Source organism: Lactuca serriola, chromosome 8 (genome assembly GCF_051521515.1).
Source record: "Lactuca serriola cultivar US96UC23 chromosome 8, Lser_US96UC23_V15, whole genome shotgun sequence".
Lineage (NCBI taxonomy): Eukaryota > Viridiplantae > Streptophyta > Magnoliopsida > Asterales > Asteraceae > Lactuca > Lactuca serriola.
In genome coordinates this window covers 2773961-2846049 of record NC_136415.1, presented here as the reverse complement: position 1 = coordinate 2846049, position 72089 = coordinate 2773961, and the positions used below count along the sequence as shown (strand labels likewise).

At 37.6% G+C, this 72089-nt stretch overlaps 4 protein-coding genes across 4 annotated transcripts; 2 read left to right on the top strand and 2 right to left on the bottom strand.

The window, feature by feature from the left end:
• The first annotated feature begins 29655 nt into the window (after positions 1-29655).
• LOC145065778 (uncharacterized) lies at positions 29656-32983 on the top strand. Its single transcript, XM_079012854.1, has 7 exons — positions 29656-29926; positions 30047-30524; positions 30582-31476; positions 31522-31588; positions 31940-31957; positions 32027-32224; positions 32358-32983. Exons 1-7 carry the CDS (start codon positions 29656-29658, stop codon positions 32981-32983), a joined length of 2553 nt encoding a protein of 850 aa, XP_078868980.1.
• A 656-nt stretch (positions 32984-33639) lies between these two features.
• LOC145070890 (transmembrane protein, putative (Protein of unknown function, DUF599)) lies at positions 33640-35064 on the bottom strand. Its single transcript, XM_079017847.1, has 2 exons — positions 34568-35064; positions 33640-34270 (listed from the first exon to the last, which is right to left on the bottom strand). Exons 1-2 carry the CDS (start codon positions 34727-34729, stop codon positions 33716-33718), a joined length of 717 nt encoding a protein of 238 aa, XP_078873973.1. The 5' UTR covers positions 34730-35064; the 3' UTR covers positions 33640-33715.
• Positions 35065-52215: 17151 nt separating this feature from the next.
• LOC145065774 (uncharacterized) lies at positions 52216-54268 on the top strand. Its single transcript, XM_079012846.1, has 7 exons — positions 52216-52355; positions 52424-52505; positions 52595-52835; positions 52937-53352; positions 53469-53515; positions 53704-53844; positions 54010-54268. Exons 1-7 carry the CDS (start codon positions 52216-52218, stop codon positions 54266-54268), a joined length of 1326 nt encoding a protein of 441 aa, XP_078868972.1.
• Positions 54269-64876: 10608 nt separating this feature from the next.
• Positions 64877-70764, bottom strand: LOC145070872 (nuclear poly(A) polymerase 1-like). Its single transcript, XM_079017831.1, has 12 exons — positions 70504-70764; positions 69577-70169; positions 69411-69488; positions 69194-69301; positions 67431-67493; positions 67154-67315; positions 66949-67062; positions 66815-66877; positions 66403-66732; positions 66167-66331; positions 65174-66051; positions 64877-65101 (listed from the first exon to the last, which is right to left on the bottom strand). The coding sequence occupies exons 2-12, from the start codon at positions 69691-69693 to the stop codon at positions 65056-65058; spliced, it is 2124 nt and encodes a 707-aa protein (XP_078873957.1). The 5' UTR covers positions 69694-70169; positions 70504-70764; the 3' UTR covers positions 64877-65055.
• Between the last annotated feature and the right edge of the window lie 1325 nt (positions 70765-72089).

The window sequence follows — 72089 nt, the reverse complement described above, 5'->3', positions numbered from 1 at the left end:
GCCTTTTGTTCGGCCGCTAGGGCGAGGCAGTGTCTACAGCAGGGCTGTAAAGGTTTTGTGGCGTATGTGATGGATACGCGAGCGACTTCCGAGAGACCGAGTTCAGCTGAGGAGGTACCGGTGGTGCGTGAGTTTCCAGATGTCTTTCCCGAGAAGCTGCCGGGAGTACCTCCTGTGAGGCAAGTGGAGTTTGGTATTGATTTGGTTCCGGGGGCCGCGCCTATAGCTAAGGTGCCTTATCGTCTTGCACCTCCAGAGATGCAAGAGTTATCCTCGCAGCTTCAGGAGTTGTTGGGGAAGGGATTCATTCGGCCGAGCAGCTCGCCATGGGGAGCACCTATTCTGTTCGTCAAGAAGAAGGATGGTTCACACCGGATGTGTATTGATTACCGGGAGTTGAACAAGCTGACCGTCAAGAACCGTTACCCGTTGCCGAGGATCGACGATTTATTTGATCAGTTGCAGGGAGCATCTTGGTTTTCCAAGATCGACTTGAGGTCGGGATATCATCAGGTGAGAGTGCGGGATGAGGACGTCCAGAAGACAGCATTCAGGACGCGTTATGGGCATTATGAGTTTGTGGTGATGCCTTTTGGGCTCACCAATGCCCCGGCTGTGTTCATGGATCTCATGAACAGGGTATGCAGGCCGATGTTGGATCGGTCGGTGATTGTATTTATCGATGATATTCTGGTGTATTCGAGATCTAGAGAGCAGCATGAGGAGCATTTGAGGGAGGTCCTTGGGGTATTGAGATCGGAGAAGCTTTATGCAAAGTTCTCCAAGTGTGATTTCTGGTTACGGGAGGTCCAGTTCCTAGGACATCTCGTTAACCAGGAAGGGATTCTGGTTGATCCGGCCAAGGTTGAGGCGGTAATGAGTTGGGAGGTGCCAAAGTCACCCTCTGAGATCAGGAGTTTCCTTGGATTAGCAGTGTATTATCGGAGATTTATCAAGGATTTCTCCAAGATCGCGGTGCCGCTCACCAGATTGACCCGGAAGGGTGTCGCATTCTCATGGGGTTCCGAGCAGCAGACCTCCTTTGAGACACTTCACCAAAGGTTGTGCGAAGCCCCGGTATTATCTCTCCCGGAAGGGATGGAGGATTTTGTAGTATATTGTGATGCATCGATTTTGGGGCTGGGTGCGGTGTTGATGCAGAGGGGTCATGTGATAGCATATGCATCGAGGCAGCTGAAGCCTCATGAGACGAGATATCCCACGCATGATCTAGAGTTGGGGGCAGTAGTGTTCGCCCTCAAGATTTGGCGTCACTACTTATATGGGGTTCGGTGTACGATATACACGGACCATAAGAGCTTGAAGTACTTGATGGATCAGCCCAATCTAAATATGCGTCAGAGGAGGTGGTTAGATGTGGTCAAGGATTATGATTGTGAGATCCTGTACCACCCGGGCAAGGCTAATGTGGTGGCCGATGCGTTGAGCCGCAGGGCGGAGAGCACTCCATTGCGAGAGGTATGTTTGAGATTGACCATGATAGCTCCGGTATTGGATGCCATTCGTGGGGCACAGGCCAAGGCTGTGCAGCCGGAGATGCAGAAGAGGGAACGGGTCGTTGGTTTGGTTTCAGAGTTCATTACGGATGGTCGAGGGCTTATGACTTTTCAGGGTCGGATTTGGGTGCCGTTTGTGGGTGGTACGCGCACTTCTTTGATGGAGGAGGCTCATCGGTCGAAATTTTCGATCCATCCGGGGGCTACGAAGATGTATTTGGATTTGAGGAAAGAGTATTGGTGGCCCTGTATGAAGAGGGACGTCGCATGGTTCGTTGAGAGGTGCTTGACCTGTCGTAGGGTTAAGGCCGAGCACCAGAGACCGCATGGCAAGTTGCAGCCATTGGAGGTTCCCGAATGGAAGTGGGAACAGATCACTATGGATTTCATCACCAAATTGCCGAGGACGGCCAGAGGAGTTGATGCAATTTGGGTGATTGTGGATAGGTTGACGAAGAGCGCTCACTTTCTTGCCATCAGTGAGAGTTCTTCAGCGGAGAAGTTGGCGGAGTTATACGTGAGAGAAGTGGTATCTCGGCATGGGGTGCCGATCTCGATTGTTTCAGACCGCGATGTGCGCTTCACTTCCAGATTCTGGAAGAAATTTCATGAGGAGTTGGGTACTAGATTACATTTTAGTACCGCATATCATCCCCAGACAGACGGTCAGAGTGAGCGGACGATTCAGACGCTTGAGGACATGCTTCGAGCATGTGTGTTGGATTTCGGGGGTAGCTGGGATGTGTATTTACCCTTGGCAGAGTTTTCCTACAACAACAGCCATCATTCGAGCATTGGTATGCCACCCTTTGAGTTGTTGTATGGTAGGAGGTGTCGGACCCCCATTTGCTGGGGAGAGGTTGGGCAGAGAGTGATGGGCAGTACAGAGATCGTGCTACAGACGACAGAGCAGATTCAGCAGGTCAGACAGAGGTTATTGACCGCCCAGAGCCGACAGAAGAGTTATGCAGACAGACGCCGGTCCGAGCTTGAGTTTCAGGTCGGCGACTTCGTTCTCCTGAAGGTCTCTCCTTGGAAAGGAGTGATTCGATTCAGGAAGAGGGGCAAGTTGGCGCCCCGGTATATTGGGCCATTTCGTGTGATTGCGAGGGTAGGCCGGGTAGCCTATCGTTTGGAATTGCCAGCAGAGTTGGGGCAAATCCACGACACTTTTCATGTGTCGCAATTGAGGAAATGTATTGCCGATGAGTCGGCAGTGGTTCCATTAGAGGATATTCAGGTGGATGCGAGCCTGAATTATGTCGAGAGACCAGTAGCCATCAGAGATCGGAAGATCAAGGTTCTGAGGAACAAGGAGGTACCTCGGGTGTTGGTTTAGTGGCAACACCGGAAGGGATCAGAGATGACCTGGGAGCCGGAGCGCGAGATGCGGGAGCAGCATCCGGAGCTATTTTCGGAGCGAGACTTCGAGGGCGAAGTCTAGTTCTAGTGGGGAGAGTTGTAACAGCCCGGATTTCCAGGTATTTTATTGTCTTGATTTTTTTGGTGTTTTGAGAGGGGACTCGGCGAGTTGGAGCTCAGACTCGCCGAGTAGGGTCGCGATTCTGGACGCGGGATTCGTCTGGACTCGGCGAGTCCAGGATATGGACTCGGCGAGTTCACGCTGTTTAATGAAACCCTAATTTCTCGGGTTTGGGACCTATTTAAAGGGCCTTATGGCCGTCATTTGCACCCAACAGTCCATAGAGAGAAACCCTAGAGTGCTTTAGCGATTTGAGAGAGAAAGGAAGCATTTCTTGACATTTGTGTGTTGTTTAGCAAAGAAGAGGGAGGTTCTAGCCAAGAGGAAGCAAAGGAGACTGCTATTCGGTGGATTTGAAGCTTAGCCCTTCAATCTAAAGGTATGATTTCGGCTCATCTCCTGTTTTGTGAAGTATAATTGATTTTAGGGTCTCTTGTGACCTTGTTGAGTTGATTGGATGACCAAATAGTCCCTTGCTAGTGATGAGACTCCGGATCTGGATCCATAGAGGTCCAGAGAGCCTCATTCATCAAGCTTTATAGAGAACAATGGAGGTTATGGCCTTGAGTAGTGAGATTCGTTGATAATTCTTCATATATTGTCATATAGAGGTTGTTTATGCACCAAGTCTGGGGCTTTACGTGGTGAATCGGTCTAGGAAGGCCAGATCTATGAATTGTTGGAATAGATCTGACCTTAGAAGCAAGTTTGAGTGATTGCATGGCATGGACTCGCCGAGTCCGATGAGCAGACTCGGCGAGTAGCTTGAAGATTGCCTTGGACCGGCCAGTGAGTGGTCCAGTCGAGTCATGGGTTGACTCAGTGAGTCAGGGCGAGTTAGAGAGGGTTGTCAGTGGGCTGAGTCGAGCTGGGACTCGCCGAGTCGTTCTTGAGACTCGGCGAGTTGAGTCGGGGTAGCCCCGCGATTTCTGCCAGGTGAAACTCGTCGAGTCGGCGGGGAGTACTCGACGTGTAGAAAGGGAATCCTAGAGAGTTGGTGAGAACGTCTAGACTCGCCGAGTTGCCGTGTGCACTCGCCGAGTCCGGTCAAAGTTGACTGTTGACCGTTGACCTGTGTTGACTTCTTAGGGATAGTCAACCTTAGAGATAAAAAGTGTTAATTAGATTCATGTGATGTTATAGGAGGATTAGAGCTCGGAGGATTGAGCGCGAGGGATTTCCAGGATTCGGGAGATACCGAGACACGCGAGGTGAGTCTTCTCAATATATTTTACCTTGAGTAGGTAATCAGAGCTATGTGTCAGTGTATGTATGTTATGTGTATGCTATGTGTTGTACTGCATTATTTCTATGTGATTTATGTTGTGCATGACTTCAGAGTTGGAACCGGAAGGTTCCTAGAGTTAGAACCTGAGGGTTCACAGAGTTGGGTGCACGGACCCATAGAGTTATAGCCTCGAGTGGCTAATATGTGTTTTATGTGTGGTATTTTGGGGAACTCACTAAGCTTCGTGCTTACAGTGTTAGTGTTGTTGTTTCAGGTACTAGCGATGACCGTGGGAAGGCGCCGGCTTGATCTGTACACACGCAGGGGACTTTTGATACATTTATATGATCTTGGGATTTGTATGATACAGATTGGAATTTGAAACTTAATGTTTTTATGAAATTAAATGAGAAATGTTTTTTTATATTGCGAAAATTATTTTGAAATTCACGGCGTTACACGGGGAGTGACCCAACGTTCTGGGCTAAGCAAAAGTGTTCTGGGAATTCATGGCACTCGGCGAGTGTATGAACGGACTCGGCGAGTCCAAGACAATCTTCATGTAACTCGGCGAGTTGTTCATCAACTTGGCGAGTCAAGGACAGAACGTTTTCATAGGATGAAGAGTAACTCGACGGGTTGTTCATACAACTCGGCGAGTCAAGTCAGGACATGAGTATCAGTTGATGATGAACTCGACGAGTTGTTCATACAACTCGGCGAGTCGGATGTGGATTCAGTCGGTGTTCATTTAGAAGGAAAACTCGTCGAGTCATCACCTAACTCGACGAGTAGAGACGGGTACGAGGTCTAATGAAAGGATAGGGACTCGGCGAGTTGATGAGTCAACTCGGCGAGTCAGGTCAACTGGAAGTGGACTTTGACTTGATCAAGGGGTAAAATGGTAATTTTATCCTAAGGGTAGATGTCAATTTCTGACTATGTGTTTTGTGGGAATTTTAGCCGGAGGACTTCCGGAGCAGCAGTGGCAGCAGTCAGAGGATTTCCGCACAGTTCGGCAGATACGAGGTGAGTTACCTTCCAGTAGGGGTGGGTCTAAGGCCACAATGCCGGCCCACCATTGAGGAGTATTTAGAAGATAATTGTCTTTGTGATAATTTATCTTGGTCTGGTATGCGTTTGGGTATGAGTTATATCTATATGATATGTTACATGATAGGGATAGTTTCCCTGATAGTGGTCTTTAGGACCAAGGGGTAGGTCAGTACCCGGATATGTCTGAATGTGTGCTTATATCTTGCTATTGTATGCTAGTGGTAAGGGGTGGAATAGTCCCCAGTTACTGGTTGAAAGATACTGATGACGAATACCGGTTGAAAGATACCGATGACAATTACCGGTTGAAAGATACCGATGATGATTACCAGTTAAAAGATACCGATGACGAATACCGGTTGAAAGATACCGATAATGATTACCAGTTGAAAGATACCGATGATGATTACCGGTTGAAAGATACCGATGGTATTGTATGGTATGTGGTATGATGGGGGAACTCACTAAGCTTTGTGCTTACGGTTTCAGTTTTTGGTTTCAGGTACCTCTTCATCCAAGGGAAGGAGCCGGCGGCGTAGCATGGCATCACACACACACTCACGTATGATTTCCGCACGGTGTTTTCTGGGATTGTACTCTGATATGACATTTGTTCATGGTTGTGGGTTTCAAATATGATACTTGTTTTTGAGATGACGTGTTTATAACATATTTTCTATTGAATGTTTTATGAATTAATTAATCAAAATGAAATTTTTGGGCTCGAATTTTGAGATGTTACAACCTCTCTCAGTGCCCCTTTCCATTCAACTCAGCAAGATCCTCTTGTTAATCCTCCTCCTGTCAGAATCACAAGAATTAATGACCAATTTGAGAAAGAACCGGCTCAATCCAATCCAAGAGTTAATCTCAAACGAGCTTAGAAACAGGTATCTTCACAAAAGAGTGGGAAGTGGCTATTCATGAAAAATTCAGATCAAAATCTTCATGGAGACCATCCCCAACTGACTGAGACTGAGTTCAGAAAGAAGCGGTTCAGAGATAAGTTTGGTGAACGGTCAGGAATTCTAATGTGGGGTTTTCATGACAAATTAAATTGTTGGTTGGTAAAGCGCAAGAGCAGAAACATGGAGTATTACAGGCACAAAAATGATTTTTATTCTTGGATGAAGGTGGACCTCACTAAACTTGCTGATGCTCCATTTTGAAACCCAGCTCTTAATCCACGAGGAACGGATTTCAAACTCTTCTTAGAAAATCAAGTAAAGAGGAAATTCGATGGAATGAAGACAGCCGAATCCTTCGTGAAAAGAGCCAAAAATGTTTTTGACCCTAAGACCAACAAGAGCTTCAAGATCGTGATGTGGCCTCCTACAAAGCAGATGACACAGATTCCTATTATTAAGCATTTTTGTGATGGATCGCTGAACAATATGGAATATTGGGTTTTTGATGAAGCCACAACCTCAACTGTCATCAAATTCCCGGATGGTGTTTTTTGTATCGTTGATAAGCAGGATTTTCTATAGTTTGGTGAACGGGATATCCGCGCTTTGGCTCAATATGAAATCTTATGCAAGCATGAGCTTCTAGAGGTTGCTGCTAAAGAATTTACAAGCATGATCGCTGAGATTATTGAAAAGAAGATGTAGCTAGGGGCGATGGGAAGGTCTAATGTGCTGGTCATTGAGAAAGACTGAATTCATGTTAGCCTCAAACCAAGGGGGAGACTGTTAGGTCACATTTTTTTGGTTTAGGCTGGGAATTCATTTGTATGAGTCTTCTTAGTCTTTATTTAGGTGTTTATAAGGTTTGCGGTTGGATGAACCGAAAACAGGGTGTTTTCGGTTCAACTGGTGTTTGCGGCTGTTAGTCTGTTTACGTCCGTGAACTCGTTTACGGTTCATGTTCCCTATATATAGTGTTAGTGTTCTCAGAAGTAGTGTTCGGTTGTATGTCTGTGTCCATTGTACCAAACGTTTGTGGTTCAATAGAAACGTGTGCAATTTGGATCATTCTTGCTTCTACTCTTTCTTGTTCTCATTGATTATTGCTTGTTCTTGTGATTGATCACTAGTTGGTTCCAGATTTGGGGAATTACACCGAAACTACCATTAGGTCAACTTTGGTCAAAAGGTCAAGGTCAACAAACCATCCGAGTCAACCCATGCAAGTCATCCCAGCTGAGTACACTAGGTGTACTCTGTTGTATGCAAGGCGTACTCCTCTTTTGTTTTCCTTTTTATTACTTGTGAGTTGTTCTTTTCAGAATTTAAATGAGGGTTTGCATGCAAAGGGTCTAGAGAGTGATAGAATAGTGGGAAGAATTGAGTCTAGGCGAGAGAGAATGAAGTTTTGAGTCCAAGAAACAAGTCTGATTATAAAGAGGGTTAAAGAGTGCATAAATATTGAAGAAAATAAGAGCATGAGTGATATTCTGATGCTACTTCAGCATACCAAAAACCGGATTTGAAGCAGACGATGAACTCGTCGAGTGCACATATGAACTCGACGAGTCGTTGTGCAATTTCATGATTTCTGCCATTATCACGCTACAACTCGGCGAGTCACCATAATAATTCGACGAGTTGCTCCTTATTTCACTTATCAATCTCATGATTTGATGATATTTCACACGGCAATTGACTGCATTTTTGAAGATTAATTCATGAAGTTTTCTGAGAGTCTTTCCTGCGTTTTTAGAGCTGTCAAACAGACAAGATTTGACGCCCGAGGCATGGATGAGTTGTTCCCATGTCTAAAGTTAATTGAAGATGGAGCTTTCAATGTCACAAGATCAACCTCGTGACTACTATCACATGGGAGTTTGTTCCAATTCCCTCTTTGCTTTTGTACTTTTCTTTTTCATGCATAACATGCAATGGGGCATTCCATGAATTAAGTGTGGGGTAGGGGGTTGGTTACATTAGTTAACTTAGTATCTTAATTTAGGATTAATTTTAAAAAATTTGAATAAAAATTACTAGGACTTAATTTAGAAAATTTTGGTAAAAGCAATTAGGAACCATGCTAGTATTATGTTTGATGACTCTTTGAAGACCTAAATGTTTAGTTGAGCCTATACACGTTATAATGCATTTGTGGCCTCCTTCATTCTAGTGAAATCATGGGACAAAACACAACCTCGCTTAGTTTGAGGAATGTAATATGTTTAGCATCGTGTACTTGAAATGTATCCAGGAAAAATTTTATCTTTAGCCAATAAAGGTTGAAGTTGAGCGCCCCTGCTTAAGCATGTAGGTTTTGAGTGAAAAAAGTGAGTTACATGTTAAAAAAGAGAGAGAATTACAAGAAAAGTTGTAAGAATTTTGGAGCAATCAAGTGAAGATCAAAAGATCAAAGTTCTAAAGAAATTCAAAAATTGAAGATACCAAAAATCAAATCAGAAAGGTGGTGAATTTGAAGATATCAAAGATCGAATTATCAAGAAAGTGAAGAATTCCAAAGAGCTCCATTGTGGTATCGAAAAGTTGTAATTGTCTAGATTATGTATGTTTGGGTTGCTCAACCAAAAATACCTTGAGGTAAGGAAGTTTTCTGCGGATGGATTCGGAGGGATGCATAAAATGAGCATTGTTCAAAAGAAGTGGGTGAGTGTTTATGATGATTGTGAGTATTTAGAATTAAGGAGGGTCCTTAGGAACAAATTTAGACACAAATGCATGCATTACGGTCTTGGCATAATGGTTGGGTTTGATTGGGATTGTCTTATGTGATGCTAATATGTTAAAATTCAGTTTTGCTTGGAGGCAAGCAAAAGCCAAGTGTGGGGTATTTAGATATGTGCATATTTAGTCATATATTTTGTATAAAATGTTAATATTTTTTTACTATTTTATTGCAATTATGGAACAAAAGGTGCTTAATTACGTCTAAATTGTATTTTCAGCCTAGAAGAAGTGCTCGGAAGTAAAAGGAAGCGGAAATAATAATCGGAAGCTCGGGAAGTAAACAAAGAAGAAAAAGTCAAAAATACTGAAGAACTTGACGAGTCAATGCCTGACTCGACGAGTCATGAAGAATATTCGCGTAGCTTAGAAGTCCTTGTCGTACACGGATTTTTAATGAAGGACTCGCCGAGTCGGTCACTGGACTCGACGAGTCGGCCCTGTTTCCAGAAATCTATAAATAAGACGTTCCTGCCTGAGACCAAAGACTTTTACTGGAACCCTTGGAGGTAAAACGACGATTGAAGGTGTTGCTGAAGTGCCGGAAACCAGAGAATCAACCCTACATTCTATTTTGAGGAGGATTAAGGCAAATTCTAATTTACTCTTTACTTAATCTTTTGATTGAACCATGTATAAACCAATTGATTGCGTTTTTTAGTTTGTTTGTGTTGTAATTATGAGCTAAAATGTGTATCTTCTGTTTAGGGTAGATGACTTTGTGAATATGGATTGATTTTATGGTTAGGATTAATTTAATTTGGTGATATTGTTTTGTTAAGCTTGTTAAAGAACCTTATATGTTAACAACAACTATTTTATGTTAATTAATCAGTATATTAAGTTGCATGAACATCTCTTAATTGCTAGTCTCGTATGATATATGTGAAAACATTGTTATATGTCTAGGAATAGCGAACGTGAAAGTAGGGTTAACTAGACAACTGGCCACTGCTTGAATTAATCTGTTTCCTAAGGATTAGTAATAGCGAACGTGAACCTAATCACCTTAATAGGTAGCCAATGAAAAAATTAATCCATTACATTTACCATAAAATCAACCATAGGATCAAATGATTCAAACCTAAACAGGAGACTCATTCACTATTGAATTTAGTTTATTTTTGTTTGCTTAGCTGTTTGTTGCTTAGTTTAAGTGTTATTTAAGTTTCTAGTCTTGTAAAACTAGCAAAAACCCTGCTATTTTACTATTTGTTTTTTAGATAATTCTAGTAATTAGTTTAATTGTTGTTCCCTATGTTAGATACCCTGCTTGCTAAATTATACCACCAATTGACAGGTACATTGACTTTTGTGTGTCAAATTCATATTTAAAAAGTAGGATAAAACTAGTTAGTTCCACACACATCATCTGGCCTCATCTGGCCGATAGTCTCGGGCGCTATCGGCGCCCCTTGTCCGCCCTCTCCTAATCCTGATCCTGACCCGGATCCCTTCAGGAATAGTCATGTAACCACCATGCTGAAAACATACCAAAAAGAAATCATATATTCCACATAAAAATCTGGGAACCAACTCCCAATCAAAACCCTAGGGGTTGTGACTTCCTTGTTACGCTTATGGGTCCTATGCTTTAGTAGTACGGGCCCATACTACCTTCCATACCTACCCATATTTGTCTCAAGTATCATCACAACGCCCTAAAACTCTACATAAGCATGGCATGCGCCCAGTTCTCACTCCTAGAGGAAGGCTAAATATCTCATAATCGGCGGACTCATCCCAAACAATCTACCCATCCATGAAACTTCCACCAACCCGGCAGCACTTATGTATGCTAACCATACATAACTCTGGACCCTATAGACTTTTGAATACCTAATCCTACCCTAAGCCCTTCATCAAACAAGAACATGAAATAAGTCCAAACCAAACATTCTTAGGCTATCAGGTCTTAATTATGTACGACCGTGATGCCTACACTAAGCAACTACAGTAATGATGTCAATTTCATATAAGGGAGAACCCTAGGCTATCAGGCATCATATAATCAGGCAATTTTATCATGCAATTCCTGAAGATCCCTAGCCTAGTACTAGCATGTTGTTCTAACATATCACAAAATCAAATAATCTATTAGGTATTTTGGGCTCTATCCGCGAGCTCATGCTAATCGTACACTTGCATCCTCCTTTATTATTTTGAAAACATTTTAAGAAAATCGTTTTAAAATCTTGTCCTCAGTTTGAGACTGCAGACACACGAGTGTTTCCTTTAATTCACTCAAACCAAGGCTCTTATACCAACTTGTAACATCCACAAAAATCATGCCAAATTTTAAACTTTTAAAACATTTCAAAACCCATGATTATTACAAAACTTGTTTTCAAAATAGTATATAGTTAGAGTATCCCAGAATCAAAACATAAAGTCATAACCTGTGAGGAGCGGTACGATCATGCCTTCGCCTTCCCGCGACCATCAGAACTACCTGAAACAATAATCGATAAATGTAAGCTCGAAGGCTTAGTGAGTTACGCCCAAAATACCAACGCCACACAGATATAACTATATCATATAAACATATAAGAAAACAGCATGCATAATGGGTCATCAGTATGACTAGACCAAATCTCGGTCCTCGGTCTATCTGGACCGCTCTCTGAGCCCTTGGCACGTCTAGACTGCCCTCCTCGGGGCCTTCAGCCTATCCGGACCGCTCGTTGGGCCTTCGGCCTGACTAGAATTGCCCGGCACGGGCCTGCAGTCTACCCAGTCCACCTAGGGTGTCATGGCCTACTGCACACAGCAGGACCTGCCTCAACCCTTTCCACCAAACCAATAAACATGTGCACATAAACATCATACGCTAGCATGCAATATCAAATAATCATACCGATCTAACAGATCACTACTGATGGCAACCATCCTATAACCAGGATACTGATCTAACAGATTACCAACATAACATACTAACATATAAATAGCATAGCAACCATCCTAACCCATGATGTAAATCATAAAGGGCCGACCTTGGTGCCTTAGACCTATTGATATAGTGAGAATAACTCACCTCGCAAGTAGCTCGGAAGGTAGTGTTAAATTCTTCCAGACGTAGCTCCAACTCCAACACCTATATTCACCAATGACCTTTGCTATCAAAACTCAATTTACCAAAATACCCTCAGAAGTCAACTAGTCAACCCTTGGTCAAAATCAAAGTCAACTGTCATGGTCAATAGTCCATGTTGACCTCAACTCGTCGAGTACCCTTAGCTACTCACCGAGTTCCTTGCATAACTGGCCAACTCGCCGAGTCACTCATCTGACATGTCGAGCCTAAGGCAATCTTCATCGGACTCGTCGAGTCACACAACTGACTCGCCGAGTCTACGACAATCTTCATAGGAGTTGCCGAGTCGACCATGCCACTCGCTGAGTCCCTTTGGTCCTTCATCCATACAGATGCTTTTTAAGCCAGGCTAAGGCTCCATAATGCAGATCCAAGCTCCTAGGGCATGTTTATCACGTAAAGTTGCAAACTTTATATGCATGCAAGGTGCTAATGACTTAAATCGAGCTACAGAAGAGGTTCTAGGCAAAAGAGCTTCACCAACATGCTAAAGACTAAGACTTTATGACGATAAGAGCCAAGATGAGCCTAGATCTGAAGTTGCAACTTCAGATCTTGGTTCATCACTCGAAATGCAACACCAAATGCCCAAAATGGTCCTAAAACTCAAATATAAAAGAGATCTAGATAGAAGAAACTCAAGGTGATGACTTGATACCTCCAAATGATGAAAAACTGAGGTAGACTTCAGATCCCCAACTGTTCCTTGCTCAAAGCTTCTTGATATTCAAGTCTTTCCTCACCAAGATCCATCTTTCAAGCTTAAACACACAAGTATGGAGAGAAAATGGAGATTTAGGGTTTTTGGACTCACAAAGGATGCAAGGGAAGGCTAAGGAGGCACAGGATCCTTTAAATAGGGTGAAAAACCCCGGGGATTAGGGTTTACCCTCCAGCTCCAACTCGTCGAGTCATTCTTCTAACTCGGCGAGTTGGTCACTTAAATATGTGGCCCAATCCCGCTCCTCCTCGACGATTCAGGACATCCACTCGTCGAGTAGACCTTGAAACTTGAAATTTAAATTCATAATATCAATACCTGAAAATCGGGGTGTTACACTACTACTACTGCTTCACGCGCTAATCTCATCCTAGGCTTGCCCTAGGGTAATCACCAATCCACTCTCCGCCATCAGCTGCATAAGAAGTCCCTGCCATCTCCCCTAACTAGCTCGCGAATACCATTACATATCACTAAGACCAGATAAATTTCGAATGAGAGGTCCTGCCCTACAACAGTTAGACTCAAACGAGAGCTGTGAAATAGAGCTAAACCTAACCTTTTGAAATTATGTAGTCCTAATAATATGTAACTTAACATATTCGTTTACTAGTGAGTTAAAGATAAATAAGACCCCTAAAAGCACAAAGCAAGCAACATTTGAGCATTGAGTAAACACAACCAAGCATATTCTACTCAGGCTATCATATCATTGACTAATCAGTACTAGCACGTAGTTCATAAAGATCATACACATATAACAGGCACATAAGGCATCCTTCCTAGATCCCTAGCCCTAATCTAGCATGCAGTTCTCATACACATATAAAAAGCATACAAGGCATCATTCCTAGATCCTTAGTCCTAATCTAGCATGCTATTATCATAATCAAATCATAACTTAAACTTGTATGGGTAATTTGGGAGTACTTACTTGAGATCGGCTGATTGCATGCACCACACCCTTTTTCTCTTTATAAAATCCTTTTAGTAAAAATGATTTTTCTTTTAAAAAATTTATACCAAGTCCTCAGTTTGACTTCAAACACACCCTAAAGTGTGCTCGAATCCCTCAAACCAAGGCTCTGATACCAACTTGAAACATCCTAAAAATACGGTTCAAAATTTTCATTTTTAATTTATAAATAATACTGTAGTAACCCAAATCATCTCATAAATGTTGGATTATTGTCTAAGTCCATAACTATTTTGGTATGTACTTGACCCGATGGTGTATGGTCATTTTGGGTTGCCTTCACCAAAGCAACTTGATAGGATGAATTATGGAGAGAAAGGATTAAATATGATTTATTAATATATTATGAGAATAATATATTAAAGGAGAAATCATATTGTTTAATTAATATTAGTCAATAATTAATTGGTAATTAGTTTTGTGACTGAAAGAGATTAATTAAACTTAAGGGACTGGAATTGTAATTATAAGATAATTGCAATTTGGGCCATGGATTGCCTATTATTATAAGGTGGACGAATTCTATGGGGGAAGCCCATATGAAATCGTCCAAGGCTTTAAGGAAAGGGCTCCATGGGTTGCTTAGGGCTTAAGCAACCAAATTAGGGTTTCCTTGTTAGATAACCCTAATTGCCTCACTATATGTAGACCCCTTAAGGACCAAAAACGTGGACAAGCAGCCTTCTAGGGTTTTCACATGGTTTTGGCAGCCTCCATCCTCTCTCCTCTTCATCCTCTTGCTTATGGTGTTTGTGAACCATTAGCGGAGTGACACTTGTGACTCTAAGCCTTCCAAAGTCAATACAAGGAGATTTGGGATTGTTATTGCTACATAACAATCAAGGTAATATTATAAACCTATTCTCATGTTAATATGATTACTTGTATGCTAGAATTAGTGTTTATAGTCTTGGATAACTTGCATGTACAATAGAGAAACCTAGATCCAAGCATTAGGGTTTGTATGAGCACATAGGATGTTCTTAGGACCAAAACTCATCAGTGGTATCAGAGCCTAGACTGGTTTCTATTGTATTGATGCTTGATATGTTTAAAAAAATTCGATTTTTGGGTTTCTAGAGGCTGGACTCGCCGAGTCCATAGCTAAACTCGCCGAGTCCATGCAGACTCGACGAGTCCAAGCCTGACTCGACGAGTCAACTCGTCAGATGAAGTATATCTCGGGATTTCTTGTTGTTTTTGCTTTGGGATAGTTACCTTATCATATTAGATCAATATAAATCCGATTTTATGATATATTTGACTATATTCTTGATCTAATAGAAGATATTTATCAATTAATAAGATAATTGTTTCCTTATGTAATAATTGATTAATTATTTTGACTAAATTGATAAATTGTTTTGCAAGAAATCATTAAATAAATCAAATATGGATAATTATGTGATTAATTGTTAATTTAGATTATTTGTTATTTGATCCTTGTTGTTATGAAAAGTTTCACATTTTCCCTTAGGTTTTATAGTTTAAATTTGAACCCAAAAGTTTTGTTGTTTTGAAATTTAAATAGTTAAAACCCTAATGTTTTGAAAAAGGTTTCAAAACTTGCCCTCAAGTTTTGGAATTTAAATTTTTATTAAATGGTTTAATTTTGATGTATATTTAAATTCTAAACCCTAATGTGTTGAAATGTTTCAAAACTTGCTCTCAAGTTTTGGAATTTAAAAGTTGATTAAAAGTTTAATTAGGAATGTTAAATTCTAAAACTCTAGTATTGTTTTGAAAAAGTTCAAATCACACCCTTATGGTTTTATTAATTAATTAAGGTGTATAATTAAAAGAGGTTTAATAAATCCATAAAAGTTTAGGTTTACAATTTAATTGAATTAAAAGTATAATTGTTAAATTAGACCACCTAGTATTTTGAAAGTATAAAATACACCCTATACTATATATAACATTAAAAGTCTAACATTATATATATGTATGAGTAAAAGTCAGTCTTACCGTTAGTAGGCCTCATTCACGAAGCCGGTCTATAAGGGGTGTTTAAGGAAATTGCCTATAAAATGGCGATTGAATGGGTATTCACTCTTACCCACCGCACTCTTGACTAGTGGAGGGTCGTTAGCCGAACGGGTAGGATAGGACGAAACCTTCCATTATAAGTATAATGAATTATTAAAGTAACTAAATGTTTTCATAAAATTCTCAATCTTAGTTACTTAGGCAAAGTGAATTGATGTAATTCCATTAAATTACACTTTGTGCCCTTGCAAAGACGTTAGTGGAGCGTGTGTGGTTTACCAGCACACTAAATGGTTCTAAGCAAAGGTAGAAAAGGGTGACTCAATGTTTGTCATAGTTCGGTGGAGCGGGTGTGGTTTACCGGCACATCGAATAGGTGACTGTAACATGTGAGGGCACCATGTAAGTTTGCATGGTTATTCACACCCTCTTTGTGATCATCGGCATCCCAGTCACAAACAAGAGGGGCATATCGAGATTTAAACATGCCATTGAAAGTTCAATGAATTTCAAAGGATCTAGGAGTTTTCATAGATTTAAAACTTAAATTCTTTTTCGTTTTTCGTGGTGGAAATTAGTGAATCGTCATTCACTTACCTTCAAATATTCTGCAATTAGGGTTACGGCATCCCTCTCCCGAGTTGTAGAATACTGTGTTGGGTCCTAGCCTTAGTATCTCATTTGGTTGATTTACTAAGGACTCAATCAATCAACTAACTTGAATTCGTTTTCTCCCGTTTTGTAGATGTCAAAGTTTGACAACTATGGTCTTCTCAAATCCTGTGAAACTAGCATTCTACATGAAGATGATATTCCACGATTCGATCGAGGAACAAGAGATCATGCTTCACTTCCTCCTCCTCCTCAAATTATTCTCCCTAACCCACAAGTTCAAAGGATTGAAAAGTTCAAGATCACTCAAGCCCTTTTGGCAAGTAAACACAAAGAAGGAAAGTCGGTGTGTGCACACGTCCTAGGGATGAAGCCACACATTGATAGGTTAAGAATGTTGGGATCCGTTGTCTGTGAGGAAATGGCTGTTGATTGGGTTCTTCAGTCACTTCCTAACTCATATAGTGAGTTCGTAAGAGAGTACTACATGATGAACCGCGACGTGACCCTTATAGATCTCACCTATATGCTTATTGATGTTGAATCAGCAATGGTTTGGCGCAATGGAAAAGCAAAGTTGATTGGTGAATCTGCCTTCAAGACCTCTATGGATATAGACAATGGCGACAAAAGACATGCAATGATCGAAAAGTTTGATCATAAGAGAAAGGCGATGTCTGAAGTAGTTCCATTTGCTGTTCCAAAAGAGTCAATTTGCTTTTATTGCCAAGAGAGGGGGCATTGGAGACGAAACTGCCCTATTTACCTAATAGATCTAAGAGATGGGAGAGTCAAAACATATGGCTCTGCTTTACGTAATATCCATTGAATAACTCTTTTAAGTTTCTATTCTAGATTCTTAAAACATAATGTGATAAGATTACAATTGATGTTTTGTAGGATCGAAGAAAAGAAAAAATGACGTTTAAGGGAAGAAGTGAGCAGAATCTAACCGAGAAGGAATGGATTTCAATCGCATTACTTGAAGATTAGATTCTTGAGCTACTACTTAGAGTTAGAATTAGATTGCTAAGAAATATGTATTAGCATAGTTTTTCAATGAGATGCCTTGTAAGGACAAATTTTTCCGCAATAAAATAAAATTTTGATTTTATACTATTTATTTATCCTTGCAATGGCGTATGTGAAAAAAAAATGATGTTTGAATGTTTCTATTATTAGCAATAATGGATTTGATTCTTAATTATATTATTTATGGAAAGTCGAGAATTTACCAAATAGGGAGAGTTTCTTATCGCCCAAGTTTCAATTGGACAGAAATTTGGAATCACGCAACTTGGTTGCATGATGAATGAGAAATCTCATATTTGGAAATTAGACTAATTCATTGACAAAGTGTCAAGTGAAGGACTAGGAGATTGAATACACAAAGTTGCGTGTTGATCAAGTCTACCATAAGAGTAACAAAGATATTCGTCATGATTTACTAAAAGTTTAGTAAATATGATTACACTTATAAGATTAAGTGTAATTCGGAATTAATTAAAAAGGTTTAAATCAATAGTACAACGAATAAGAAGAATCAAGTAGGCAGAAAGATAAAAGTTTCTCTATTCTAAGAAGAAGGGAGAGTACCTTTTATGCTTTATGATAGGTCTTAATGATTAAGAACCATATCTCAATTGATCCTCTAAGTGAGTCTTAGTACAATTGTATGTCTAAGAAGAGGAATCAAGAACTGAAGAAATGGTTAAATCAAGAAGTCAATCATACTTCGTTCCAAAACAAGTCTTAGAGTCAAGATTGCGACATTGAGTGATAAGAATTAGAAAGGTTTATAACATTCATCAAATGTGGAAAGTTGTGATGTCTTGGATAAGACAAAGACCAACTAGGACCAATTTATGAAGTGTTTTGATAAAAGCTACACTAACTCTTGAATATTTGTTTGTCAAGAAATGGTTGTTGACAAAAGAATCTTATATGTCAAGGAGTCAGTGGGAGTCTTAATGGTCTTGAAAGGTTTCAAGAACAAATCAAATAAACCTTATCGATCATCACTAGCACACGAGTTGAGGTTTACAACTTATCGTGTTGACATCATTTTGTTACTATGCTGTTCCAATTGAGTTAATTATGCATATGAGTTCTATGATTTCTCATTTGAATGCATAAAAGGCAAGGACCTTGATCAATGGAAAGTACATTGATAAGAAAAGGTGAGCTGCTTAACTACTTGGAAGACATGGTGGGCAGTTGTGCTACCATAAAGGCAAGAAATCGAGATCAAGAAAGTTCGATCCATATGAGTTTGAATTTGTCGTAAACTTTGGTTTTGACAAATTCACATGGATAGGAACAAATACACCGTTTAAATCTAAGTGTCATAAGATTTCCTCCTTCATGAAAATGATTATGAGGAAATGCTTTCACTAAGAAAGATTTTAAGAAGATAGTGATTGTAAAATTGCATTCTCAAATTCGATTATGGTTACGGTATCCCTTTCCATGATTTGAATTGTGAGGTTTGGCAATTAGTCTTAATTGTTTAGGCACACATATGAACTATCTAAGGCAAAGGTGTATAAGTTCAAGAAGCATTGATAAAAGATTATCAAAGCACTAAGTATTAGAAACATGAACTTAAGAAATTCAATAAGTATTGTTTTTCTGAAAGTTAAGCTGTTTCTGAATACATGTCGAAGCTAGTGGGAGCATAAGTGTTATGTTTATAATAATCATCATGATAGTGGGACTATAAATGTTATGATTGTATGATTATTAAGGCACGTATTGCAAGTTGGCAATATTAATTATAGAAAACAAGAGTTATACCTTGCAAAGTCGTAAGGGTTATAAAGTTGTTTTGCTATAATTAAGGGAGAGAATATTATGCTTCATTTCAAATCTAAAGGATTAGGTTGAGAAATGTTAATAAATTTAGTCAAGGGTACATAGTGTGCTCTTAAAATTTCGATTATGATTACGGCATTCCTCTTCACAATTCGAATTTTGAGAACATAGCAAATAAAACATTATGCGTCGTGTCCCATACGCTTCGGGTATAGGATCGATTGAAAATGCTTTAATGTTTGACCATTCTAAAATTTTTTCAAATGTCTAGCGCATTTATAGGGAAAAGGGACTAGAATTGGTTTTGACTAAAACAATTAAACAACTATCAAAGGACAATCCAAAGTTCGACGAGGATTGGTCGCTTGTGAGTAGTTGGAAGTATAGTATTGGAAAATATGGAAATGTTTCCATATTGGATGGACCATATCGACATTATTATGAATAGATAAGATTCTATTAAGAATAAGTTGTCATATGGAAAATATGGAAATGTATCCATATTGGGAATTGAATATTGAAAAATCTATGACTAGATTAGAAACTTTTATGCAAAAGGATGTTCAAAGGAATGTACTTTGAGTGAGAGACATCATATCTAAGGAATTGTCTTGTAACAATATCCGATAGAGGACTTTGTAATATCATTGGCAATAGTCTTTGTGAGTTTGGTGCAGTGAAATCACAAAAGGATCATTGCATAAAATGTTAGAATCTAGCATATTCTATAAGTAGCAAGAATTTGATATTCTTGGAGTTGTGAAATGAGAATGATTGGAAATGTGTTCAATGTGATCTATTTCACAAAGTAAGAACCATAGGTAAACATTGTGTGCATGCTAGGAGCATGGGACAAGTGTTGTAATTCAAGTAAGAAGTTGATTACCCGAAACGACAAATAATGAGTAATCAATATGGTGATAAATAAAAGGCGTTTTATTTATACTCAAAGGTTTGAGGCCATATGGGATTAGTATTATTATTGTGTTTCACATTTGCATGTTTTGACTTCCAGAATAATTGAGTTTATTAAGAATAATCGAATTATTCAAACGGGCCACAGTCGTTCATATGTTGGAAGTAGGTCTGAATAAAGACTGTCGTGAATTGGTGTGTGGATTGTCTAAAGAGCATTAGACATAAGCAAATGTTTGCTGCAACGTTCATGAGTGCTTATGAATATGATTTGAGCATTGGATTAAACTCACGCTCACTTGGATCACTCCATGAATTGTATCACGAGTGATTAGTGAGACGATAACATCTTATATTCTTGAAACCGAGATGTGTGAGTTGTATCTTGCAAATCGGTTGCACATTGAAAATATGTAAACGCACTAGTAACTTGGTGTTATAAAACATATTGTTGTGTATGATTTGGTGAGTAAGTGCAAGCAAGCATTGTATCAAAGTTTATCCGTTCCTTTTATCCAAAGAAGGATAAAAGCGATATCTTTGGGCCCCTCGATGGTTTAGTGATGACAAACGTAAATGCTCGGCCGAGCTAGGGCTAATTTGATTTGTTCAATTAGTCAGTCGTCATAAATCGGGAATCGAGATATAGTACAAAGATAATGATTTGAAATCATATCTCATATGTTATCTAGAATGGAGGAATATATGATCCCTTATCTAAAGGACACGTGTATCTGATAGGATCAAAGTTGACAGCGGCTTTGGAAAGCTACGATTGCAGATCAGGATCTGAAGTCATACGCAGAATAGTTATTAGACTTATCCAAGTGGGAGACTGTTGGATTAGTGTCTAAGTCCATAACTATTTTGGTATGTACTTGACCCGATGGTGCATGGTCCTTTTGGGTTGCCTTCACCAAAGCAGCTTGATAGGATGAATTATGGAGAGAAAGGATTAAATATGATTTATTAATATATTATGAGAATAATATATTAAAGGAGAAATCATATTGTTTAATTAATATTAGTCAATAATTAATTGGTAATTAGTTTTGTGACTAAAAGAGATTAATTAAACTTAAGGGACTGGAATTGTAATTATAAGATAATTGCAATTTGGGCCATGGATTGCCTTTTATTATAAGGTGGACGAATTCTATGGGGGAAGCCCATATGAAATCGTCCAAGGCTTTAAGGAAAGGGCTCCATGGATTGCTTAGGGCTTAAGCAACCAAATTAGGGTTTCCTTGTTAGATAACCCTAATTGCCTCACTATATATAGACCCCTTAAGGACCAAAAACGTGGACAAGCAGCCTTCTAGGGTTTTCACATGGTTTTGGCAGCCTCCATCCTCTCTCCTCTTCATCCTCTTGCTTATGGTGTTTGTGAACCATTAGAGGAGTGACACTTGTGACTCTAAGCCTTCCAAAGTCAATACAAGGAGATTTCGGATTGTTATTGCTACATAACAATCAAGGTAATATTATAAACCTATTCTCATGTTAATATGATTACTTGTATGCTAGAATTAGGGTTTATAGTCTTGGATAACTTGCATGTACAATAGAGAAACCTAGATCCAAGCATTAGGGTTTGTATGAGCACATAGGATGTTCTTAGGACCAAAACCCATCAATAAAAACATAAGTGATAGTATCTCAAAGCATCATATCAAAACACTGTATCAAAATCACATGTCCAAATATCAGAGTAAATCATCACAGGCTAAACGTTGTGGTGTGTGCAATGCAACCATCACCAAAACTGAAAACAATAAGCACAAAGCTTAGTGATTCTCCCCAAGCTACCACATACCATACACATAATCACATAATCTCATATAACATACATTGGGCCCCGCCTGGCATCGGCCTTGCCCGGCATCGGGCCCCACCTGACATCAGACCGCATCTGGCATCGGGCCCCACCCGGTATCGAGCAAAGCTTGGCATACGTATGATCATATCTACTATTACACATAACATAAGCATAATCACATAATTATAGAGATACAACATTCCTCGGGCCCCGCCCGTCATCGGACCGAGATCCAGAAAGCATACAAACAGTCCTCGGGAACTATACCGGCATCAGACCATAGTCCGGAAACATACAAATACAAACACATGCAAGAATCACAAAGACATCAAGCATACAGACATCCATCGGGTACCTCCCCGGCATCGGATCAAAACCCTGAAAACATATAAACCTACATTGGGCCCCACCCGGCATCGGACCTTAGTCCGGAACATACTAACATTCACAAATAGGCCGACATTGGTGCTTTCGACCCGTTCCTACAGGAAAAAACTAACCTCAAATGTCAGGTGAAATGGTTATACGTCTTTGCTCCTGAAACCGGCTCTACTCACACCTTATACAGAAACAACCCCTTAAATACCATTCCTTTCTCGAGACCCCTTCATGGGCCAACCTTGGTCAAAGTCACGGTCAAATTCAAAGTCAATTCTTGGTCAAAGTCAAAGTTAGCACTCCGAGTTGAATCAACTCGTCGAGTCATCCCCCTGACTTGTCGAGTTCCTTGGCTACTTGCAATCGTGATAAAGCGAGTCAACTCGTCGAGTCCCTCCTCAGACTCGTCAAGTTCTACCCTATTCAGAATCGGGACAAATCAACTCAACTCGTCGAGTTCCTCTATGGACTCGACAAGTTCCTCAGTTTGTTTGGGCCATCTTAATGGATTAAGCCCCTACTTTTCAGATCTAAGCTTCATACTTCTCATATACATTGAATATGTCCTTTTAAGGGTAAAGTTTCCAACTTTTCAAGTTAATACCTTTATTTAATAGGTTTAGCTCAAAGCCTAACTCTTTAGGAACTAGATCTTGATCCTAAAGCCATCAATACTCTAAACCAAGGCATATGAACTTAGATCTGGACCCTAGACACAACATGAACACGTAAAGCTTCCACCTTTCCCTCCATGCATGGCCTTTTGGAGCTTAAAAGGCCAAAATGATATCCTATAGCTTTCATGGGGATTCAATGGCCATAAAGTTTGCACCTTTATGCCATGAAACCCTCCATGGTTCCAGATCTGATGGTATACTCACTTGGGACATCCAAATCCCAAAGATCATTCTTCTTGGACCAAAAACCCAATAAAATGATAATAACGAGATCTAATAAGTTACTAAGCAAGTTTGAGACTTGCTTACCATGAAATGAAGAGAAAGAAATGGAGTCTTTGAATCTACTAGCTTCTTCTTGAATCCCCAAGCTTCTCCTTCCTTCACAAGCTTCCACACACACAAAGTTTCACTCAAAAATGGCTCATAATCTCACAAATGGATTAGGGTTTCTAAATCTAGGGTTTGGGACTTGGAGGCTGGAAATGAGGCTAGCATGTGGGGATTAAGATGCTTAAATAGGGTGCAAAACCCTTAAATTAAGGTTTCATTCTGGCAACCCTACTCATCGAGTTTAGCGCTCTCAACTCGTTTAGTAGGTTACTTAAAACCCGTGTCACTTCTGGTCTCTACTCGACGAGTTTGGGGCTCCCAACTCTGATGGGTTTTGATCATTCTAACACTCATATGGTGTACATGCAACCCTATAAACCTTGGATCTTTGTTTTCTCTATTACACATGCAAATATTCAATATTCCAAGGTTTCATCCTAACTAGCATAATAAGAAGTATATATAAAATACAAGAATCTTAGTAGAATGACATAACTTTTGATGGAGCTTGAAGTCTTGAACCTTTAAGAGCCTGGTGCCCCAAGTGTTGCACCTAAAATGGTTCACACAACATCAAGAACCCTTGGAATAACTTGAGAATAAGGAAACTTGCACCAAATCGGATTTGCCGTCTTGTGTACTATCCACTAGTTCCATTTCAAGAACCATAGACCTCTTTATATAATGTGGAGGATTAGGGTTACAATTATATAAACCCTAATACCCATGACCTTTCATTTCCATAGGATCCATGGGTTAAAAACTCCATGGACTATCTATGCAAGATTAGCCCAACCTAATGAACTTGGCCCACCATATATATAAGAGTCCATATTAAATTAGTTCCTTTTTATCACTAAACTAATTCTAAATTAATTCTTGACCAATACTAGTTAAATAATATGATTTCATATTAATATATTAGAACTTATAATATATTAATATAAATCACTAGTATCCTTTTTCTCATTTTGTCTATTCAATTGTTCCGATGCCATGCAACCCAAATGGACCATGCCAAATCGGGTCAAGTACATACCAATTATAGTTATGGACTTAGACACTAATCCAATAGTCTCCCACTTGGATAAGTCTAAAACTATTATTGTGTATGACTCCAAAACCCGACTAGCAATCGTTGCTCTTAAAGCCGAAGTCGAACTCTGACCTAGTCAATGTCTTGTCCATTAGATAAGGGATCATATATTCCTCCATTCTAGATATCATATGGACTAAGACATGGTTTATAATCATTCTCTCTGTCCGTTTGTTGTTTCCCGATTTCTGATTTATGACGACTGACTAATTGAACAAATCAAATCAGTCCAGGCTTGGCCAAGCACTTAGGGGTGTCATCACTAAATCATCGAATGGCCCACAGATATCGTTTTTATCCCTTCAAGGGTAAAAGGAATGGATAAACTTTGACTTATATGCGTGTTCTAATACTTGTTGAATCATACACAAAGGCACGTTTTATAACATCGAGTTACCTATGCGTTTTCACACAATCAATGTATAACCAACTCATAGTCAACAAGTCATATCTCTAGGTTTGAAGAATATAATATATTATCCTCTCATGATCACTCGTGATAAAATCCATGAAGTGATTCAAATAAGTGTGGGTTTAATCCAATACTCATAACTTATGAGCACTCATGAATGTTGTAGCAACTCTTGCTATGTCCAATACCTTAGACATCTACAAGCCAACTTCATGACAGTCTTGCCTTAATACCTACTTCTAACGTATTATCGACTATGGATGGTTTGAATAACTTAGTCATTTGGGAAGAATGACCTTGTTATTTTGGAAGTCAAAACATGCAAAGTGAAACACAAGAATAATCGAATCCAATATGGTCTCAGAACTTATGAATATAAATAGAACACCTTTTTATTTGTCACCATATTGATTACACATTATTCATTGCATAATGTTTCAAATCATCAACTTTATACTTGAATCAAAACAATAGTCATGCCATGCTCTAAGCATGCACACTATGTTTATCCAAACAATAGTTATGCCATACACCAAGTATGCACACTATGTTTGTCTATGATCATTACTTTGTGGAATAGATCAATTGAATATAATTCCAATGATTCTCATTTCACAATCCCAAATCCTTATCGTAAATGTAAGAATTCCAAATTCCTGGCATTTACCGAAATCTGTTAGTTTCTTAACTTATATGCATTGATCCTCTTATAATGACTATGTACAAAGTCACAAAGACTTGTCAACAAACATTACAGAGTATTCCAATGGAGATCAATTTCAAGGATACGAAGTCACAAATTCAAAGTACATTCCTTTGAACATCCTTCTTGCATTAAGTTTTTGTAATCTTAAACAGATTGAATAACTTCCACCTATGGAGACATTTCCATATTCCCATTTTGACTATTACTTCTGAACGAGAGTTGCCTCTTTTTCATAATGTGTCAATGTGGTCCTTTCCAAAAATCTACACCATACTTCCAACTGTCCATGAGCAACCAATCTTTGTAAAACCTCTGACTGTCCTCAACAATTGCTTAATCATTTTAGTCATATTCAATTCTAGACCTTTTCCCCTCTTAACTCCCTAGGCATTAGGAAAATTTAGAAAGGATAAAATTTCAATATATATTACGTTCTCAAATTCGATTATGATTACGGCATCCCTCTTCTTAGTCGAATTATGAAAATATGGCAAATAAAAAAAATACTATAGCACATGTAATCGATCCTATATCTGAAGTATATGGAACATGATTCATGATGTCTCGCATAAAGACATGATCCTAGATTAGTCTTTTGCTACAATATTTTTTATTTGTCATGCTTTCATAATTCGACTATGAAGAGATTTGTCGTAATCATAATCGAATTTGAGAACGCAATATATATATAGAATTTCGTTAAGTTGAACCATTCCAACATAAAATTCATATATATATATATATATATATATATATATATATATATATATATATATATATATATATATATATCCTTGACTAAAGATGATTAAAATCTCAATCTAAGCTTTTAGAATTGATATGAAGTATAATTTTCTCTCCCTTAATTATAGCAAAACAACTTTTCCTAATTGATACTTTTGTTTTCTATAATTAACATTGCTAACTTGCAACACTTATTATAATTATCATGCTCCCACTAACATGATGATTATTAGCATAACACTTATGCTCCCACTAGCTGTGACATGTACTCAGAAATCAGATGGACTTCTAGAAATCAATATTTTATTGACTTTCTTACCAAAGTTCAAATTTCTGATACGAGATGTTTTGATAAAACTTTATCAAAATCATACACCTTTCCTAAGATAGCACGCATGTGTGTCTAAACAATTTTAGAACTATGAAAATGGATGTCGTAATCATAGTCACAATTGTTTAGAACTTTGCCATATCTCACAAGTCCATCTTAGTGTGCCGGTTAACCACACACGCTCCACTAACGACTTTGAGAATGCAAATATCACAATTGATATCTACTTAAAGTCTGCTCAGTGAAAGCGTTTCCTCACCATCATTTTCATGAATCGAAGAGAAGCCTTATGACACTTAGATTTCTATGGTGTATATGTTCCTATCCATGTAAATTTGTCATATCCATAATCACAAGATAAGGTTAGTGACAAATCGAACCACATATGGACTCAACTTGTTTATTCTTAATTTCTTGCCACATGGCAGCATAAGGGTCTGTCATTGCTTCCAAGTAGTTATGCAACCAATTGAGAACTCTCAGAGCTCATATGCGAAGCCAACTTTAACTGGAATGGGCACAAAAATAAGAATATGTCAACATGATAGGTTATAAACCTCAAGTCGTGTGCTAGTGATAAACTACAGGTTTTATTCTTGATTAGATCTTGAAACTCTTTCGGGATCTTTTAGACTCCCACTGCCCTCTTGACATATAAGACTCTCTTGTCAAAACTCATTCCTTGACAAACAAATATTCAAGAGATAGTGTGGATTCTTATCAAGACAAACACTTCACACAATTGGCCTTAGTCGATCTTTATTTTATCCAAAACATTACAGCTTACCAATTTCAAATGTACAAGAGTAGAACACATTTTACTCTTACATTTGACAAGTGTTAATAAACCTTATTTAAGATGTGTCACTCAAGTTACAATCTTGGAGTATGACTCTAAGACTTGTTTTGGAACAAAGTATGACTCATCTTCTTGATTTAACCACTTCAACAATTCATGACTCCTCTTCTTAGCCATAGGAATGCACTAAGATGTCCTTAGAGTATGAATTGTGATATGGTCTCACAATCATTAAGATGATCATAAAACATGATACTAAATTACTCTCCCATCTTTTCAGATTTGAGAAACTTTTATCTTTCTGCTAAATTTGATGCTTCTCATTCATTCTGTCATACATCAAAACTTTTCCAATGCTTCAGAATTATACTTAAACTTGTAAGTATAACCATATTTAATGAACTTTAGTAAATCATGATGAATAGTCTTATCAATCTTTTGTGGTGGGCTTGACCAGTGCACAAGAATGTGTACTCGATCCCTTAGTCCTTCACTTGACTCACATATACATGTGAACAAGGAATTAGTCTTAATTTTCCAAAGATGAAAAATCTCATTCATTATACAATTTGCATGATTCCAAGTTTCGGTCCAATTGAAAACTTAGGTGATGAGAATCTTTCCTTATTTGATAGATTTAGACACTACCACAAATGAAAGAATCAAATTAATATTTTCATTATTGCTAGAAACATACAAACATCAATTTTCCATAAATGCCATTGCAAGGAGATATAAAATAAAGTAAAACAAAATTTTATTTATTTATAAATACGGAAAAAAAAAACTTTTTTCTTTACAATGCAACTTCAAATGAAAATTATGCTATTACATATTTTCTAGCAATCTATCATAACTCCTAAGTAGTAGCTCAAGAATCCGATCTTCGAACCATGCGATTAAAATCCATCTTCGCGATCAGATTTAGCATACTCTTCCTTTAAGTTTCTTTCCATTTGTTTGATCCTGCCAAACATCAAAATGTAACCGAGTCACATTTTGTATTAAGAATCGTCAATTAGGAACTTAACAGAGTTAGATAGTGGACTTACCTGAAGCAAAGTCAAACTCATTGATTCTTCCTTCTCTCATATCTTTCAGGTAGCCAGGGCAGTTTCACAACCAATGCCCCTTCATTTGAGGTATTTTGTTATTTTGGTCATATTCTGTTATTTATTGGTTGTAGAGGGGTGTTGTGGTATATTTTGATAATGCAGGTAAGGATGAATACGCGGGTTGCTTAACCTGAATCCGGTTTAATGCCCCGATGTATTTAATGTTGAAGTTGCAGTTCATTTAGAATAGATATTATTCTTGTTGTTTTCTCACTCGTAGAGTTCTCTTCAATTTAGGGCTTTCTATTAGGGTTTTAAGATCATTTTCTTTAGATCTTGTATCAGTTTGTTCTTGAATGATCATTAGAGAGTTGAGTGTGATTGTAGTGAGGTTTCTTTTGTAAATAATTTGATGTAAACCAACTGTTTCATGGTTAAATAAAATGTTGATGTTGGGAAGCTGTTGAGTATATATTTTCGTACATGGTATCAGAGCGTTAGGGTTCGTCGTCTTCGTCGTTGTTGTTCATCGGACATCGCCGTCTTCGTTGGTGTTCATCGGAGGTTTTTTATCTTCTGAAGACGTCATAAAAGGTTGTTTCTAATCCTTTATTCTGTTTTCTTCTTTACCTATTGTCGTAGATCTAAAAGCTTTTATAACTCTTTTGGATCTCTTACTAAAACTGATTTGTTTCAGTTGTTTGTTTTGATTTAGGGTTTTCTTTTAGCGGATCTTATATTTGTTTTCTATGATCCTGGTACTGTGAGTGTTTCCGTGGTTTCTTGCAGGGTCACTTCATCGGATCGATGTGTTGATCACTTCTATTTGAACAATTGTTGGACTGGAATCGGCTGAACTTCGGTCGATTAATCTGTGTGTCTGAAATAACTCTCTAGGGGTCGGAGTTCATCACCGATAAACCCTAATTAGAGAACGGACATATAGAGTCGTTCCCTTGATTGCTTCGTCTTAATAGCACTGTGAGGGGTTTCTTGTTCCTTTTTTTCACTCTTTTTCATATCTGTGATTGGGAGATCCTGGTTGTCTTGTATACACCAGTTATTCTTATTTGTTTTGTTGACTCTGTATTGATTGTCTTGGTCCCTGACAAACGTGGTGACCATCTAGACTTTATGTCAATACATGAGTTTGTTGTTTGCTTGTTCTTGACTGACTAGTTGTTTACTCTGTTGTTTACTTGTTGTTCTCTCTTGAGCTTTGTTTGTGACTTGTTGTTCCTTCCTTTTGTATGGTTGGTTCAACTGATCTTCCAGGAGGAAGTGGAAAGGATGATTCAATTAATTTTGATGATCCTCTCTATGTCCATCCTTCTGATAATGCTATTACAACTATTGTTACTGTGAAACTAACTGGAAATGAAAATTTTTGTATTTGGGGGAGTCTTATGTCTAGAGCCCTTAAGGCTAGAAACAAACTAGGGTTTGTTGATGGCACTTTTAAAAAAGATAAAGTTGAGAAACATAAAGAATCAAAGTGGGAAGGGGAAAATGTTGTTGTGTGTTCTTGGTTGTTGTCTTCTATTAGTGATTCAATATATGCTAGTCATGCTTAATCTGATAATGCTCAAGAAATTTGGGAAATTTTATTTGAAACTTATAATAAAGCTAATGGATCTGTAGTTTTTAATGTTCATCAAAGAATTAATTCTTTAAAACAAAGTGGTATATCTGCTTCTGATTACTTTAATAAACTAGATGCCTTGTGGAAGGAGTTTGATGGTTTAACCAGTCTTATAGAATGTACATGTGAGGCTGCTGTTAAACTAAATGATCACTCTAAATTGATGAAACTCATGCAATTTGTTAGTGGTTTGGATGAGTCTTATAACCAAGTTAAGAGTCATATATTGCTTATGGATCCACTTCCTAATGTTAAAACTGCTTTTTCAATCATATCTCGTGAAGAGTCTCTTCAAAGGAATGGATCCCTTTCTAATGACTCTCAATCTGGTCCAAAGAATCAACCTAGTGCTTTTAATAGTAAGTTCAATAATAATTTTTCTGGTAATTCTAGTAATAAAAGTAAAGGTTCAACTATTCAGTTTAAAAATTGTGGATTAAAAGGACATACAATTGAAAAATGCTATAAGCTAATTGGGTACCCAAGGGTTTATAAACCCAGGAGTGATGTTAATCAAAATAGTTAATCTAAAAGTTTTAATGCAAATTCATCTGTTGTTACTCCTGGATCATCTGATCCTGGAGAGTCTGAATTTCATCAAATTACTAAAGATCAATATGCCAAGTTTCTTAGTCTGATAGGTGAAAGAAAGTCAAATGAGGAAGCATCTGTCAGCTCTAATATGGCAGGTACTTGCTTGTTTAATGTTTGTAATTCATCTTATAATGGTAATAAATGGATTTTTGATTCTGGTGCTAGTCAACATATGATAGCATCTGAATCTCTCTTGTATGATACAGTGGATGTATCTAAGCTTAATCTTCTTGTTAGTCATCCTAATGGAAATTGTGCTAAAATAGAAAAAATTGGAAACTTAAATATTTCAAACTCCTTAACTCTTTTTGATGTGTTTGTTGTTCCTGAGTTTAATGTAAATCTGATGTCAGTTCACAAGGTTTGTAAAGATAATAAGTGTGAGGTTGTTTTTAATGAACATAGTTGTAAAATTCAGGATTTACACTCAAAGGAGATGGTGGGGAATGGTAGTGAATCTGGAGGTCTCTATTATGTTGATAGTGTACCTTCTGGTAATTCCTTTAGCTCTAATTCTGGTGTATGTTATGTTTCTAAATTAACATGGCATAGTAGACTTGGTCATCCTTCTGATCAAGGTCTGAATTCTTTAAAAACTCATCTTAAATTTGGAAATGAGTCCTTACCTCCATGTGATGTTTGCCATAAAGCTAAACAAACTAGGAGTTCCTTTCCAATTAGTCAACATGTCACTTCTTGTTTAGGTGAACTTATTCATCTAGAAGTGTGGGGTCCCTATAGAGTGATCACTTCAGAAGGTTTTAAGTTCTTTTTTACTATAGTGGATGATTTCACTAGGGCAACCTGGATTTACTTGCTTAAGTCTAAAAGTGAAGTTTTTTCTTGTGTTACTACATTCTTTAATATTTTGTTAAATCAGTTTGAAGTTAAGATTAAAAAGGTTAGGTCCGATAATGGGACTGAGTTTTTGAATCATAACATGAAAAGTTTTTTTAAAAATAGAGGTGTTATTCATCAAACTTCTTGTGTTCATACACCTCAACAAAATGGGGTGGTTGAAAGAAAACATAGACATATTCTAAATGTAGCTAGGTCTCTAATGTTTCAGTCAGGACTGCCATTGACTTTTTGGGGTGATTCTATTTTAACAGCAGTTTTTTGATTAATGGAACTCCCACTTCTGTATTAAATGGAGTCTCTCCTTATGAACTTGTTTATAAATTTGTTCCTAGTTTTAATAAACTTCGTGTTTTTTGGTTGTCTTTGTTTTGCAACAAAACTGAATAATCTTGACAAATTTTCTGAACGTGATGATAAATTGTGTTCATCTCTGTCAGGTTTTGGTATTGTTCAAAGTATAAATGATTATTCTTTATTTGTTCGAATTAAAAATAACACCATTGTCATTTTACTTATTTATGTAGATGGTATAATTCTAACTGGTAATAGCATTGTAGAAATTGAAAATGTTAAACTGTTTCTTAAATCACAATTTAGAATAAAAGATTTAGGCTTATTGAAGTATTTTTTGGGAATTGAAGTTTTATCTACTGGTAGTGGTGTTTGCCTAAATCAAAGGAAGTATTGTTTAGAGTTATTACATGAGTTTGGTATGCTGGGCTGTAAGCCTGTTAAAACTCCTTTGGAAGTTAATTTTGTGTTTAATAGAGATTGCGATGATAATTCAGATCTTATAAGTAATATAACTGAATTTCAAAAACTCATAGGGAAACTGATTTATTTAACTGTTACTAGACCTGATATTAGTTATTGTTCAAGTGTTAAGTCAATTTATGCATAAGCCCAGGAAATCACATCTAAATGTTGCTTTCAGGTTATTAAGATACTTAAAAGAGTGTCCTGGAAAAGGTGTGGTATTTTCTAAATCTAATGTTTTTGATGTTGTTGGTTATGTGGATGCTGATTGGGCTAAGTGTTTGTCAACTAGAAGGTCTGTGTCTGGATATTTGGTATATTTAGGCAGTTCACTTATTTCTTGGAAGAGTAAGAAACAAAGCACAGTATCCAGATCCTCTACTGAATCTGAATATCGTGTTTTGGGTTCTGTAACATGTGAAGTGTTGTGGGTTTTAAAAGTTTTAAATGATCTTGGTTTTAAAAACTTAACTCCTATTAAATTGTTTTGTGATAATGAATCTGCTATTAAATTAGCTTTAAATCTTGTATTTCATGAGAAGACAAAACATTTTGAAATAGATGTTCATTTTGTGAGAGAAAAAATTGAAAGTGGTGTTTTGAAGTTGGTTAAGATTGATTCTTCTGATCAAAATGCAGATATTTTAACTAAATCATTAACTTCTTTTCAACATGAATTCTTGTCAAAAAGACTTGGACTTTTAAACTTGTTTTCTGGAAAATGAGTATGTCTTCAAATGATAAGTTTGAGAGGGGGTGTTAAAAGGTGTTATTAGTTGCAAACTTATCATTTGAGGTATTTTGTTATTTTGGTCATATTATGTTATTTATTGGTTGTAGAGGGGTGTTGTGGTATATTTTGATAATGCAGGTAAGGATGAATACGCGGGTTGCTTAACCTGAATCCGGTTTAATGCCCCGATGTATTTAATGTTGAAGTTGCAGTTCATTTAGAATAGATATTATTCTTGTTGTTTTCTCACTCGTAGAGTTCTCTTCAATTTAGGGCTTTCTATTAGGGTTTTAAGATCATTTTTTTTTTTAGATCTTGTATCAGTGTGTTCTTGAATGATCATTAGAGAGTTGAGTGTGATTGTAACGAGGTTTCTTTTGTAAATAGTTTGATGTAAACCAACTGTTTCATGGTTAAATGAAATGTTGATGTTGGGAAACTGTTGAGTTTATACTTTCGTACAGATTTACATCTGATAGCGGTTCAATTGTGATTGTGGTGGTGGTTATTGGTGAGGGTGATGTTAATGATGTGGGTGTTGGTATTTTCCACATCACCCTTATGTGGCACCACATAGGCATTAAAGTCGAGAGTCCAACAAAAGTTAATTAGCAGCCATCTTGTTCCTAAAATGAAGGTAAACACAAGTTATCACTTCAACAACGATATTTATTAACACATAACTTTACAAGCTTGACAAGTACTAATCACTAAAGATTTTGAATTAAGCTTCCAGTTGCTGCTCATTTTCATTGGGTTCTGTCTTCTCTCTAATAGAATAACTATGAAGGTTTCTAGTAAAACTAGTGGTGGTATCCAAGAAATAAAGCACAAACGACATGATGCAGCAACACACAAACATGGGTATAGGGCCAAAGATCCACAAGAAGAGAGGGAAGGAGAAGTAAAATGCTCTCAATCCAATAGACCAAAACAGACTTCCACGATTCAAGTTTCTAGCAACATAGTTTATAGGTTCTGTTCTGTTTATGAAGGTGGGAACAGTAGCCAAGAAGCTAACATGAGCATAGTATCTGATAGACTGGACATTGCAAAGAAAAGCCACGAGAAAGCATAGCAGGATGGAAAAATACTTGACTGAAGATAAAAGGGATGTTTTATTGCCGTAGATTAACTGATTTGAGTTTGTGTTTGAAGTGCTGCTCACAAATACGCTGATTATGGAACTGAGAGTGATCGCAGTTGTGGCCAGAAGAGTCGATGCCATTATATTGTTGCGAATTGTTTGAACTGCTAATACACCATTCTTCAGTGGATCCTGTCAACAAACAAGAGGCATGTAATTGTGTTAATCATCAATTTTGTTACCAAGTGCTAGAGTTCGAACACACTACTCTTCAAATTGAATTTGAGAGGATAAACTGCAAACATCGATTTTAAGAGTAGTCTGTTCGACATTCAAGCTCTATCCATCCTTTTTCTTTTTTTTTCCAAACAGAGGCGATACTTGGGTTTAGTTAGTGGGATACAATTAATTTAGGGCACAAACTTCATACTAGACCCAAAAGGAAAGTTATCGCCTATCAGTAAGTAAGAGAGGGAATAGGAGACTAACAGCCATCATAGAGAAGACCCATTGATGTCGGCTTTCGGCGTTCAGGCCAATCACTGTTCGTCTGGGGTTTGTTAAAACGGTGTAAACGAGCCAAATATGGTAGAGGATCATAATCCCTAAACCCAAAGGCACCAGAACATAATCCATATCCTTCTCCTCCATCGCTACTCTCACTGTCGGTGACTCCGTGCTCAAAAAAATTGAAAGGTATCAACTACCCAAAGAAAAAAAGTGAAGGGGAAAGCATCAAGTCATCAAATTTAGGAAAGCAAAAGAAAACCTGTTCAAGATTCCAGGAATTCAGAATTCTCGCATTCACTTTTCCACGCAAGACTCGCTTTTAAATATTGAATCAACTGCGCTTTTAGTTTTACGTGTAAGATTTTCATTTTCCAACTTCTGTGCCTCGACAGATACTTTTGAAATGCCTGTTTATGGTACATGCTTCTATCAAATTATGTTGAGAGGTTTAAAAACTAAAAAAGGATGATAAAAATAGCTTTATTTCTTAATTATATAGCTTAAATTTAACCAAATTCTACAAATAACCAGCTAGCTATTTTGCAGGGTCTCTGCCAAATGTGAAATGTGATTGTGCCTTGTGAAATGCTATACCATGCCGTTTTAGTCAATTTAGACTAGGAAAACGTGTGAAGCGACCAATGAAACGTGCATTGTGAAATGGTCATGCAAAAAGGTTGGCTCACCATAAAATCTACCCATATTTAAACGAACAAAAAATGTTGAGGTTCATTACACAACTAATTATGAGAGTTTATTGAAAAATAGTTAAATATGAAGATCTAAAATTAAACATTTTTAGCCATGGTCACTTGGGTGTTGATCATCTCACGAATCTCATCATTAGTCAAACCTGCCCTCTCCAGGTCGTCTGTTCGTGATCCAAAACCATTAGTGATCATCATACTGAAAAACATACTAAAATACATCAGAAAAGCCACGATTCATACTATTACATCAATACGGGATCACTAATTCCTCAGGATTCGTGACTCCTTTGATATGTGTACGGATCATGTGCTTCCAGTAGTATGGGCCCATACTACCTTCCATACATACACGTATTTGTCTCAGATGATCATCACGGACCACCCCGCCACAAAGCCAAATAACTAGGATACGGGTACATCTTATACTCACTCTCTTGAGAGTGGCTAATCATTCATCACACTGGCCTAATACAAACCATACTCACTCATGAAACTTCCACTAACCCTGCAGCCGCCCGTGTATGCTAATCATACATAACACTGGATTCGATATATAATCAAATAATTGATTCTACCTTAAGCCCACAACCATACAAGAAACAAGAAATAAGGCTAAATCAAACATTCTTAGGCTATAAAATATTAGTTATGCACAACTATGATGCACACACTAAGCAACCACATTAATAAGGTCAATTCCATATAGTATATCAAGAAATTCTCCTAGGCTATTAGGTATCACAAATCAGACAATTCTATCATGCAATTCCTGAAGATCCATAACCTACCAACTAGCATGTAATTCTATCATATCACCAATACACAAAACAAATGTGGGCAAAGACATAAAAGCCCTTAAGTTTTCCAAAAATTGTCAGTTTTACCCTTGGATGAGTTTTTCGGTTAATAAAGTTGGATACTTTCATTAAATGGTGCATTTATTAAGTTTGAGTCGGTCAAGTTGTAACTAGTAACCCTTTATAGGCGTGGCATATAACTAACGAGTTGGCAAAGGGCGTTAATAAGATAACGTTTATTTACCTGGAAAAGCAAACCTATCACCTTTCAGCATGTAAACGTACTCCTTCACTCATAAACGTTCGTATAATCGACCTCATTCATCTCAAATTAAGGGGTTTTTGAAGGAGATTAGGGTTCAATTGCGGGGTAAAGTTTTTCTAAAAGGTGCAATTTTTTGTTCTTGAGAGGTGAACGTTAATGTGTTTGTGGCTTTTCAGGTTCTTGTGATGGATTGGGATTCAGAAGATGAAGTAAACACAGACCCATTTGTAACAACAGTCAAAATTAGGCCAAGGATAATTCCCATAAATATAACAAACACATAATATAATCAATTTACTTTAATCTTTAATGACATTTTCATTCAACACTACAAGTCTACACGATTCCAAAAATATATAGAACGTCTAAATTTGACTTTAAATGAAGAAGTTATGATAAATTCTATCACTATAGCCTTTGTAACAAGAGGAATTTAAAATAGACTTAGAATTAGTTATTAGAGTCTAAAAGAAAGTTGTAGTACTTGGAAATACCTATGCGTGGATATAAAGAACGTCAAAAACGGAGTTCGTATGCAAAAGTTATGATCATCCGAAGATGTAGCTGTCTAAGGGCATGACACGTGGCAGAAACCCTAGCCGCCTTAAGTCCACGACGTGAACATTAAGTCCACGAAGTGAAAGTGGTCCAAGACACTAATCGAGGCTAGAAAACACGTATTAAGGCTACGGGATGACACATGGAAGTTCACGACGTGAACCTATCATGTTCACGGCGTGAATGGGCCCTGAACAGCCTATAAATAGTGATCAAAGCTCATTCATTCCTTACACCTTCTCCTTTCATTCCCTCTCGTTTTCGAAGGTTGTTTCCCTTCCCGAGCCTGAAAACAATGAGCATCTGACCGTTTAGATTCTATAGATCACACTACTAGGGTGAGTTTCTGTGACATCCCCAAATTCACGGCCAGAAAAGACCGATTTGTTTATACTTTATTTGAAAATCAGAGTATATTTTTAAAGAAATATATTGCGGAATTTGTTCCCAAAAATATGATAAAGAATTTATCAAAGCATTTCCGTAGAAATGTATAATATTATAAACCTTGGGATATCATTGTTAATACATATCAAAAGCATAAACATAAACAACATAGGCATTATAATATTTAATTATTCTAGTGGCCTATAAACCATTGATCTCTCATCAGATCATCACTCATGTGCCCTCTTTCCACTACCTGTAGACGAAAAAACTGAGTGTGTCCGGATTGAGAGTCTGGTGAGCACATAGGGTTTTCAACCCACAATAAATAAGTTTATTAATTTCATCAACCAACAATAATCCGATTACCCGTTCTCGTTATCCTCACTTTACGTCCCTAAAACACATATCATAAGGGACCTAGCCTAAGGATTATCATTGGGATGGACACCACTGCTAAGGGGGGTCCTTAACAATAAATGTCCATAAAGAAACCATGAGGGGATAGAGTACACCAGTGAACACATCATTCACAAACACCTACAGGTTGCAGGTCTGCTAGCGCTCCACTAGACTATCTAGAAAAGTTTGTGGTCGTCATTTATACTTTGCTAGATGACTGGATCAACAACATCATCGAGGCCTCTCATCATTTTATTTCATCACACACCAACTATTTCATCTACCCATGTTTTACCCTAACATATTTGTAGATATAAAATACATATACATTTTAAATCATTTAAAACATGTATAATAGTGTTCATCTAACATAGATAACAAGTATACAGATAATATGCACACATATCATGTAATTTATATAAAATACTTCACATCTATGCGTAAAATGAAAATAACTATGCACTCACCTTAGTAGCGTGAGTTGATAGAATCTAACTAAAAACGGTCAGTGGTTCGTGATCGTCGGGCTCGGGACGCGGAATGGCTAAACGAGAGAGAGGTAAGAAGATTTGGTGTAAGAAGTGAAATGGTCGAACTTGCTATTTATAGGTAGTTTTGGGTCTCTCACGTCGTGAGAATTCATTGCTCACGTCGTGAGCCATGGCTGAATCACCTCGTAGCTTCGCCATCTGCGTTCTAGGCTTGAATAGTGTCTGTTTGACTCCTCACGTCGTGAGAATTCATTGCTCATGTCGTGAGCTCGTTCCGTAGACTTGCCATCTACATTCCAGCCATAAAAAGTGGCGTTTTGACTCCTCACGTCGTGAGAAAAGATGCTCATGTCGACAGGTCATAACTTCTTCGTTATAACTCGGATTTTGATGTTCTTTATGTTGGAATAGTGTCTAAGGCTGCAACTATATTAGGTAAGTATTTGACCCGATTGTGCATGGTCCTTTTGGGTTTCCTTCACCATAGCAACTTGATAGGATGATTTATTAAGAGAGAATAAATATTATTAATATATTATGAGAATAATATAAAGAATAATAATATTGTTATTTGATTAATATAAGTCATAAATTAATTGGTATTAATTTGGTGACTTAAAGAGATTAATTAAATAAGAGGGTATAAATTGTCAATTGTTTGATAGTTAAACTTTAGACTGTAAATCCTTATTGGATAAAGGATGGACGAATTCTAGAAGCTAGGGATAGCTTAAAATCGTCCAAGGGTATTTAAGGAAAGGATATGGATTTCTTTAAGAGAAGATTATCCAACTAGGGTTTAAGTTGTAACCCTTAAGGAGTCTACAAGTATAATTTGGTATTTGTAAGCCATTAGAGGAGTTACAATTGTGACTCTAGAGCTCCAAGACAACAAGATCAAACAAGAGATTCAAAGGTATGATTCTAAATCTGTTTTGTATTGTTCTTAAACCTAATTAGTCATTAGAAGTCTTGGATTCAAAGCATGTTTAATTAGAAAACCTAGATCCAAGCATTAGGGTTTTGCATGCGCACATAGGAAAGTTCTTATGGCTAAAACCCATCAGTGGTATCAGAGCCTAGCTTGGTTTCTATTAAATTGTTGCTTGTTTGTTTGAAACTTAACTGCAAAATTCGATTTTTGTGTTTCTGAGTCATGGACTCGGCGAGTTCCATAGTGGCTCGGCGAGTTGGCCTGACTCGGCGAGTCCAAGCGTCAGGAATGGCCAGATTCAGGATTCCTTCATGATTATCTTATGGAAACTTACCTTAATCATATTAGATCAACCCTAATCTGATTTTTTGATATATATGACTATAATCTTGATCTAATTAAAGATATTTATCAACTAATAAAATATTTAATTTCCTTATATGATAATTAATTAATTATTTTGATTAAATTGGTAATTATCTTGCAAGAAATCTTGAATAAATCAAATATAGATAATTAGGAAATTAATTGTTAATTAGAATTATTTGTTATTTGATCCTCCATGTTTTAAATGTTCAAAACTTGTCCTCAAGTTTCGAAATTTATGTATTGTGATTAAAAGTTTTAATTTAGACAATTTAAATTTCAAACCCTAAGTTTTAAAGGTTTAAAATACAACCATATACTAATATAATATTACAAGATTAATATATATATATATATATATATATATATATATATATATATATATATATATATATATATAACTAAAATGCTAGTCTTACCGTTAGTAGGCCTCATTCACGAAGCTGATCTATAAGGTGGGTATAAGGTTGCGGCCTATAAAATGGCGCTTAATGGGTGTACACTCACACCCACCGCTTGCTTGATCGGTGGAGGGTCGTTAGCCGAACGGGTAGGATAGGGCAACCTCATCCTCTCATTAAAAGTATAATATACAAAGTAACTACACATATTTTTAAAACTTCCCAATCTTAGTTGCTTTAGGAAAAGTGAATTGATGCAATCCCATGAAATTACACTTTGCACCCTTGCTAAGAAGTTAGTGGAGCGTGTGTGGTTTACCGGCACACTAATTGGTTCTAAGCAAAGGTAGCAAAGGGTGATTCATTGTTTATCATAGTTCGATGGAGCGTGTGTGGTTTACCGGCACATCGAATAGATGATCGTTACAATGAAGGCACCACGTGAATTTGCATGGTAATTCACACCCGCTTTGTGATCCTCGGTATCCCAGTCACAAACAAGAGGGGCATATCGAGATTTAAACATGCCATTGAATAGTTTCAATGAATCTCATCCTAACCTAGGAATTCTCAATACATTTAGGACTTGTAGTTAGTTTTTTATGGTGGAGAATTAGTGAATCGTCATTCACTTACCTTCATTATTTGCATGTTGGATTACGGCATCCCTTTTCTAATATGTAAATATTGTTGTTGGATCCTAGCCCTAATTTCTCTTATTGGGTGATAATTAGGGATTCATATTCTAATCTATCTTTGTCCTTTCTATTTGTAGATGTCGAATGCAAACAACGCTGCTGCTAGTTCTTTCACATTGATGAGCCTTTGTCAAAAGGTCACTTTCGATGGGACGAACTTTAGCGAATGGATAAGATACATTCGCACCATTGCTCGCTACGAGGATAAGGAGTATTTCCTCGATGAGAAGCTCGAGAAAATTAACCTTGAAATCGCTACTCCGGCTAAAATGACCGCTTTTGAAACTCATGAGCGCGATGCAACGAAGGTACATTGTATCATGATAGCCACCATGAACTCCGAATTCCAAAAGTCCTATGAGGACATGTACCCGTACGAGATGCATCAAGACTTATTGGAGAGATACCACCAAAACGCGAGACAAGAGCGTTATGAGATTTTTACTAACATGATTTCCGCTAACACGGGTCATGGAGAATCTCTTATCGTGCACCTGCAAAAGATGCAAAGGTATGTCGACCGCCTTCGCAAGTTAAATGTTGACTTCGGGGAAGACTTAGCGATCGACATGGTGCTTAACTCTTTGCCTCCGAGCTACAATCAATTTAGGATGACCTACCACATGAACAAAGAGGAGGTCACCCTAAGTCAACTCCAAGGTCTCTTGAGGGTCGCTAAGAGCAACTTCAAAGACAAGTCTGTTGCACCAACTCCCAATCCACCCGCTGCTCCTGTCTTGGCTATTGGTCAAGGGAAGGGAAAGAAGAGGAAGGCTTCGTCTAAGAACTATCGCAAGGTTAAAGCCCGAGATGGTGCCTCTTCTAGTGGGACCAAAGTTGATCCTGCTAAGCCCTGCCCTAACCCGAAGGAGGCAGAGTGTCACCACTGGCACAAGATAGGACATTGGAAGAGAAGTTGCCCAGAGTACCTGCAAGCCATCAAGGAAGGAAAGATCAAGCCATCTTTCGCAGGTATATACACAATTAAATCTAACGATTCTAATCATGCTATTTCTTGGGTTCTTGATACCGGTTGTGGTTATCACATTTGTTCTAATGTGCAGGGACTAAGAAGAAGTAGGGATGTGGAGCAAGGAAGGATCAATCTAATCATGGGGAACAGAAGATCGTCACATGTGACCAAGATTGGAGTGTATTCTTTAGTGCTTAGGAATAATTTATGTTTAGATTTGAACAATTGTTGCTATTCTCCAGAAATGGCTAGAAACATCATTTCATTTCATGGTTTGTTTAGACAAGGTTTTAGATTTTCTTTTAATAATGAGAATGGTTCTATTTTAGCTTATCTAAATGGTGTCTTTTATTTTGAAGCTATACCATGTAATGGAATATATGAGACTGTTATGATTGTTGATAACTTAGGAAATGATGTTTTGAACATAGATTCTTCTAATAGTATGGATAGAGCATCCTTAAGGCATTGTCGTCTTGGACATGTCAACAAGAAACTCATAGCCCAACTCCAAAAGGATGGAGTGTTGGATTCATTCGACCTTAAGGAAGATGACACGTGCGAGTCTTGTTTACTTGGAAAGATGACCAAGTTACCCTTCACAAGTACATGTGAAAGGGGTGAGGGTCTATTGGACCTAATACATACCGATGTATGTGGACCGTTTAGGTCAACCACGAAGGATGGGAACCGCTTCTACGTGACTTTTACCGATGACTATAGTAGATATGGGTATATCTATTTGATCAAGCAAAAGTCAGAAACCTTTGAAAAGTTCAAAGAATTCAAGAATGAAGTGGAGAATCAATTGGGCAGGAATATCAAGATGCTTTGATCCGATCGAGGAGGAGAGTACCTAAGTCTTGAATTCCACGATTATCTCAAGGAGTGTGGAATAGTTTCACAATTGACGCCTCCTAGGACACCGCGGTTGAATGGTGTGGCAGAAAGGCGTAATCGAACCTTGTTGGACATGGTTCGCTCTATGATGAGTCGTGCTTCACTACCAATCTCTTTTTGGGGGTATGCCTTAGAAACTGCCACCCATATCCTTAACTGAGTCCCTACTAAGAAGGTTGCCAAAACACCTCACGAGATGTGGACAGGGAAACCTCCCTCGTTGGCACATATCAAGGTTTGGGGTTGCGAGGCTTTCGTAAGACGAGATACTCACGACAAGCTTGAACCTCGTAGTGAGAGATGTATTTTCATCGGCTACCCGCAAAAATCCTTTGGATATCTCTTCTATAGACCGAAGGACAATGTTGTCTTCGTTGCAAGGAGAGGAGTTTTCCGAGAGCGAGAACTCATAAGCCAAGGAGACAGTGGGAGGCAAATCGAACTTGAAGAGATTCAAGAGTCGATAGATGAAGGAACCTCTACCGCTGGCACTCAACCCGAGGAGGAAACTCCGGTTGAACCGATTGACGAATCCTTACCTCTTAGACGTTCCGATAGAGTTAGAGTTCAACCCCAGTTTTATGGTTTTCATATTACTACCGAAGGGGACACGTATATTAGTGATGGTACACTAATAAACCTTGATGAACCTAATAGCTATAAGGAAGCCATGGCAGGCCCGGAGTCTGCGAAATGGAAAGAGGCAATGGATAGCGAGATCCAATCCATGTATGATAACCAAGTTTGGAATTTGGTTGATAATGTGCCCGGACGTAAGACCGTTGGGTGCAAGTGGATCTTCAAGAAGAAGACCGACGTGGATGGAAATGTACACACATATAAAGCACGATTGGTCGCGAAGGGCTTTACTCAAACTCCCGGAGTTGACTATGATGAGACCTTCTCACCAGTTGCGAAGATAAAATCTATTAGAGTGATGCTAGCGATTGCCGCATTTCATGATTATGAGATTTGGCAAATGGATGTCAAGACCGCTTTCCTTAACGGAAAGTTGGCTGAGGATGTTTACATGGCTCATCTAGAGGGGTTTGTGGATCCAAAGCATCCAAATAGAGTGTGTAAGCTTGAGAAGTCCATTTATGGACTTAAGCAAGCGTCTCGCAGATGGAATCTTTGCTTCGATGAGAAAGTCAAAGAGTTTGGATTTGTACGAAGCGAAGATGAATCATGTGTATATGTCAAAGCCAGTGGGAGTATAGTAAGCTTCCTCGTTCTATATGTCGATGACATATTACTCATAGGAAACGACATCCCGACTCTGCAGGAAGTTAAGTCCTGGCTCGGGAAGTGCTTCGCTATGAAGGACCTCGAAGAGGCTTCTTACATTTTGGGAATAAGGATAGTAAGAGAAAGAAGTAAGAGACTAATTGGACTTAGTCAGAACACTTACTTAGAGAAGGTACTAAAACGTTTTAGTATGGAAAACTCGAAGAAGGGAGAATTACCGATACAAAGTAATGCCAAGTTGAGTAAAACTCAAAGTCCGAGTACCGAAGCTGAAATAGCAGAAATGAGCTGAGTACCATAAGCTTCCGTAGTTGGCTCAATCATGTACGCTATGACTTGTACTCGCCCTGATGTAGCCTTTGCTTTGAGCATGGTTAGTAGATATCAAGGGAACCCTGGCAGAGCCCATTGGATTGCGGTGAAGAATATCCTTAAGTACCTTCGGAGGACGAAGGAATGGTTCTTAGTCCTCGGAGGGAGTGATGACTTGAAGGTGCGAGGGTATAGTGATGCCAGTTTTCCGACCGACAGGGACAACTACCATTCGCAGTCGGGCTGGGTCTTTACCCTGAATGGAGGAGCAGTGACTTGGAAAAGTTCCAAGCAAGAAACCGTAGCTGATTCAACGTGCGAATCAGAGTACATTGCAGCGAGCGAAGCGTCGAAGGAGGCAATATAGATGAAGAACTTCATCGGTGATCTTGGAGTTGTACCTGCCATAAAGGAGCCCATGGAGATTTTCTGTGATAATGAAGGAGCGGTTGCCTTGACCAAGGAACCGAGAGATCATGGTAGATCAAGACATATTGACAGAAAATATCACTTTATTAGACATCGTGTAGAAGAAGGACAACTCATAGTGAAGAGGATATCATCATAAGATAACCCAGCAGATCCGCTTACGAAGGGACTGAGTAGGGTTAAGCACTTGCAGCATGCTAGGAGTATTGGGCTGAAGGATGATATTAGCATAGATTAGATAGTAGTAGAAACGTGTAATAGATAAATGTAATTAACATTTGATGATTAAATAAAGGAGTTTTATTTATAAGTAATGTTACTATCTTATGTTAATTGTTTAACTATTGTTTCATTTTGCATGTTTTGACTTCCAGAATAATTGAATTTGTTAAGAATAATCAAATTATTCAAATTTTCCACAATCGTTCATATGTTGGAAGTAGATATGAATGAAGATTGTCATGAATTGGTGCGTAGATTGTCTAAATGGTATTAGACATGGCAAAAGATTGTTGCGACGTTCATGAGTGCTTATGAACTGGTTTTGAGCATTGGAACAAACTCGTGCTTGCTGGAATCACCTTATGGAATATGATATAAAAGGGTGATCGCAAGACGATAATATCATATAGTCTTAAAACCTAGATATATGGTTTGTTATTTGTTAATTGATTGTACATTGATAATGCGAAAACGCATCAGTAACTCGGTGTTATAAAACGCATTGTTGTGTATAGTTGGTTAATGAATAAGTAAATGCATATAAGTCAAAGTTTATCTGTAACTTTTATCCTAAGAAGGTAAAAGTGATATCTCGGTCGCTCGATCATTTGATTTTGACTTATGTGTCGGGCCCGGTCAGAACTGAATTGATGTGTTCGATTAAGTTCTATGTCAAATAAATCAGAGATCGAGAAACCTAAATGCTTGACTAATCATTCCATAGAATTGTCAGCATGATATCTAACAGAGGACTGTACGATCCCTTATCTAAAGGACAAGATTGATTAGATCAGAGTTTGACAGCGTCTTTGAGAGCTACGATTGCAAATCGAATTGTACTTGTGCATATAGTTACTAGACTTATCCAAGTGGGAGACTGTTGGAATAGTGTCTAAGGCTGCAACTATATTAGGCAAGTATTTGACCCGATTGTGCGTGGTCCTTTTGGGTTGCCTTCACCATAGCAACTTGATAGGATGATTTATTAAGAGAGAATAAATATTATTAATATATTATGAGAATAATATAAAGAATAATAATATTGTTATTTGATTAATATAAGTCATAAATTAATTGGTATTAATTTGGTGACTTAAAGAGATTAATTAAATAAGAGGGTATAAATTGTCAATTGTTTGATAGTTAAACTTTAGACTGTAAATCCTTATTGGATAAAGGACGGACGAATTCTAGAAGCTAGGGATAGCTTAAAATCGTCCAAGGTTATCTAAGGAAAGGATATGGATTGCTTTAAGAGAAGATTATCCAACTAGGGTTTAAGTTGTAACCCTTAAGGAGTCTACAAGTATAAATAGACCCTATGGCAAAGGGAAATCGGCACTTCATTGAGAATAAAGAATCCATGGCCGAATTTCCTCCCCTCTCCTCTCTCTCAAATCATCCTCCTTGCTATTTTGTGTTTGTAAGCCATTAGAGGAGTTACAATTGTGACTCTAGAGCTCCAAGACAACAAGATCAAACAAGAGATTCAAAGGTATGATTCTAAATCTGTTTTGTATTGTCCTTAAACCTAATTAGTCATTAGAAGTCTTGGATTCAAAGCATGTTTAATTAGAAAACCTAGATCCAAGCATTAGGGTTTTGCATGCGCACATAGGAAAGTTCTTATGGCTAAAACCCATCACTTTATATCTCCAGAATCCTTGTCCCGACCACTACAACTTTCTTCATAGATATTGGACCTATCTATTATTTTATTTTTGACGCTTATTTTTATTTTTAACTTATCATATCTTATAACTAAGTATAAGGCACATAAAATCACATAATTTTCAAATAATTCCTCTTTATTACTTCAAAGTAGCTTATACTTGTTGACCCTGATTATTACACCATTATACTAATGCTTAGCCTAGAAACACAGGCGTTACAATTCTCTCCTCCTTAGGATGATTCCCTCCTGGAATCACGCTTCAACAAACAGATGTGGGTAGCGACTTATCATGTCACTCTCTGTTTCCCAGGTGAGGTTCGGCCCATTCGTATGTTTCCATCACACAAGCACTAAGTCAACCATCTTGCGTCGCAACTTCTTGGTCTTACAGTTAACAATTGCCTCAGGCTCTTCGATTAGCCTCTTATTTTCATCCATCCTTAACTCTGAAATTGGAATTATATCAGGAACTTCTCACGTAAGCTTACTCAAGTAACACACATGGAAAGTGGTATGAATACCATCTAGTTCTTCTGGAAACTCTAGCTTGTGAGCTTGGTTCCCAATCCTCTGAAGAATTTTGAATGGTCCAAAAAACCTTGGACTCAACTTTCCTCTCTTTCCAAATCGTATAAGTCCCTTCCATGGTGAGACTTTGAGCAAAACCGAATCTCCAACTTTGAATGTCATCGGTCATCTTTTCTTGTCAGCATAGCTCTTTTGACGATCTTGAGCTACTAACATCCTTTCTCTAATCATTTTTAACTTTTCAACAGCCTGGTGGACTATCACGAGGCCCATAAACTGCTTTTCTCCAGCTTCAAGCGAACAAGACGTCGTACGACACTTCTTTCCATACAACACATCATAAGGTGCCATCTTAATGCTCGAATGATAACTGTTGTAGTAGGAAAATTCCACTAGGGATAAATGTTCATCCCAATTACCTTGGAATTCCAGGGTACATGCTCTCAGCATATCTTCCAATGTTTGAATCGTTCTTTCGCTCTGACCATAAATCTGCAGATGGTAAGCTGTACTTTAACACAACTTCATACCCATTTCTTCCTGTAGACTTTTCCAAAAACTTGACGTGAAATGACTATCACGATTTGATACAATCGTTAATGGTACACCGTGAAGTCTTACCACTTCCTTAACGTAAGCATTTGCAATCTTATCCATAGACCATTTCTCATTGGCTGCTATGAAGTGTGCACTCTTTGTGAAACGATCCAAGACTACCCAAATCATGTCGTGACCGTTCTTCGTTCTGGGCAGTTTAGTCACAAAATCCTTGGTGATGTCTTCCCATTTACCCATGGGTATAGGTAAAGGTTCTAAACTCCCATACGGTTTCTGAGGTTGTGCCTTAACCCTTTCTCATGTTACACACTCAGCCACATACTCTACAACACTAAGCTTCATCGTCGTCCACCAGTAATAGGGTTTTAGATCCCTATACATTTTAGTACTACCAGGATGAATCGAGTACATCGTCTTGTGAGCTTCTTCCATCAGAAGATCCCTTATTCCTCCCATATTAGGTACCCAAATTCTATCTTGGAATACCTTCAATCCTTGTTTATTTGTACCGAATACCAACATTTTGCCTAAACGTTCTTCCTTTCGGTTATTTTTCTCCAAAGCTTCTTCTTGAGATTTCTTAATACTTTCCACAATCGTTGAGACAACTTTAATTCTTAACTCTCTTAGCCTTTTTCTTTCAAGGTTTACTTTTCAACTTAGAGCATCAGCTACAACATTCGCTTTACCAGGGTGGTAAAGTATCTCATAGTCGAAATCTTTAAGTAACTCTAGCCAGCGTTGTTGTCTCATGTTTAATTCCTTCTAATTAAAGAGATACTAGAGACTCTTATGATTAGTGAAAATTTTGCACTTCGTGTCATAGAGGTAATGCCTCCATATTTTTAGGGCGAAAACTACCGCTGCCAACTCCAAATCATGAGTAGGGTAGTTCTTTTCGTGGTCCTTTAATTATCAAGATGCATATGCTATCACCTTTTCTCTTTGAGTTGGAACACATCCTAACCCGACTCCCGACGCATCGCTATAGACTGCGAAGTCTTCAACTCCATCGAGTAGAGAAAGAATTGGTGCTTCACATAACTTCTTCTTTAGCTTCTCAAATGCCTCATCATGTTTCTCACTCCATGCACATGTGGATCCTTTATGAGTCAAAGTTGTCAATGGAGCGGCTATCGAAGAAAAGCATTGGATAAATCTTCGGTAATATCCAGCTAATCCCAGAAAGCTTCGAATCTCTGTGGGTACTTTTGGTCGTTCCCACTTCATTATAGCTTCTATCTTTGTTGGTTCAACCATTATTCCCTCTTGGTTAACCATGTGACCTAAAAATTGGACTTCTCGAATCTAGAAATCACATTTGGAGAACTTAGCATACAACTTCTCCTTCTTCAGAACTTCTAATACTTCTCGCAGGTGCTTTCCATGCTCTTGCTGACTCTTCGAGTGTATTAGAATGTCATCTATGAACACTATTACAAATTTATCGAGGAACTGTTTACAAACCGTATTCATCAAATCCATAAACGTTGCTGGAGCATTAGTTTTTCCAAATGACATAACCAAGAACTCGTAGTGTCTATATCTTGTTCTGAATGCAGTCTTCTCAATATCATACTCTCTCACCTTCAGCTGATGATATCCTGACCTAAGATCGATCTTTGAGAAATATTTCGAACCTTGCAGCTGATATGAACTTGCTATTTATATGCAGTTTTTGGGTCTCTCACGTCGTGAGAATTCATTGCTTACATCGTGAGCCATGGCTAAATCACCTCGTAGCTTCGCCATCTGTGTTCTAGGATTGAATAGTGTTCGTTTGAATCCTTACATTGTAGAGTGAGTTCTAGGCTTGCTCAAGTAGGGAGTCCAGTCATAGTAGGGTTCCTAACACGTGTCATGCTCTCAGACCGCTGTATCTTCGAAAGGTCATAACGTTTGCATACGAACTCCGTTTGGACGTTCTTTATATCTAGGCGTAGGTGGAGACGTACTCTACAACTTTCATTTAGACCCCTAAGGCTAAAAATTATTTTATCATCAACTCACTTTTTACGATTCCCAATGTCGTGTCGTTTTTGACGCGAAACTTCGACATGTCATAACTTCTTGGTTATAACTCTGATTTCGACGTTCTTTATATCTCTGGAATCCTTGTCCCGAACACTACAACTTTCTTCGTAGATATTAGACCTATCTATTATTTTATTTTTGACGCTTATTTTTATTCTTAACTTATTATATCTTTTAATTAAGTATAAGGCACATAACATCACATAATATTCAAATAATTCATCTTTATTACTTCAAAGTAGGTTATAATTGTTGACCCTAAATATTACACCATGATACTAATGCTTACCCTTGAAACACAGGCGTTATAGTTTTATGGACCCACTTTTTAATGTTTTCGGGGGGAAATGCATGCTAAAGATTATATAAAAGTTAATACTCCCTCCGTCCCAAATTGATAGTTCATCTTTGACTTTTGAAGTCTTTTTTCTTTAACTCTGACCTTAAATATTTTTATTTGTGTTATATATTACTTGATAAAACTTATAACAAAGAAAAAACATTTAAAATACAATACATTTATATATTTTGCATATCAAGTATTATCTATCAAAAAAATATTTAAGGTCAAAGTTGAAGAAAAAAGACTTCAAAAGTCAAAAGTGGACTATCAATTTGGGACGGAGGTAGTATTATGTTTATATGATAGTATGTTCGTATCAACATAGATAGTTATAATAACCAGGACATAGTTGTTTTGCATGATATATACCTAGAATATTTTTGATATTTTGAAATCAAACAACTATCTTAAACTTGTTAGCATGTTGTTATTATAGATTTTACTAATATAGACCCGAAGTTATATTCGGGAGTTCTATATAGATATTATGTGTGATATAGTTCCGGACTTATATTCGGAAGCTCTATATACTAATTGTTAAGTGTGTTGTTATTATTGGTTTTATGTTAAAATAAAACGTGGTATGATATTAATATAGCCCTGAAGTTATATTCGGGAGTTCTATATATACTTGTTAAGTATGTTGTTTGATATGTGCATAATTAGCCATATGTTTAGTATAGATTTTTATTAATTTTTAGCTAATTATTTGCATAATATTGACAAAAGGTACTTAATAAGGTCTAAATTATATTTTCAGTCCAGAAGACATGCTTGGAAGCAAAAAGGAAGAAGGAGAAGCAATTAGAAGCTGGAGAATGAAGAAAGAAGAGAAAACCTGAAGATACTCGGCGAGTCCACAAAGCTACTCAGCGAGTTCCAAAGAATGTTCGTGAATTAATGTCCAGAATCCTTACCGCACACGGATTCAACGAAGGTACTCCGCGATTTGGAGAGCTACTCGCCGAGTTGCCCCTGTTTTGAGATAAGTATAAATAAAGGATCTTATTCCGAATTGGGGGACTTTTCTAGCTTTTGGGAGATACACCTGCGATTGAAGAAACCTTTGGAGACCTAAAGAACCCTAATCTTTGATCTCTTGAAGACTCAAGGCGAATTAGGTTAAATTTTCCACTTAATCTTAGCATTGAATCATGTCTAGCTTAGCTAAATTCGTTTTTGAGCTTGTTTCTATTGTAATCATGAGCTGAATTTTCGTAGTTTCTGTTTAGCTAAAATTAGTCATTAGTTTAATTTTCGTTCCCTGAGATCGACAGCCTACTTATCCAACTATACCACTAAAAGACAGGTTCACTGCCTTTGTGTGCTAAATTTATATTTTTAAAGTATGAATAAAACCAGTGCATTTTACACACATCATTGTTATTATTGGTTTATGTAATGATAAAATCTAGTTTTACCTCAAGTCGTAGTTGTTGTAATGCCTAGGTATTATGAAATTAAGAGTAATGTTTAGAATCATAGTCTAGTAACTTAGGGTTTTAGAAATGAATATGCTTTTGTTGTTAGAACTTTAGGAGGCCGACAAAGTCTACATGAGCTATTGTATTCATCATCTAAGATTGGGAATCTTAGGGGAAATCCTCTGACCTATAACCATTAATCCCATGTGAATGAGGAAGTCGTGTATGAAACTATACGGGTTGACAACCCCACTCGTTGTTGTTAGCTACAACCTATTATTTAGCGAATGACGAACTGTCCTTTTATTTGTTTTGTTGATCCGGCGTCGATGAATCTCGCGATGTTGTTATATTGGGAAAATCCTTTATGGTACCCGGGCTTCATGGCATCAACGGTGGTAATTCTTCTTGGAACCATTGGTGGGATTTATTTTGTCAGAGGTCTTGTATGTCATAGCAGTGGTTACAAACTCATGGTAGCAAACTGTTAGAGACATTATGCTTTGTCGATATACAAGTATTAATGTTAAGTATAAGTTTCCCGATTACTTATACTCTAGGTAAAAGGAATTTATAGGTAAATAATATCACCTAGTATATATACTCGTATAGAATTGAAATAGGATTTATACGTAGTAACCTCTTGATTTAAGTATATGGAGATTTTAGTTATATAACTTATTTAATAAGTAAACTATTATACTTAGGATATATACTATGTGTTAGATATATGTCAGGATGACTCTTTTATACTATGTTTTATACAATTTTTAACTTGGAAATGGTACTATTTCATATGGAGTCAAAACCTGTGAACTCACCAACTTTATGTTGACATATTATCAAAACGCATGTGTTTTCAGGAACTTGATAAGCTGGAATAATATAACTTTCTATTATCAATAAAGGTATGTAGTTTATAATAACTCTTTTGTACAATTCAATATATGTTATATTAATGTGATACAAGGAATGACGTTACACCACCCGGTGTTTCCGTCGTCGGATAGGGGTGTGACAGCATTTTCCCCCTTACTCGAGCCTTTCTCTGGTCTTAATGAGATGGATTTTGAGCTTCATGGAATATACATGGATCATGAACCAAATCTAGAGTTTTTTACTCCGCTGGACAAGTGTAAGGCATATTTCTTAATGTGCTACTAACTAATGAAAATCTTAGGAATTTTAGTTTAGTTGATGAAGTAAGAACACAAGTGTATCGAGGGAATGATTGCCAAAGTGATGAAGAAGAGCAAGAGCAGGTGAAAAGCAAGTACAGAATACATGATCCAAAAATAAGATGGACAAAATGGAACTAAATCTTGGTGAAATTTTTGAGACTGTTACACAGTTGAAGTTTTATATCCAAAAATATGCAGTCCACAACGAGTATCAACTTTACTTTAAAAAGTGTGACAGTAACAGAATAGTTGCAAGATATGGGAAGAGAAATGAGGATAATTCTTGCCCTTTTAGACTGTATGCCTCCTGGATGTTCAATGAAAGATCTATTCAGATAAAGAGTTTAGAAGATACTCATGTTTGTGGTATGAAGTTTAAACTTGGCTCCATGGTTACTCCAGAATGGATAGGTAGACACTACATAACTAAAATTGCAAAAAAAAGCCTAAGGTTAAGTTTAAAGAGATGATTACTAACATCAGACAAAGGTTTAAGTGTGTTGTGTCTATAGGCCAATGTCGTAGGGAAAGGAAATGGGCCAAGGAGCTTATAAAAGGTAAATTGACTGAACGTTATGCCAGAATATGGGATTATGCACAAGAGTTGTTAAGATCAAATCCAGGCTCTACATGTAAGGTGTCTGTAACTGTCAATCCAGATGGGAAAAACTATTTTCATAGGTTTTATATTGGTTTCAAAGCTATATGTGAAGGGTGGAAAAGAAGGTGTAGAAGAGTCATTGGTTTGGATGAGTGCTTTCTGAAGGGATTAGTAAAGGGTGAGTTGTTGACAGTTATAGGTAGAGATGTCAATAATCATGTCTATCCAATTGCTTGGGTTGTTGTGGATGTTGAGAATAAGCCTAACTGGACATGGTTTCTTAAGCTTCTGGGGGATGATTTAGAGGTTGATGGTGGAAGAGGTTTGGTAGTGATATCATATCAACACAAGTAAGAGTGTACATACTTGTCCTCTATTCATGTGCATGATAATATTATTATATAATTTTCCTTTATTAAACTAATTAAATCATTTTTTTGTAGGGTCTACTTGAATTTGTAAAGGATATACTGCCTCATGTTGAGCACAGGTAATGTGCTAGGCACATTTATGCCAATTTTAGAAAGGCTTTCATAGGGTTGGAATACAAGAAGTTTTTTTGCGCTGCTCTATGAGTTGTGTGGAAGGTGACTTCAAGAGGCATATGGAAAGCATTAAGACTTTGTGCCCTTTTGCATATGAATATTTGATGTCCAAAGAGCCAAAAACATGTTGTAGAGCCTTTTTTAGCTCAGTGTATGCATGTGAAGCAATTGAGAATGGTATCTTAGAGTGCTTTAACTCAATTATATTGGAGGCTAGAAAAAAAAAACCTTTGATCGCCATGCTTGAAGAGATACGGATTTATATCATTGACAGGTTTGCTCACATGAATGAGGAAAGTGAAAGATGGAAATCCAATGTTTGTCCATAAGTTTTGAGGAAATCAAATCAATTTGGAAAAATATGAGGTAACATTTTATAACCTCTAAAAATTATCTTAATCATTACAGTGATTGTTACTAACTAAGTAATTGATTGTAGGTTTTGGTTTGTAATTCATAGCCAAGGACATGTCTTTGAGGCCAGAAGAGGGTATGACAGTTACATGGTGGACTTAGATGTCATGACTTGTTCCTGTAGGTTGTGGGATTTGTTTGGGATCCCTCGTGTACATGCAAAAGCAGCAGTGAATTTTATCCATCAAACACCTGATGGATACATCAAAGCATACTTCTCTAAAGACAAATTTAAACAATGTTACTCAACAAACATTAAACCTGTTAATGGAAATAGTCTTTAGGCCCAAACTGAATACATTAAGACCTTGCCTCCAATATCTAGGAGGATGTCTGGTAGGCCTGCTACCAATAGAATGAGGCATGTCAGTGAGAAGGAAAGCAAGTTTTCAACAACTAAAGTGAAGGTTCCAAGAAATACTCGATGTGGCAAGTGTTTGGAAAATGGTCATAACCAAAGGGCATGTAAGAATGAGAGAAAACAATATGTGCCTCCCCCACCAAAGAAGACAGGAAGGCCAAGAAAACATCTTATTCCCCCATCAACTGCATTTGTTCTTAACCAAGCACCGGTTTCTACAGGCCCTATCCAACCAAATGTCCCAAGTTAACCTTCATGGTCTAACACAGTAAGGAGGATTCCAAGAAAACATCAACCTTCAATATCTAACACAGTAAGGAGGGGTACAAGAAAACATCCCATTCCCCCAGTAACAGGTACTATCCCCAAGCAACAATCAGGTCCTAAAAGAATGAGGAAGAGTGATATTTTATACCTAGGAAGAAGTTATGTACAAGGAGGGGTAATGGGAGGATTAGTACTACAAAGCCTTGGAATGATACTCCAATTGTATTTACTCAAGAAAGTATGGTTCAACCATTTGTGAATCAAGAAAATGAGGGTGATAATGTTCCTAATCCGGCTACTAGTTAAGAAGGCCCAGTTGCTGATAAGAGTGTTAATGTTCTTAATGCAGCTACTAATCATGAAGTCCCCAATGAAACAACTAATAAAGAGGTTCTAATTGTTAATGAGGGTGATAACTTCATGTAAGAAGGTTCTAATGTTGGTGATAATGTTGTAGAAGAAGGTGTGGAGCAGGATGATCATATGATGCAAGAAAGTGTTACTACTACTCGAATAAGTGTGATGCAAGGTAGTGATACTTTTGGGCAAGTAGGATCCAGTATAGGTAGGGTCTTAAATCAATTCATGATGAAATCGAACAAGGTATTGAAGCAATTTTACAAGGGGATTACAAGTCAAATCAAAGTAAGGGTAAAAATGTGGCGAAAGATAATGAAGTGTTTGAGTTTACTAAGGGCAGAGAGGAGGATATTCTACCAAAGAAGATACACTTGGGCCATGATCACATTGCAGATATGTTAGAATCTGGTTATAGCATTGCAGAAATAGGAGCTATGCCAGGGGTACAATTAGAATTTGATGATTCCCCACTAGTTAAACTGGTTAGACCTTTTTCTTTTTTCAGTTAACAATTGTATTGTTCAATGTTGTGATATAATTGTTTTTTAAACTAGGATGTGAATGATTTCATTGATGATCACCAATATGATGATGATGTTGATATGGATGATGGAGCTGAAGGTGTTAGAGATGTTGATGATGGTGTTGGTGGGGGTGATGATGAGGGAGAGGGTGTTGCTGATATTGATGATAGTAATGGAGCTCAAGGTGATGGTGATAATATGGGTGAGGATGAGGGAAATCGGGATGATGATGAAGGACATGATGTTATCCCAGTGGTTAAGAGAACAAGGAAAACATATGAGAGGATAACCAAAATAAAGCTAAGGAAGGGTGTGTATAACAAAGATGGTGGTGGTTCTTCTTCTACAAATCCAGTCACCTTGGAGTAGTTTGTTAGGAAGCATGGGGGGAGGTATAGTGGGGAAGGTACGGATTTCCACTTTTGAAAACTTTAACCCCTTGATTGCAACATACATCATATTGTTCTTTTGTTACCATTTAGGGTTACCTTTTTTGTGCATTTAGGCATTTTGGTACAAATGGATGGTTGCTACATATTGGTATTATGTAATTAAACTATATGTAATGGATACACCCCCTCGTTATGTTATGTTTATGGATTTTGTTACCAATTGGTTGTTATGCTTTTTGTTTTTTATTTTATGTTTATGCTTTTTGTTACCAATTGGTTGTTATGTTATGTTATGTTTAGGCTTTTTGATACCATTTACCATTTAATGAAACATACAAAAATACAATTTTATGCAATTTATCATTTACCATTAGCCATTTAATGCAATGTTCTTATATAAACAAACCAATATGTCCCAGTGGATCTATGTATGTACTAGTTAAATATACCATTTTATGCAATTTAAGTATTTTATGCAATTTAAGTAGTTACACATACCATTTTATGCAATGTATTCATATAACCATCCAAACATTGCAACTAACATCCAAACATTACAAATTGCACATATCATTTTCTGCAATGTACTCATATAACCATCCAAACATTGCAATTAACATCCAAACATTATAAATTACCATCCTGACATTACAAATACCATCCCAAAATATCAAATACATACTTACAACCATTTAAACACTACAAAACCAGTTGCATAACAACCAACTACCATTAAATATTGTACACTACTAAAACAAGCATGAATAATATAGATACCAACAAAACGACAACCATCTGCATTAATGCAATCATTTGTCCATGCTCTGTGGCCCCATTTGTCTCTGCCATGATTTCTTGTTTTCGAACTCCTTGATTGTCAACCTATTTGAAAAACCCACACCCTCCTTCTAACTACATAATTAGGTGAGTGTAGAATACCCTTAGTGTTGTCCCACTATAAAAACTTAGGATGATGAAATAAAAAAGGGACATAATGATTGTTACCTTATAATTAGGCACTCCCAAAATTTCTTACCTGGATTGTCTGGTGTGTGTGAAACAAAAACAAGGCATACATCTTCACACCCAGACTTCACTTCAACCTTCTTCTTGTATCATGAATTCACATTCGAACTTGATTTTGCAAAAGATTTCGGCATTTTGTGTAAGGGAGAACTGTGGATGTGAGAGGATGGGAGACAATGGGGGGATGTTTATGTTGTCCACGTAGGGACATTTTCCAAGTCATATGAAGGTAATCGACTACAAAGGGTATAACCTGCTAAATGAGAGATTTAAACCATTTAATGAAAGTATCCAGCTTTATTAACCCAAAAACTCATCCAAGGGTAAAACCGATAATTTTTGGAAAACTTAAAGGCTTTTATTTCATTTTTCCAACAAATGTGGGTATCTTGGGGAGTACTTTCCTTGGCTATGGCTAATTGTACACATCACATCCTCTTTATTGATCATTTTAGAATTAATTTTGAAAACTACTTTGCAAATCCTTAGTTTGAGTCTTGAATCAGACGATTGTGATAGGTTTTATAGGTTATAATTAAAACATGTGGCAGAAAAACTTAACCCTAAGTTCACATGCAAGCTATTCGGATCTAATTTTTCTCTATTGAAAGAAATAATCAATTGAACATCAAGAACCCTAAGGATTGCCTTACAAAAATCAAAATTACAAAGGATTTAGAGTTTACATACATCTTGATTATTGTAGCAAATAATCAAAGTAGTTCCCTTCTTCTGATCTCTTGGAAAGCTAGCACCAGAAATACAATGTCTCTAATGGTTTGTACCCAAACCCTAGCAATAAAATAATTGAGAGGAGAGTGGAGAGGGGATGAGATTTTCGGCTATCTTTCTAGGAATATGAGTGGCCAGACTCTGATCTGATCAAACATCGACCCTAAGATAAGTGATCAAATATTCCTCTATTTTTCAAGATACCGTAGATACATGAGACATGGATTACAATCAATCTCTTGTCCAAAATTCTTTTTCCCAATTTCCTGATTTGTGATGACCTCATAAGACTACTAATTGAACACATCAATCAGTCCTGGCTGGGTCCAACACTATAATGTCAACACCATGTCACTAAGGGGCCCAAAGATGTCGCTTTTCCTGTTAAGGAAAAAGGAACAAATAAACTTCAATTTATATGCTTGTATCTTTTACTCACCAAATCATGCATGACGCTATGTTTTATAACATCACGTTACTTATGCGTTTACATAACACCAATGCACAACTGACTTGTAAATTACAATTCATATATCTCCGTTTTAAGAATATAATATATTATCGTCTCAGAATGACTTGTGATATAATCCATGAAGTAATTCTCTGAGCATGGGTTTATCCAATACTCAAAATCCCCATTTTTAAGTACTCATGAACATCGTAGCAAATCTTATTACAATGTCTAATTCCTATGGACAATCTACAATTCAATTCATGACAGTCTTGATTCACTACTTACTTCCAAAAGTATGAACGACTGTGGAGTTTCGAATAATCAAATCATTCAGGAAGTAAAACATGCAAAGCGAAACACAAGAATAAGCAACTGAAAAAGGCAGTAACCATACTCATAAATAATCTCTATTATTTAATCACCAAAATGAATTATTTATTTTGTTACAAGTTTCAAACTACCAACTAACTACTAAAACTAATATCACCTCTTAAGCCTATGCTCCTAGCATGTTGGTTATGCTTAAACCTACTCAGAGCCTTTGTTAAAGGATATATAGGATTATCTTCTGATGATACACTTTTCACCAGGAGACGACCTTATTCAACCATATGTCTAATGTAATGGTACTTTTTGTCGATATTCTTGGATCTACCATGATCCTTGGGTTTCTTGATCAACGCAACCGCGCCTTCATTATCACAGAAAAGTTCCACTGGCTCTTGAATGGTCGAGACTACTCTGAGATCACTGATAAAGTTCTTCAACCAAGTTGTTTCCTTTGAAGTGCGATGTACTCTGATTCACAAGTAGAATTGGACACCGTTTCCTATTTGAAACTCTTCCAAGTAACCTCTCCGCCTTTTAACAAAAACACACAGTCCCACTGAGAATAAAATTTGTCTCGATATGTCTGAAAGTTAGCTTCATTATATCTAGGCACTCTCAATATATTGATGGGATTTTAGCATTACAACATTCCTATAGTGCACATGCAACCCTAATTGCTTTGGATCTAGGTTTTTCTCAAGTTATACATGTAAATCAATTTTCCAAAGCAAGAACCCTAAACTAGCATACAATTTTCGGATTCAATGAACAAACTAGGGTTAGAAGAATAACTTTTGTGTTAAATAGTAGTAACAAGCAATCCTTTCCTTGATCTTGACTTTCAAGAGCTTAGTGACTCAAGCGTTGCACCTTTAATGGAGTCACAAACACCACAAGCTAGGGTTTCTAGGTGGAAACCCTAATTCTTGACTTAGGCTCCAAGCAGTCCATGAACCCTTTTTCTAGAAGGCCTTGGACGATTTCTATAAGGCCTCCTATAGATTTCGTCCAACCCTTTACAAGGGAGTCCAGCAGCCCAATATTGCAACTATCAGTGATCTGCAATATCAGTCCCTGTACTTTTAATCAGACTCGTTTGATCACTAAATTAATTCCAAATTAGTTTCTGATCAATACTAATTAAAAAAATATGATTTCTCAATTAATATATTATTCCTATAATATATTAATAAACCATTTAAATAACCTCTTTCTCCAAAACTCATTATGTCCAGTTGCTATGGTGAAGGCAACCCAAAAGGACCATGCTACTATCGGGTCAAGTACATACCAATTATAGTTATGGACTTAGACACCTAATCCAACAGTCTCCCACTTGGATAAGTCTAATAACTATAACTGCAAGTACGAATTCAAAATCCGATTAGCAATCGTAGCTCTCAAAAGCCGTTGTTGAACTCTAACCTAGTCAATGACGCGTCCTTTAGATAAGGGATCATATAATCCTCCGTTCTACTAGATATCGTGTGGACAAATACATGGAACATAATCATTCTTAATGTCCAATAGTTTGTTTCCTGACTTCTGATTTGTTTGACATAGAACTTAATTGAACACATCAATTCAGTCCTGACCGAGCCCAGCACATAAGTCAATACAAAATCATCAAGGGGCCCAAGATATCGTTTTTACCCTCTTAGGATAAAAGCAATTATAAAATTTGACTTATATTATTGTACTATTTACTCATCAAATCGTACACAACAATACATTTTATAACATCAAGTTACTGATGCGTTTACGTATTATCAATGCACAACTGACTTGTAAACAACAACTCATATATCTCAATTTAAAGATTATACGATATTATCGTCTCACAATCACTCTTGATAAATTCCATGAAGTGATTCAAATGAGTGTGGGTTTAATCCAATACTCAAATCTTATTTCGGAATTACTCATGAACGTTGCAGCAAACCTTTGCTATGTCTAAGCACTTAGACAATCTACAAACCAATTCATGACAGTCTATCCTCATAACTTACTCTCAAAGTATGATCGACTGTGGATAATTTAAACAATTTAATTATTCTAGAAGTAAAATATGCAAAATTGAAACAATAATAAATAATTGACACAAGATAGTAAAGTTTACTCATAAATAAATCTCCATTACTTAATCATCAAATGTTAATTACATTTATCTATTACAAGTTTCTAAACATGTATCTAATCACTAAAACTAATATTGTCCTTCAAACCAATGCTCCTCGCATGTTGTAAGTGCTTAACCCTTCTCAGACCCTTAGTGAGAGGATATGTTGGGTTCTCCTCTGACGATACCCTCTTGACTACGAGGAGTCCCTCTTCTACCCGATGTCTGATGAAGTGGTATTTTATGTCGATGTGTCTGGATCTACCATGATCCCTTGGTTCCTTGGTTAAGGAAACCGCTCCTTTGTTATCATAGAAAATCTCCATAGGCTCCTTTATGGCTGGTACAACTCCAAGGTCTCCAATGAAGTTCTTCAACCATATTGTCTCCTTCGACGCTTCATTCGCTGCTATGTACTCTAATTTGTACGTTGAATCAACCATGGTCACCTGCTTGGAACTTTTTTCAAGTAATTGCTCCTCCATTTAGGGTAAATAACCAGCCCGAATGAGATCGAAAGTTATCTCTGTCGGTTTGAAAGTTGGTGTCACTGTGCCCTGTCACTCTCAAGTCATCACTCCCACCAAGTGTAAGGACTCAGTCCTTAGTCTTTCGCATGCACTTAAGAGTGTTCTTAACTACTGTCCAATGAGCTCTACCCGGGTTCCCTTGATATTGCCTAACAATGCCCAACGCAAAAGCCACATCAGAGTGAGTAGATGTCATAGCGTACATGATCGAGCCAACGGCAGAAGCATATGGCACTCGACTCATTTCCGCTATCTCGACATCGGTACTCGGACTTTGAGTTTTACTCAGCTTGGTATTGCTTTGGATTGGCAGTTCCCCCTTCTTGGAATTCTCCATGCTAAAACGTTTTAGCACCTTGTCCAAGTAAGTACTTTGACTAAGTCCTATTAGTCTCCTACTTCTATTTCTCAAAATCTGTATCCCCAGAATGTAAGCAGCTTCTCCTAGATCCTTCATAGAGAAACACTTCCCAAGCCAGGACTTAACCTCCTTCAAGGACGGGATTTTGTTTCCTATGAGCAGTATGTCATCAACATACAAAACTAGAAAGCTAACTATACTCCCACTAGCCTTGAAATACACACAGGACTCATCCTCGCTTCTCGAAAATCCAAACTCTTTGACTTTCTCATCGAAACAAAGATTCCATCTGCGAGACGCTTGCTTTAATCCATAGATGGACTTCTCAAGCTTTCACACTCTATTAGAGTACTTTTCATCTACAAAACCCTCTGACTGACACATGTAAACATCTTCAGCCAACTTCTCATTAAGGAAAGCAGTTTTGACATCCATCTGCCATATTTCATAATCAGGAAACGCAGTTATGGCCAGCATAACCCTTATAGACTTGATCTTGGCCACTGTTGAGAATGTCTCATCATAGTCAAACCCCAGAGTTTGATTCAAGCTCTTCGCAACCAGTCATGCCTTGAACGTGTGCACCTTCCCATCCATGTTGGTCTTCTTCTTGAAAACCCACTTGCACCCGACCGTCTTACGACCCGGTACATTGTCAACCAAGTTCCAAACTTGATTGTCATAAATGGACTGAATCTCGCTGTTCATTGCCTCTTTCCATTTTGCAGACTATGGGCCCACCATGGTTTCCTTGTAGTTGTTAGGTTCATCCAAATTTATCATTGTACTATCACTGATAAATGTATCACCTTTAGCAGTTATATGGAAACCATACAACACAAGTGGAACACTAACTATACTCGAACGTCTTAGAGGTAAGGACTCGTCAACTGGTTCAACAGGAATCTCTTCCTCAAGTTGAGCATTAGTGTTAGAGGTTCCTTCATCGCTTAACTCTTGAAGCTCTTCAAGATCAATTTGCCTCACACTGTCCTCTTGGCATATGAGTTCTCTTTCGCGGAAAACCCCTCTCCTTGCTACGAAGACCATGTTGTCACTTGGTCTGTAGAAAAGATATCCAAAAGACTTTTGTGGGTAGCCGATGAAAATACACCGCTCACTGCGAGGTTCAAGCTTGTCGTGAGTCTCTCGTCTCACGAAAGTCACGCAACCCCAAACCTTGATATGTGTCGACGAGGGAACCTTCCTTGTCCACATCTCGTGAGGTGTTTTGGCAACCTTCTTAGTTGGGACTAGATTAAGGATATGGGCGGCAGTCTCTAAGGCATAACCCCAAAATGAGATAAGTAACGAAGTTCGACTCATCATGGAACGAACCATGTCCAACAAGGTTCGATTGTGCCTCTCAACCACACCATTAAGCTGTGGTGTCCTAGGCGGCGTCAATTGTGAAACAATTCCACATTCTTTAAAACAGTCGTGGAACTCGATACTAAGATACTCATCACCCCTATCGGATCTAAGCATCTTTATCTTCCTGCCCAATTGATTCTCCACTTCTTGTTTAAACTCTTTGAACTTTCCAAAGGTTTATGACTTGTGCTTGATTAAGTAGATATACTCATATCTGCTATAATCATCGGTATAAGTCACATAGAAGCGATTAGCATCTCTTGTGGTGGATCTGAAGGGCCCACACACATCTGTGTGTATGAGATCCAACAATCCCTCACATCTTTCACAAGTACTAGTGAAAGGTGATTTAGTCATTTTTCCAAGCAAACAAGATTCGCACGTGTCATCTGACTTTAGGTCAAATGACTCTAAGACTCCATCCTTTTGGAGTTGGGTTGTGTGCTTCTTGTTGACATGTCCAAGACGACAAGGCCACAAGCATACTTTGTCTAAACCACTAGACGAATCGATATGCAACACATTATTTCCTAAGTTGTCTACAACCATCACAGTTTCATATACACCATTACAAGGCAATGCTTCAAAATATAAAGTATCATTATAGAAAGCTAATATAGAACCAACTTCATTATTAAATAAAAAATCTAAAACTTTGTCTGTACAAACCATGAAAAGAAATAATATTCCTCGTCATTGCTGACGAGTAGCAACAATCATTCAAGTCGAATCCTAACCCACTACTAAGCACTAAAGAGTAAATCTTGATCTTGGTGACAGACGACGATTTCTTATTCTCCATTATCATGTTCATCTTCCCATGCTCCACATCCCTACTTCTTAGCCCATGCAAATCAGAACAAATGTGAAACCACATCCTGTATCAAGGACCCAAGAACTAGCATGTGATGAGTTATTAGATTGAATAGTATAAATACCTGAAAATGAAGGCTTTATCTTCCCATCCTTGATGTCCTGCAAATATTTTGGGCAGCTTCGTTTCCAATGCCCATTGTCATTACAGTAGAAGCACGTTGCTTCTTTAGGATCGGATGAGGTAGTGGCAAAACCGGCTTTACCTTTGGATCTATTTGAAGAGGATCCATCATGGGACTTTCCCTTGTGGCTCTTAGAGGGGGCTTTCCTCTTCTTCCCTTTTCCATGTCCTATAGCGAGGATGGGGGCAGCAACAGTAGGGGTGGACTCGATAGCTTTGCCTTTAAGTCCACTTTCAGTAGTTCTCAACAATCATTGAAGTTTGCTCAAGGTGACTTCCTCCTTATTCATATGATAAGTCATCTTGAATTGATTATAACAATGAGGTAAGGAGTGTAGGATAATACCAATCGCTAACTCTTCGTCGAAGTTGACATTTAACTTAAGAAAACGATCCACATACCTTTTCATCCTTTGCAAGTGGCTCGTGATGGACTCTTCATCTTTCATCTTGGTTGTTACAGTTTTTTTATTTATTCCAATACTTTTCTGATTAAAAGAAAATTTCAACCATCTTCCCCTTCCCATATGAACAACCATCACCTGTCGGAATAATATGAATCACCACCACCGCCACCTACTGAAAACCAATGCCATCATATCACTTTTTTTCTCTTTTGATGAAGACACACACTCTGTCCACATCAGTTAAAATCTTGTCCAACTCATTTTGCTACCATATTTTCCAAGCACTAGGAGAGAGAGAGAGAGAGAGAGAGAGAGAGAGAGAGAGAGAGAATGCCACATTGGACTCATGCCACACCACCAGCAATGGTATGGTCCACTTCTTCAGCCCTAAGTAAATTAGGGTTGAAATAAGTAAAAGTGTTGACTTGATGAATCCAATATTGATGTGGTTGATATTAAGGGGTACCATAAGTAATGGGTGGGGGTTAGGAGCCTTTATCATTATGCTAAGTTTTTTCCTAGTTTGCAGAATTTGGTTTCAACGTTCAACATTTTTTTTCTAGCATATTAGGACAAGCAGTTTACTTGAGTTGTTCTAACTCATTAAAAGGATTCATTCCTTTGCCTTAAAGATATGAATCAGTATTTCAGATAGGCAGAAACAAAAACATAATATAATATAATATATAATCTCATACTTGAGGTTGTTATTAAACATGAACACGGGAATCCAAATGACAGAAACATTCGTTACTTGATCTCAACATTTTACCAGTCACCACTATACAACAAACAGAACATAAAGGTTTATGGGTGGGGGATTACATGATATGATCATCAAGTGCTGTTGCCAGTAGCCTTGGCCAATGAGGTAAAACTGAACCTGTCAGATAAGAAAATCCTCTCTCAGTTGAAATCAATTTCCAATGAAATCAATTAAATTACATTTACGTACCTGATAATTGGCTTTTTCTGTGAAGCAGGTGTAGCATGAGATGCAGTCGGCAAGGGCACAACAAGTTCAGGGGGCTCAAGCTCTTCTAAGCTCCCATTCAACTGCAAACTGGAAGAGGCGCCTGTTGCATTGCTGATTGTGACAGGAACAGCGAATTCCTTATTGGTTGAAGTTGAAGATTCCATCTCCATGTGACAGTTATCATCAAGCTCCTCTAACTCCTCAAGTTGTGGTGGTGGTTGTGGTTGTGGGGAAGTCTGATACGGATCAGACATCAACTTCTCAATCGCAATCTTCTCGGCCTCTGCTTCTTTAGAGGTCAACAGACCCACCACAGATGTCCCGACTACTTGATTAGTATCAGTAGCATTAGATGGACCACCAATACCAATAGTAGCAGTAGTAAATCCGTTGCCTTCATCTATGAGCAACTTGGTAGAAGCCTCCGTGTCATCATCCTCTCGCTTCCGTTTCCTTGCATCATCTTCCCCATCAATCATACCAATACCACTACTGGTGTTGGTGTTGGTAGTAGTAGTAGTAGTGGTGTTTGTTTCTGAAGCAGTATGAGGGCGTCTTGTAGTTGCAGGGGGTCTGGCAGGTCGAACACCACCAGGAAAAACAAAAGCGGGAATGTCGCGACGCTTTATATGCGTTACATTTATCTCCATTCCGGGCTTCCAAGATGAATATGAACCAACATTTGCTTTAAACTCATCGACTGTCAACCGAATATCAAACTTCTTGGCTTCATTCACAGGAACGCCTTCTTTCCTTTGAAGACCTAAAAAGTAACTGCAGTGGTAAGGATTTGACCCGTCTGAGAAGTCCCCTGGATGTGGGTGGCACTGCAGCATTTTGAACGTGTCCCTCTCAATCTATTCACATACATACAAACAACAAAACCCACAGCCCCCCCTCCCCTGTTACAACTTCAATTACAAAAAAAAAATAATAATAATAATAATTTAAAAGTGGTGGTATCACCGTCACCTTTAGTATGAGGTAGCGCACACGAGATTCCACCCAGCCTTTCCAGTTCCTCATATCCTCATCGTTATCCGCACCAATATCTATCTGGAGATAATTCCTGTATGCTTCAAAGAAACGATACGGTTCAAAAAGCTCAACCCAACCACCATTGTTCAACTCCATCGCCTACACCACCAAAAATTAACCTGTAACTTCATTTCTATTAATTTGTAAGTTTTTCGTATACACTAACAAACCTCACAAATATCGTGGCCTCTTTTAAATTCTTCCGTCATTATACGTAAAGTGCTTGAAGACACATTGTAGCTAGAGTTCATGCTAGGATAAGCCGGAGTGATGATTGGCATCAAGTGGTATTTGTCTTTGTGGTTTCTTCTAGGATCCCAAATCTGCAATCCAAGTGATCCTTCTTCAATAGCACAAAGCATTACTGGATTTGGCCATCGCCATTGAGTGTACACCCTGAAGAACCGAGAAACCAGCATATTCGGTAGGGCGTTAGGGTACAGCTGGCAGATCCGTGCAACCAGCAAAGCCCAGTTTATGCCACCTAGGAATCCTGCAACCTGACCACCAAAACACACATACATTAAACAGATGACAAAATCAATATTTATTTATTTACCAAATGAAATCTTCAAACATTACATTTGAGTAAACGCCCCTTCGCTTGGCCCAAAACCTCATGCATCTTAATGTTGTGCGAAAACTCTGCAGCACAAAAAGAAATTACAAGGATATCTAATCTAATGAAATTATTAATTATAAATAAATAGGCGAACCTGAATGTTAGGCACTAAGCGCAGGATCTGGTCAGTAACTCTGCATCCATTAAGACTCCGAACCGTCTGTTCGTCTGCATTCTGCAGTATCGAGTCTTGAGAGATATCCAAATCCTGTAAAATGGAGCTCATTAGTAAAGTAACCAACTAGTTTTCACTTTCAGCAACAGATGAAGATGAAAGAAAGATAGGAAAGTTTAGTTACTTCAGGTATGACCCAAAGTGAAAGTTTTGCATAGAGAAGATCTATGGATACACCATTCAACTTGAATTTCATCACAGGAACGTGAGCCTCAGGTACAGGATGCAATTCTGTGACATCAGGCATATCTGAGAGCATTCTTTTAAGCTCACCAAAGAAATCTTCCTGTAATTATACATACAACCATGAGTGAGTGAGCGAGTTAGTAATAGTTGACTGAAGTGAACTGAACGTTAGGATTATAAGAGCCAAAAGTGGGTAGAGACAGAGTAGATCTTACATCCCGTGATGCATGTCTGGGTCCAACACAGAGTGTATCGATATCAGCACCAGGACCATGCACCTAATATCATTATTATATAGAAACAAGAGGAAGTGAGGCCACAAGTAATATATCAAAATACAACTTCTATGCATATATATTGTATATACAAGGAGAATGGGTGAGTGTCAACTATGCATGCTACACCTACTCATCTAGGCTTCAATGAATAATATATCGAAATACAACTTGTAGAGGATCTCAATGAGCGCATTTAGGGTACCACTCAGCAACAGGTTTTTCTACAAAAAGAAGGTAGAGCCAGAAAAAACTTTTGTGGAGCCATTGATTGGTATGGACTGGTGTCTAGAATAAAAGAGAACGAGTCATCAATTCCACAATAACTAATGATTGGAATTGGATGGTTGTAGACTAGACTGTCTTTAAGAAGTGTGAATCTAACCTCATAACCCCTAGTAATAGTATTGCTCAAAACTTTTAAGTTTTTCACTGCTAGGAGGTTAATAACTATACCCAACTCCCATAAGGGTAGAGACTAGAGAGGTTGCTTTGCTTCCATAGGAGTAGAGGATTTTTAATATAATACTAATACAAGAAATAGTAGTGATAGTAATAAGTGAAAGAAATAGGTAGATAGTTAGTTAAATACAAATAAGAATAATACAACCACGACACGACCCTAGTTAGTTAAACCCTCCGCATACTTATTTCTCTCGTTGACTTCCCAAACATGAGAATGAAATTATTCTTTGTTTCCAACACTCCTTCCATAGTTATAAATAAGATGCCATAAACTCTTACAGGCTTATAGACTACTTAAAACAATCAACTGGCCAAAGGAAAAACCTATCAAGCAATATGAGGGGCAAAGCTTAAGCATGTAAGGAGTTAACAAAAAAACTATGAGCTAGATAGAAGCTTTATGTAAATAAGGTTGCTAAGCTAAAGAGCTAGTGGCATTAAATGCATAGGATGGATACAATGACTTTGCATCAAAGACTATGTATTACAAACAACAAACATTGTCAAATGTACAGCGTTGCAAGTGCGAGTGATAAGATAACTTGATGAAGACATTAACAGAAGCTTTTTGTCGAAGGATGAGAGTACGTAAAACTTAAAAAGATATCGTGTCTCCCATAAAATGACAAGAAGAACCCTATAAAAGGTAACCAAATAACCATTAAGTATATTAAAAGGGTTGTGTACAGTTTTCATTGTTTTAGAAAGGTATGTTATATGGTGCTAACAAGAGTAATGTAGGATGTCCGCACTAGAGTGATAAGAGGTATGCATAATGTATAATGCTAGCCTAACAAGCACAATAGCATGTGACAGAGAAACAACTGTCTTCCATACTAATATACGGTGCAGAGCATCAAGTAGTAAACCAATATTTAGTTATACATGAACTCTAAAAGAACATACAAGATAATATAAAAGATGTAAACTTTTGGCGGATGATAAGACTATCCCGAGTTTAATGCTATGTTTGAAGAAACGACATGGAAAGTCAAATGCAGCAACATTATCACGTATGTTACAGTAACATAAACCGATTATTGTCGCAGCATAACTGCCAAAACTCAAAACCGCTTATTCTTAATTTCATGTGATCATGGCAAGTGTATCAGACACATGAAAACTAAAAAAAACTTGTTACGAAAAATGGTATAAACACTAAAGAGATTAACAGCTGCACATGAAAACCACTTTTATCTTTCACCAAAAGGAAATATTAGGAATAATCTCATTCATACCCCAAGACGGTAGGACCCAAAGGTGAAAATTTTGGCATTAGCTTCCTGTACCAGCTGTTCATTTAACCCCCTGGCCCGGCTAACTTTTTTCACCCAGATTTTCACAATCTGCTCATTTTAGAAACATTGCATTCACATTCACATTCACATTCACATTCACAGCAAAAGTAGTAGAATAATCTAACCAGGAAATCCAAAATTGGAAATGTAATTCAACCTGATCCAGCCGTCCCAAAACCTCTTCCCTGCTTATGGCCTCTTCCTGACTCTCATACAGTCCAGCATCAGCCAAGAACTAAGCAAAGTAAAACAAATAAATGTCTGAGAGCTTAAAATCAAACAACCAGTTACATAAATAAAAGTGAAAAGCAACATTTAAAAACCTTTTCAAGCTCATTGGTCTTTGTTACATCATACTCGCTTGGCCCCCCCAAAGATATTGGCTCTGTGATGCCCAATCTTGGCCCATTTGTTTGACTATTAAAACCTTGGCTACCCATACCCCAGTAAAAAAAAAAAAAAAAAAAACAAAATTTTCTCAAACAAGTTGAGTCTGCTATGAACAAAATTTTAAAACTACTTGAACTTTTCCCTAGATTTTCATCAGAAAACCAGGAACATATAAGAAATAAGAAAACAAATAAGCAAAACGTCACTATAAATCATTTTTTCGGTACAGCATGTCCCGGGCCATAATAATTGAGCCCAATGGTACAATCAGAAAAGGAACAGAAGAAAAAACTCTCAACAGCTGATTATCAGATGCTAACTAGCAGAAACCTATCCAAATCCAGATATCCAACAAACCCTAGCTATATATGATATCCAACAAACAGCTACAGGAGATCGTGATCAACTGAACCCTTCGATTCCAAGTGATCAACAGAGCACTACAAGTGAAAAGCCGCCTCCTTTCGAGCAATCTGTTGTAGCTCTTCCACACAAGAAAGGAACCTCAATTTTCGACAACAAAATTCTGTGAATTCATACACCAAAGAAAGTCAGATAATGTTCAGGCCTTGACCGGACTCGGATAATTAAAAAAAAAAAAAAAAAAAAAAAAAAAAAAAAAAAAAAAAGTACGATTATCTACGCTACAAATCAAAGCCCGTACTAATTTCAATTTCAACAGTTAATCAAATACACAGCTATACCCAATTTCAACAGCAGCTAATTTCAACTTTCAACACCTAAACCTAATTGGCTAATTTCAAGTTTTCAACAGCTAAACCTATTAACATAAACAAATAAACCTAATTTCAATTCAACAGTAATCAGAATATCAAATAAAATTTTGTTTTTAGCCTTACTTGTTTAATTCTTGCTCGCTTCCTGCTCCAACACGTCACAACAGGTGAGGTGAGCGTGAGACCGTGAGGAGCGATACCGGTGCCAACGTGCCGGCGATTTCTGATTTCAATTTCTTCTCCTCTCTCGATTTCTACTTTCTTCTCTTCTCTTCCTGTCGCGATTTCAGTTTCAATTCCAAAACAATGGCCTGGCGGACGACCCTTTTGGTGAGGGATAGAGATTCGAGAATTCGGAATCAGAGAATGGGCTGGCTTTCTTTAGTTTTTTTGGACTTTGGACTTCGGAGTTGGACTATACTTTCTAAGTTTGATACTTGAATTTTTGAAATGAGCAAAGTCTCTGATAATATAATTAATTATTTAAATTATATCATATTTGTTTAATCTAATTTTTTTAACGATAAACCCAATTTATTTTTATATTATTTTAATTTTATTTTATATTTTAGATGGTATTTAAACTTCTCCTTATTTAAATTATATCATATTTGTTTAATCTAGTTTTTTTAACGATAAACCCAATTTATTTTTATATTATTTTAATTTTATTTTATATTTTAGATGGTATTTAAACTTCTCCTGATATTGTGTAGGGTTAAAAGATTTTTGGTAATCCGGTTAATCTTTACTTAAATAGTATTCCTTTAAAAAAAAACTAATTATTATTTCTTTTTTCCTTTGAAATGTTGCACAAAATTTTCTGTACGGGTTACATCTATATATAAAAAATCTATCAAAATTTTGTGTGTTTTGTGTAACTTATAATCAAACATTTTATATTAATTCACTATCATTCCTCTTGTGTTCGACATCCTTGCTTATCAAAGTTATATTATACTCGATCGGGTTCACTGCCCGTAAGGTATGGTTTAGATGCGATAAACTACGAATTATAAATAAAAAACTAATGCATTAAAAATACACATCATAAAGGTTGGAAGTGTTCTGTTTAGTTTGGTACTCAAGGTGGAATTGGCACGGTAATGGTTTAGTGTGGGCGGTCTGTCTGGGGGTCAGACCAACTTGAGACGTCAAGTTTCGGGAAGGTAGAAGTGATTTTATGCATGGGTTTTTGGATTCGTCTTCGTTGGGTCGAAGAGTTCTGCCAGGGTTGGGTTGAGTTGCTTTGGGAAGGTTGTTGTATGCTCAGGATTTTTGGTTGCGTTCCTCAAGTTGTTTATGATCTGAGTGTTAGTAAAGAGCGATTTCGAGGACGAAATCTAATTTAAGTGGGGGAGAGTGGTAACTCCCTGGTTCTAATTGTTTCCCATTGCGGGGTAGTGGTCAATGAGTGGATATTATCAGGCTTATAACCTTTGAAGAATTGAGGTTTGGGCTCATTTGGAGGTCAATGACATAATTTGGATGATTCGGGTATTCAGTTTTGTGTTTTGGAGCCCAAGGGTATCGGTAAAGGCGTTGGTTAGGGCCTTTTAAGAATTTTGGATTTAATTTCGGTTGGTTTTCAGACTAAATAAATTTGATATAAGTGTAGGGCTACTTATGACCTTTTCGTTGATATAAAGAACGTATAAAACGGATAAGGGAAGCAAAAGTTATGATCATTTGAAGTTAGAAGAGTTTGG

Bases quoted from the DNA above. Each gene is read 5' to 3' on its own strand.
- LOC145065774 (XM_079012846.1), top strand. From the start codon at position 52,216: ATGACGTTACACCACCCGGTGTTTCCGTCGTCGGATAGGGGTGTGACA. The intron at 52,836-52,936 runs GTAGACACTACA...TTGTGTCTATAG, and splicing joins GGTTACTCCAGAATGGATAG to GCCAATGTCGTAGGGAAAGG. The intron at 53,516-53,703 runs GTAATGTGCTAG...AACATGTTGTAG, and splicing joins CTGCCTCATGTTGAGCACAG to AGCCTTTTTTAGCTCAGTGT.
- LOC145070872 (XM_079017831.1), bottom strand. From the start codon at position 69,693: ATGGGTAGCCAAGGTTTTAATAGTCAAACAAATGGGCCAAGATTGGGC. The intron at 67,063-67,153 runs GTAACTAAACTT...TCCATTTTACAG, and splicing joins CACTTTGGGTCATACCTGAA to GATTTGGATATCTCTCAAGA. The intron at 66,878-66,948 runs GTTCGCCTATTT...TTTGTGCTGCAG, and splicing joins GCTTAGTGCCTAACATTCAG to AGTTTTCGCACAACATTAAG.
- LOC145065778 (XM_079012854.1), top strand. From the start codon at position 29,656: ATGGTTGGTTCAACTGATCTTCCAGGAGGAAGTGGAAAGGATGATTCA. The intron at 29,927-30,046 runs GTTCTTGGTTGT...ATGGATCTGTAG, and splicing joins AGGGGAAAATGTTGTTGTGT to TTTTTAATGTTCATCAAAGA. The intron at 30,525-30,581 runs GTACCCAAGGGT...TTAATCTAAAAG, and splicing joins AAATGCTATAAGCTAATTGG to TTTTAATGCAAATTCATCTG.
- LOC145070890 (XM_079017847.1), bottom strand. From the start codon at position 34,729: ATGGAGGAGAAGGATATGGATTATGTTCTGGTGCCTTTGGGTTTAGGG. The intron at 34,271-34,567 runs GTTAGTCTCCTA...GTTTGTTGACAG, and splicing joins GGGTCTTCTCTATGATGGCT to GATCCACTGAAGAATGGTGT.